The 72,089-nt window shown below is 33.1% G+C and overlaps 2 protein-coding genes across 2 annotated transcripts; one reads left to right on the top strand and one right to left on the bottom strand.

Annotated features, from left to right (window-relative positions):
• Nucleotides 1–36,618: 36,618 nt before the first annotated feature.
• On the bottom strand, nt 36,619–48,555 carry LOC126887173 (zinc finger protein 227-like). Its single transcript, XM_050654557.1, has 2 exons — nt 48,070–48,555; nt 36,619–38,158 (listed from the first exon to the last, which is right to left on the bottom strand). Exons 1-2 carry the CDS (start codon nt 48,314–48,316, stop codon nt 36,831–36,833), a joined length of 1,575 nt encoding a protein of 524 aa, XP_050510514.1. The 5' UTR covers nt 48,317–48,555; the 3' UTR covers nt 36,619–36,830.
• A 4,075-nt stretch (nt 48,556–52,630) lies between these two features.
• Nucleotides 52,631–71,208, top strand: LOC126887164 (protoheme IX farnesyltransferase, mitochondrial). The gene is made up of 6 exons (XM_050654548.1): nt 52,631–52,904; nt 52,964–53,195; nt 60,879–61,074; nt 61,127–61,302; nt 68,005–68,319; nt 70,998–71,208. Exons 1-6 carry the CDS (start codon nt 52,833–52,835, stop codon nt 71,165–71,167), a joined length of 1,161 nt encoding a protein of 386 aa, XP_050510505.1. The 5' UTR covers nt 52,631–52,832; the 3' UTR covers nt 71,168–71,208.
• The last annotated feature ends 881 nt before the right edge of the window (nt 71,209–72,089 follow it).

The raw sequence follows: 72,089 nt of genomic DNA, 5'->3' as shown, positions 1-72,089 counted from the left end.
CTTACAACTTTCTTAAATAATTCATTGTCAATTGAAATTGTCTAATTGACAATTGATTGATATCTACTGTCAATGAAGAAGAAAAATTATATGTTGCTCCACAATATTCATATGATATGCAATATTATATAAAAGTAAATTTAATTAGACAGAGTTGAGACTTCTGAGCTTCACCGATGAGGCATAAGGATGCTGAAATAGCTATATGGAGATGGTGTTCCAACTCTGAATCAAATATAAACAAAACCTGCCTTGATCTTTTTTATCTTTTAAATTTAATTAATTGTATTTTGCTTGTAGTACTACATTTTAATAATTAATTTTATTTACTACATACAATTGTTTACCTTTTAATAACATAACCTTAATACTACTTTTTCTTCTTATAATTCTTTTGGTCTATGGCCTTGAGAATTGTCCAGCAACCAGGACTAATCTAGGTAATTGGCCAATATAATTAAAAGTGCGAAAAATGTTGCTGAGCTATGAAACCAGGTGTCGCTTTTCCGAACTTGCACGGCCCCAATAGGTATTGGGCCTACACTTAAAAAAATGTATTACCTCTCTCAGGAGACTAATTTTCGGGAGGGGGCGTTTCATATATATAGATGTTTCTAAACTTTGGGGCGTCCGACAACTGGAGTACCTACCCTTAAAAATTTGTCGGGCAATATTATCAGTAAATTGTAAGTATTTTAATCAAACAATCCTACAAAAAAGTACAGTGGAACCTCGATAAGTCGGCCCCCGATAACCCGGAACTCCGGCTAACCCGGACCGATTTTTATCAGACAAACATTTCAACAATAAAAATGTATTGCTGTTACAAAATCTCGTGAACCTAATTCATTCATTTGGTGACGTCAATATACGAACGAAACGATTGATGAATCCGACATTACTGAAAATATCAGGGTGCAGATGGGACCCTGTCGCGCAATTCGCAGCAAATAAAATAGTCGTAAGTTATTGGCTTCATTTTATTTCGGTTATAAATACGCATTTTCAAGGTTCACGAGGTTTTGTACCAACTCTATGTAATATAATATTTGAGAGATAATGGTACACCACATTCATTGTCGAAAACAACAGGCACCTGTATTATCCTTTATTTTTTTTGAAACTGTCTGTGTTAGCATTGTTTAGAAAAGACTATTAAAATTCTTTTTTTAACAATGGTCTTAGTCATCACTGTTATTAAATAACATAACATCAGAGACGGTATTGTGTGTAGTAAAGTCGTATTATTGTTCGCTTCCGTTTTGTAATCGTTCGTAAATTTATTCAGATTTTGTGTTTGCGTGTCTTTTGTCTATAAGGGCAACAAAACGTAAGAATGTTGTAGTGACAATGGAAAAGAAACTAGAAGCATTAAGTAGAATTGATAAAGATGAATCTTGCAGCATTATATTATGGTGTCGGTACATCTACAGTATCGGATTGGAAGAAAAATAGAACTAAAATCGAAGAATTTTTTTTTCAAAATGATAACAAAAGACAGTTTAATCGGTGCAAAGCTAATAAAGCTAAGAATGAGACTTTTGACGACGCTTTGTATGTGTGGTTTTGTGTGGAATGCGAACGTGGTTTACCAGTGTCTGTGTGACAATTATAACGGAGTTTATCTGTAAGCATACCATATTTTATTAATTTTTACCATTTTCTTCGGCTAACCCGGATTTTCGATAACCCGGATCGGCCGCGGTCCCAATTAATCCGAGTTAACGGGGTTCCACTGTAATCATTTATGACTCCATGACGCCCCCCTACCCATCATATTATAACCCTCCTAATGGGGGGGGTTATAACCCCCCCCCATTTGCATGTACATTGAGCTTTATACGCTTAACGCCATTACTATTCCATACCCACAGAGACCATCAAGTAGTTGTAACCCCCCCTTAGGATCATCCTGGTTCCACCTCTGCCATATTGAGCCCATTTATAACAATCTGTTTTTGTCACCAGGAAGTCAAACTTGGAGAGCAGATGATTCATCTTGTTTGGTGTCAGTGTTATTGGTGATTTATTTTGGGCAGTTGATAGACTAGTTTAGTGTTAAATTTTCTACGAGCTGGTATCTTATTCCAGAGTAGATATTTAAAGACTGTTTAATTCAAAGAAGTTTACTTTAACAAACTAAGTTCTCAATCTAATAATACATAAACCGACAATAAATATTTAGTCCAGGATAAATATGCATCTGTTTTGAGATGGACGTTGAGAGGTGACTCATATTTTTTTGCAAAAATTGCTTGGAATTAACTCATATAATAATAATTGAGTTATCCTCCCACTCCAAAAGGCCCGGAACGTTGTTTAAATAATCAAAATGTCAAAAAATGAAGGAAAAATTTGATTTTTTTCTTGGTTTTTTCATTATAACTTTCAAAGTATTCAGTTCCAAGAAAAGTTGAACTGACGTAAAAGTTGTGTAATTAAATTTCCTACAATATAGGATTGATTGAAAATTTTAAAAATTGTCAAGCTTGTTGCAAAATAGCAATAATTGAGGAAAAGCCATAAAAAACAAGTATTTGCATTTTACGTTTTTCAACCATTTATGCAACACTGAGAACCTTCATATTTTACCCAGAAACACTATATGATATAATATATGATATAATAAAACAATACTGTCAATTTCATTAAGATCGGTTCCATAGACTTTGCAAAATAAATTTTGAAATCCAGCATTCGCAAAAAATATTCATTTTTTCAAAATGTGACAGGACTGAAAATAAAGCAGATAGTCAGTTGAAATTTTTTTACATATAGAAGAATACTGTACCTTTCATTTTCAATTTGCAAAATTAAAATCGATTAACTATTTCGGCGTTAGGAATTTTTTTAAATAAACATTAATTTTTGGTGCTACGTGAAGGACAGCGGTGTTCGATTCACACAAGTTGATTTCCACCAACATTTCTTTCAATCTTTATCTAATTTTCTTACTCCATATTTTGTTGTATTTTAATATTTTAATTCCACAAAAATCAAACCATTTTGATTATTGTTTGTGGAATATTGTTTAAACAATAATTGCAGATGTTTAAAAATAATAAACTTTTATCCTCTAAGTTAAAATATATGAACAGATGAATATATTCAAAGGACAGAGTATGTGTTTCTATTTTACAATAAACAAATTTATTTATTTATATAGAAATGTAATAAAATTTTAAAATTTATCAATCATTATCAAAGGTCATTGGAATGCCCAAGCAGAGCAAACGTATCCGCTGTCCTGCGCGTAGCACCAAAAATTAATGTTTATTTAAAAAAATTGCTGACGCCATGGTAGTTAACCGATTTTAATTTTTAAAATTGCAAATGGAAGCTACAGTATTCTTCTATAAGTAAAAAAAATTTTAACTTGCTGTCTGCTTCCTTTTCGGTCCTGCAATATTTTGAAAAAATGAATTTTTTTTGTGAAAGCTGGATTGCAAAATTTATTTTGCAAAATCTATTGAACCGATCTTACTGAATTTTACAGTATTGTTTTATTACATCATAAAGTTTTTTAGGTATAATATTAAGGTTCCAAGTTTAGCATAAATAATTGAAAAACGTAAAATGCGAATACTTGTTTTTTATGATTTTCTCGCAATTATTGCAATTTTGCAACAAGGGTGACAATGATTAAAATTTTTAACCAATCCTATATTGTAGGAAATTTAATTACGCAACTTTTATGTCAGTACAACTTTTCTCGGAAATGAATACTTTTAAAGTTATAATCAAAAAACGAAGAAAAAAATCGAATTTTTCCTTCATTTTTTGACATTTTGATTATTTAAACGATGTTCCGGACCTTTTTGAGTGGGAGGATAACTCAAAAATATTGTTATATGAGTTATTTCCAAGCAATTTCTGCAAAAAAATTTGAGTCACCTCTCGACGTCCAAATGTACTAATATTTTTACAGATGCGCCCTGGTCTAATTGTTCTACATACCACCAGATTGAAAACAGTGGAAAAATAGTGGATCTTCTGATCGTCTTGGCACCCGCATGGCTTATAATTTTTAAAAGCCTCGGAGGTTGTTACCAGAGAATTTTTCCACTGTTTTCAATCTGGTGGTATGTAGAACGATAATTATTGTCGGTTTATATATTATCAGATCGAGAATTTAGTTTGTTTCTTAGCAGATGTCGCTACGACACCCTAGCCATTTCGTTCGTTGCAATGGGGACGGCACGCGTCGAAGTATCCTAGTTCAATCAGAGAGAAGAGGACATGTATCTACTGATGACGGGCAAAAAAGCCCCGAAACCAGTATAGACTCTTCTTCCTGTACTCTCTGACTGAACTAGAATGTGCTGCTGCATTTTCGGTTTGCAGCGAAATTGAAAATGTTTATACATTTTTAAAGTTTATTTTAATTGTTTTCATGTCAATCCGTAGAGTCTCGAGTCTTTGCAATGCTGAACTACCCAACGGCGTAACCAGGATGATCTTATGGGTGGGGGGGGGGGTTACAACTATTGAAGAGTCTCTAGGGGTATGGTGTTAAGCGTATAGAGCTGAAAGTTCATCCCAATGGGGGTGGGTATAACCCCCAAAACCCCCTGGTTACGCCTATGGAACTACCCATATTTTGGGTCTATTGAATAGAAATAAGTAGGTATTTGCTTTTACTTACAAGCATTTAAGTATTTACTTAATACTAATTGAATAAAGTCATTTCTTTAATGCTTTATTCAATTACATACCTACTATTAAGTAATTAGGTACTTAAATACGAGGAAGTAAAAGCAAATACTTATTTTTATTCAATAGACCCATTGTCTCACCTGTGGCAAAACGTTTACAAAAGCGTCCTAATCGTACTGTGAGATTTGTTCTGTCAAAACCGTCGAAAGATATTTCAGTTTATTTTATTTAATCACAGAATAAGAAAAAAAAAATCTGCAACCAAAAATAGTGTTAGCGAATGAAGAGACTTCCCGCCATCTCATGTCTAATAAAATAAATAAATTATGAGTGTGTATATTTCATCCCTTTTGCCTTCCCTTATAAAGAGGATTCGCTTCAGTAGCGGATCCAGGGGAGTGCGACGGGGGCGATCGGCCCCCCCTCTCAAACCAAGTTATATAAAGATTATAAAAACATTCATTTATTCATTATAGAAATTTAGCCAATCGGCCCCCCTTTTGACGATGCTGGATAATGCTGGATCCGCCACTGATTCGCTTACCCATGTCTTCACATACAAACAACAAAGTCAAACTGAATTTTTTGATGTCTCGAATTTCCTAAACCTGTTGTCCGGTTTAAGTAATTTTTTAATATGTTATATATAGCCTTATCTATTCATTAACAATATCGCTGTATGGTTTGTTCAACAGTAAATGGTTTGAATTCAGTTAGTGCGGTCGTAAATATTATTAAATTTATCTGACCTGGCCCATTGTTAAGACCCACCCGGAGCGATAAGCCACCGAGGTAGACAGAGTTGGTCTTTTGCAATTAACACTGACTAGACGGTACTCCCATAATAAAGCCTAAAATAAATTTTACCTGAAACCGGGCCTTTTATACTATTATCGGTTAATCCGGGCTGTTTATAGTGGTAACTAATTGAACTTAACCATTTACTGTACATACCATAATAATATTGTTGCTAAATAGTCCAGGAACCGAAGCTTTTCACCTCGCAATTTTTACGGAATAGATCGATTTGCTTGAAAATTTGAGAATAAGTAATGGATAGTCCAAGGATCAAAATCTATATGATGCCGAAAGGCGCTTTTACCATGGGGGTGGTTGCCACCCCATTTCGGGGGTGGAAAGTTTTTATTATATTTTGACCACAAAAGTTGATAAAAACATTAAGTAATTCTAAACAAAACATGTTCTATACATTTTTTTGAAATAATTAATAGTTTTCGATTTATTCGCTATCGAAAGTGTTAGTTTTATATCGAAAAAATCAATGTTTTTCGATAATACTCATTTCCGATTCACTCAATTTTTGCCGTAGAAAAATTTGTTCAAGCCAAGATCTTGAGAATTAAATAACCTACAATTTCATATTTAAACATTTTTTCGTATCTCTGATACTAGTTTTTCTATTCTGAAGCAAATGGCATTTTTTACAAAACTACAAAAATTCGTTATTCGTTTTTAACTCCAGTTTTTTAAAAACTAATCATTCTAAGCCAGTCAAACTCCTAGAATTTATTAATAATACATAAATAAAGAAGAATAAATAAGGCCAATGACTAAAAACACAGCTAACTTATATTATTTTGCTTCTAATTGGATTTATCCTTTTTTTTTTTCAAAAAAAATATATTGATTTTTTAAAAGTAACTTTTTTTATTTTTTATCTTAGAAAGTTTGTTAAAAAAGCATTATGTATTTTTAAGACTATTAGTATTAAATCTTCTTAAAACCCTCAGTCGCAAAAAGAAGTGACTTTGAAAGGGTTGGTAAAGGTGGTTTTTGCATGTTATTACAAGTTTTAATTGTCAATAGCTCACTCAATTTAAGCTGTAGAAAAAATTTTTGCAAAAACAAGTTTTTTGGGAATTACATAAACTACAATATCATATTTAAACATTTTTTCGTACCTCTGATGCTAATCTTTCTATTCTGAAGAAAATGCCTTTTTTCCAAACTACAAAAATTCGTTATTCGCTTTTAACTCATTTTTTTTAAACCAATCATTCTAAGCCGGTTAAACTTTTAGAACCTATTAATAATACATAAATAAATAAGACCAAATAAGGTCAATGACTAATTTTAATTAGGGTGGTGATTAGGAGGTTGCTTCCGATCACTTTTTCGCTGAAAAAAATAGGGACTGACATTCTTTTCATTATAAGTCACTTAATTTTTGAGCTACTAGAGACTTTTTTTATTTCTGAAGATAGATATTTTTAAATACTTTAAATTAGTTTGAACAAGTTATCCTCGAAAAATGTGTATAGTTTTCCCGTCTTTTGACTTTGAAACTACAATATTTAGCATTTGACGAAGAAGAGCCAACATATATAATAAAGTATAGCTCGATTACTATTGGTCTTAAAGAAAATAAATAAAAACGGTTTTGTTTATTTTTTTAAAGGTACATTTTTGTTGAGTAAAGTTGTTTTGATAAAACTATAAAACGAAAACTTTTGGAGTTATTAGCAGAAAACTTATTAAAAACATTGATTTTTCGATATAAAACTAACACTTTCGGTAGCGAATAAATCGAAAACTATTAATTTTATCAAAAAAATGTATAGAACGTTTTTTGCTTAGAATGAATGTTTTTACCAACTTTTGCGGTGAAAATATAATAAAAAATTTCCACCCCGAGATGGGGTGGCAACCACCCCCATGGTAAAAGCGCCTTTCGGCATCATATAGATTTTGATTCTTGGACTATTCACTACTTATTCTTTAATTTTCAAGCAAATCGGTCCATTCTGTAAAAATTGCGAGGTTTTGTCCTATTTTAAACTTCATTACTTGGACTAAAACAGGTAAATTTTCATTGTATACCGGGTGGACCAATCAAATTGTATTTCTTTATCAAAGTTCGCAACACCCTGTGGAATAAGTATCTATCTCTATACTCAGGTTTTCTTAACATTCTTTTTTTATTCATTCGCTTATGTTGGATAATAAAAAAATTAGGTAGGTACTTTAACAATTAGCCATGTTCTTCATTAATACAGGGTGTTTCTAAATAAGTGCGACAAACTTTCAAGGTGCAATTCTGCATGGAAAATAATGACCGTTGGCTTTATAAACCTGTGGCAGATCTACGGGGAGGGAAAATGGGGAAACTCCCCCCCCCTAACAAGGTAAAAAATTTAAGAAAAAAATTGTTGAAATATAAAAATATATTCCCTGACATGAAACATAAACCACAGACAGACAAATTCAACCCAATAAACACGCTAGTTAGGAAAATTAAGAGAACTTGATGCATATGTTATTATTTATGTTTTTTATGTAGTTTGGGTTTATCTTTTTTGTCTTTTGGTTGGTGTTTCATGGGAAGTTCCCCCCTAAGGCAAATTTTCCCTCCCAAGGCAAATTTCTAGATCCGCCACTGTTATAAACATATGTCCGCAAATGCTTTGTTTCCGAGACACGGGATGTTGAATTTTTTCTTGCAAACTGACGATTTATTTATTGCTCTAAAACCGATTGAGATATGCAAATGAAATAAGTATGCTAGGTTTTAAGAAGTAGTTATTGCGCATTTGTTGACATACAATTATGAATTTTGTATTCACCATTGGCGTGCATACGGGTAATATGACCCGAAATTGCGAACTTATATCACTTAAATCGGACAACAGGTTTAGGAAATTCGAACAATCAAAAATAACCAATTTTGTGGGCCGCCCGTTTTCTTTGATGCGCAGTGTTTTAAATTATTATTAGATATAGGTACCTACCTATACGTAATAAATATTTTATCTATACGTAAGGTCTCGTTTTATGCGGTGGATACGTTCTACAGAAAAGCGCATATAAAAAGTCGCATTAAAAAATACTTTACTTGCATTGAAAAAGTAGGGATACGTTCCGTAATTTTCTAAAATTATCTATATAAAACCAAAACGTTTGTCCACCAAAATTTCAAATAAAATCTTAAAAAAGAAATAAAAAAATAGACTTACGATATTGAGTTGGCAAAAACCTCTTCTTATGAAAAGTAAAACTTGACGACACTCCCTTCTCTTCTTCTTCTTCTTCTTAACTCAGGCGAGACTCGTTAGTCTCTGGCACTTGGTCATAAGACCTTTGTACCAAACCCTGTTCTTCTTCTTAAACTTTAATAAGTCCTGTGGCCTCAACGAAGGCCAACAGTTTTCTTATTGGTAGTTTTAAGATCTCTTCTGGTTCAAACCTCATTTGACCAGTGAAGTTCTGCCTTACATCACCTAGCACACTGCAATAGCATAGTATGTGTATGGGAGTTTCTTCTTCCATTTCGCACTTTCTGCACCATGGTTCATTCACCTTACCTAGTTTGTATAGGTGATTTCTTAAACGACAATGTCCAGTCACCATTTCAGTGACCGTTTTGATCTCTCTTTTATTGAGGTTCATCAAACTGTTCGAGAGTTTTTTATCAATATTCTTGATTATTTTTTTAGTCTGGATTTGCCCTTGAGTGGTTCTCCATTTATTTTGATGATTCTTTATCAGCCATTTCTGAACCTCGTTTTTCATAGCATCTTTAGTGACGCCACAGAAAGGTTCTGGGCCTTCAAAAGTTTTTCTCGAGCCTTGTTTCGCTAACATATCTGCTCGTTCGTTCCCATGCACCCCTTCATGACCCGGCACCCATATTAAAGACACTTTGTTGTCTTTTGCCAGGTTATTGAGGAGATCTTTGCAGTTTCTCACCAGTTTTGATTTGGTGAGAGTGTTCTTTACAGCCAGAATAGCCGATTGGCTATCTGTGTAAATGTTGATTCTCTTAGCTTTAGGGTGCTCATCAATTATTTCATCAATGCAGGCCACCAAAGCAAAAACTTCAGCCTGGAACACCGTTGTATGTTGACCTAGGCTGTAAGATTTATTATAGTTACATGTTTGCCCAAAGACTCCTGATCCACTACCATGGGCAGTTTTAGATCCATCAGTGAACCATATTAAGTCTCCATTAATGTTTGGGACTTTTTGTTCTCTAGATGGTATAATTGTGTTAATCTTCTCAGTGAAGATTAGTTCTGGTGTCATCATATCTAAGTTCATCATAAAGATGTATTCCTCAAGTATAGTCCCAGTAATGTTTGTGTGGCTATTCAATACATAATTTGGCCTCCAAGTATTGTTTGCTTTGAGCCTCAGGATGGTCATAAAGGCTACCGCCGAAATATACAATTCCAGCGGAGGGAGACCTGTGATAGCCTCTAATGAAGCCGTTCCTGTACTGTTCAAGGCTCCTGTTATATTTAGAAGCGCTTGTCTTTGTAGGGTGGTGAGAGTGGTCACACACCCTTTAAACGTTTCACTCTAGAAATCAAAATGTGCTGCATATAAAGCCGCGTCCTCAGTGGTAAATTTTTACGTACGTATTGAACTAATGGTTTGTCGCAAAAATTTGCGCCCCGATTTAACTGCTCGACCATCGAAAATTTGTTTATCGTTCTTACACACTGAAAACCGTATGCGACGCAAATCCTTTTATCTTCGCTCAAAAACCGACAACCGATGGAGCGTGTGTTGTGTGCGTCTAAAATTAGCACAATTTACCTCGAGAATGAAAATATTTGCGACGAACAGCTGGTTCGTTGTAAATTTTTACCAGTGAGGACGCGGCTTTATACTGCAACTTGAAATCAGCAAAATTTAAACTCGTCACTTATAAAAATGAACGAAGCGCCGCTAAGAGAAAATTTAATTTCAAAACAACTAGGTACAAGTTACAGGGACGCGCCGTCCACGTGTGCAATGTGTGCGGCGCACACAGGCGCCAGCAATTAAGGGGCGCCACTAGAGTTTTCACAAAAGTTTTAGGCGGATCAAAATAACACTTACCCATTTTATTTAGCTTCTACCAAACGTTGGGATATCATAAAACAACACTTTGCAAGTCTGGCTTTAAAGCATTTATCTAATACACGCTGGTCCAGTAGAATTGATGCTTTAAAGCCATTATACAAAAATTTGTCAGAAATTTATTATGCTTTATGTGATATAACTCATTATGATAAAGATCATGATTGAAATTATTAAGCTAGATATTTAGGAGATAGTTGTTAGATAGTTGATAGATAGATGTTTAGCTCAGTTGCGCAGTCTACATTCCTATGGTATAAAGTTCTGATGAAAGTTAACTTCGTTAGCAAAATTTTTTAATCAAAAACAATGAATATGCAGCTGGCCTTAAATGCTTTACAAGAGATAAAACAATTGTTGCTAGAGTTTTGGACATATATCAAATTAAATGATGTAATTACTACAGCAAATGAAACTGCAGAGAAACTGGATGTGGACCCAGTTATGAACCAGTCACACAGTTACGGCTTCGGAAAAAAGCTGACAGTTTGATTACGAACATAAAAACGAACCGATTTTGGATTCTAAAATGTCATACAAAGTTAATTTCTTTCCTCAAGCAAGCATTAATGTCAGTAAACGAAAGATCTTCATATTGGAAAGTCATGTTAATTCTTTCAAATTTTTATATAGGTAATTTTAACGACGGTACAGAAAACTCACAATTAAAACTTTTGTGAAGAAACTTGGAAAAAAACTGAGATTTAATGATTATCTATATTATAGAGGGAGACGATTTGTTTAAAGAATTATATGAATTATACAGCTTCAGCCTTTGTTAAAAGAATTAAATAATGATGTTTTCGAGATTTGATGGCGGTCAGTTCTTCTTGGTTCTTCTTAATTTCTCTGAGGACCTTCTCATTTGTGACCCGGTCAGTTCAAGAGATTTTAAGAATTCTACGGTATAGCCACGTCTCAAAGCTTCTAATTTTCTGCACATCAAGAGAGAGGTTGTGACTCTTGAAGAAAGCTCCCATACGGTTGAAGGTGGATTCAGTTTTTCCAATGCGCGCTCTTATTTCTTGGTTGTTAGTCCGTTCTTCATTTATTATGGTGCCAAGGTAGTTGTGTGCGTCACTCTTTCTTCGGGGGTTTGGTTGATTTAGAGTTGCCCTTTTGTTACCTTTTTCTTGCTAATGATCATAACCTTTGTCTTTATTACGTTTATATTGAGTCGACTGTAATATGTGATTTTGTTCATAAGGACTTGTAGGTCTTCTGGTTTGTCCGCAAATATTATGGTGATTTTTATATATTATTTTGAGTTTTTTTTAAATAGATATTTATTTTTAAGTTTACCTGTATGTTTTGTTATTTATGTTGTTACACCAACGATTTATTTTTACTTAATTATTTTAACTTAGTGTATTTTCCCGTTGCATATATGAGAATTTTTAGTTATTTTTGTTTGGTTACAATAAATAATTGTTCATTTTCAGATTATTTAATTTAACGAGACGATTTAAAAAAAATGCGTATTTTGGGGCGCCATTAAATGATTTGCACACAGGCTCTAACACGTGCTGGCGCGGCACTGACAAGTTATACCTTTCAATGTGAAACTCAGAATGATGTCATAGCGACATCATGTAACAAGTGGAATTCCAAATCAAATTGCAAACGCTCACTTTACTGATATCTGGATGTGAATAGTTAATATTAATTATAATAGTTGTTAATAATAGAAATTTTTGAATGAAATACAAACCGCACAACTTCAAAATCGCATTAATATTATAAAAAAATCCGCATAAAAAGAGACCTTACTGTATATCAAAATATTAATAACGTAATCTATAAACTACTGTTTAGGCAATACCTATTACATACGATCTAGCTAAATTATGAAAAAACAAATAAATTATGTATTCTGAGCGGGCGCCATCTGATAGCAGAATGCTATATTAATTAGTATTCAGACAACTAGACCAGAAAACAAAACAAAGAAAACTCGTTTATTAGGTGGATAATATTGTAAATTATTGCCAAAGCGTGTATTTGATATTTAATGCAATTTAATGAAAAATGATCCCAGTATTTTTCAACAAAAATAATCTACAATCAAGGTGGATCATCTCAAGTAAAGTTGTTTATCATACCTACTTGATGCTTGACGATTTCGGCTAGGGGTGAACGGGGGAATGACCCTGTAGGCGCAAAATTTGGGTCCAATGCTTTTTTAAATGAATTAATTTTTTTCGATCCTGAAAAAACTAATATTTTTAAAAATACTTCTTCTTTTTGTATACACGTGGCTCTGTCTGTTTTTTCAATGTGCCTCTAGTAAGTTGTCGTTCCATCGTTTTCGTGGTCTTCCTATTGGGGAACCGTCTCTCGCTGTCCTTACTACTATATTTGTTGTCATTCGGCTTATGTGGTCATTCCATTCTATTCTTCTTTTTCTTAGCCAGTTATTAACGTTGCCCACCTTACATCTGTACTTCTAGCTCTGTCCCATAGAGTCTTATCAACGATTTTTGGAAGGGTTTTCATCTCCGCTGTTTCGAGCAATCTTTTTGTCCTCTCTGTGTCGGGTCGTGTTTCTGCCGCTTATGTCATTATTGGTCTGATGACTGTTTTGTAAATGTTGCCTTTCATTTCTTTTCCGATATTTTTATTTCTCCATATTGTGTCAACCATGGTTTCCTTGTAAAATTTTCTATTCTCTCTACTTATTCAACATTTTCCTTCTACATATTCTCTTTGCATCTTTTCTCAGTTCTTCATATGTGATGTGCCCTTCTATTCAATCGGGAATTCCTTTGTAGACATTTCTGTCTAGCTATATTTTTGCTATTTATTACTTGTTGAAAAACAACAGATACAAGATGAAAAATACATACTACATAGTATAACAATATATTGTTTCAGAGGTTATTTGCAAACCCTGAATGAATAGTTCTGTCATCAGTGTGTGACACCGATAGCGACTTACGGAGGGTTAATTTTATTCGGTTTTGTTGCACAATTTATGAGTTGTATTACACTCGACACTATAACACACAGTGCCTTCATTATGAGACACATTTAAAACACTTTTCACACGTTTATGGTTGTTCTTCAGAGTGCAGCCTCGAATGTTCTTTCAAATATCGTGTTTGACTAAACTGCTTAAAACAAATTTCACACTTGTATGGGTTTTCTTCAGGGTGAGATCTCATATGATATTTAAAAGAACTAGCGTGAGGACATCAGTGGCGGCTGGTCAGAGGAGGCAAGTGAGGCTTAGCCTCCCCATAAATTTTTTACACACGCTACACTATTTTGTTTACTTTGCTATTTTGCTTCGCGTTAGAGATATCGCAAAAAGTTATTTGAACAAGTTGTTCCAAATAATATTCTAACCCCACATACCAAATTTCAGCACAAAATTCGCACTTTTAGTTTTTTCATTATTTGTAGTCGGGATCCTAAAATCGCAGAGGAGGCTGCTGGCCGGAAAATCTCACTTGCTAATGCTCCGCGTAGCCCAGCAGCGTTTAAGGATGGTTTAAGGAGACCCGGTCTCCGTAGAGCTGCACATTGCACATCGCTTAACGCACACGCTGCCCGGAGATCTGGCAAGTGAGATTTTTCGGCCAGCAGCCTCCTCTGCGGATTTTAGGATCCTGACTACAAATAATAAAAAAAACTAAAAGTGCGAATTTTGTGATGAAATTTGGTATGTGGGATAAGAATAATATTTGGAACAACTTGTTTAAATAACTTTTTCCGATATCTGTAATGCAAAGCAAAATATCGGTAATTTACCGTGTTTTTGCATTCGCAGAGTAAGCCGCTTTTAGAATTAAAAAAATTCAGTTGAGTATCTTAAACAATGTAAACCTTCAACCTGTATGGACTGCAAAACTTCAAATCTGTATTTATTTTGATATGCATATCTACTTACAGAGATAGAATTGTTAACAAATAAACGACACAAACTTTGGTAATACACTTTTACAATTATACTTACTAACTATTTTTAAAATGATATGATATTATGAAATAATTATGAATTATGATGATATTATAAAATGTAAATAAAAAATGGTCAAAAAATGGGGGCTTAAATTAGATTTTTTTTTTGCGTATTTTTTTTGCTAGTACAAATTTGTCTAGATAATTGAGTTAGGTATAGCCTCCCCTATTGAAAAAATCACGAGCAGCCACTGTAGTACATATATAGTTTAGAACAGATCTGACACTTAAGGTTTTTCTTCAGTGTGCAACCTCAAATGTACTTTATAAGCATCTCTCCTAACAAACTGCCTAAAAGACACTTCACAATTGTAAAGTTTTACTCCAACGTGCTCTTCCGAATGTGTTCTCAAAGAACTTGTTTCGCTAAACTGTTTACAATAAATTACACATGTGTTTGATTTTTCTTCAGTATGTGATGCCATATGATATTTCAAAGCATTGGCTTGAGAAAATAGTTTAAAACAAATTTCACAATATTGTGAAGTTTTAGTCCAGTGTGCCCTCTCAAATGTGCGTTCAAACTACTTGATCCACTAAATTGCTTAAAACAAAGTCACATTTGTAGTTTTTTCCCAGTGTGCACTCTCAAATGACTTTTCAAAACATCAGTGCAAGAAAACGGCTTAAGGTACTAGTACACTTTAGAAGGCTAAAAATAAGCGTTTTTTCAAGAATGTTTCTCTCAGTCCCTTTATTAAATATGAACATAAAACTTCTTACATATTATTATTTAGGTCTTAGGGCCAGTATTTCCAACCGCACTTAAGCCAAAGCTTACTTTAAGCCTGAGCTTAAGCCTAGATGCCTGTATTTCCACTTCAATTTGAGGCTTAAGCATAGGCTTAAACCAAATAATTTTAAGCTCGCGCGAGAGTTGGTTTAAGCCTTTGCTTAAAATTTGTTTTCTGTTTTTTTGAGGTTATTTGTATAGATTAATAATTCTCGAGTTATTTTGAAAACCAACTTTGGCATAATAACATTATTATTGGATTATTAACGATTATTAAAATAAAATTCTTAATCTCTACAATGCTTGGTATATTTTGCAAAAGTAAACTTACATTTCAATTTGACATTTAGGAATATAAATCCAATAAACACAATTACAAAGATGGATCTATTGCTTATGCAGAATACCAATAAAAAATATAACCAGAGAAAATATATGTACACAATACGCTAACAACTTGCTATTCTTGTTCTCATGATCATTTTTCAGTGCGTCATTAATAGGGCTTTTCATTCACAGTCATTTGTTTCGAGCTTCTGTCAAGTGTCACATAATGTTAATACATCTACGTCATACGTTATTGGCATATACCAATGATACAAATCAAAGACGTATGACGTAGATATATTAATATTATGTGACACATGACAGAAGCTCGAAACAAATGACAATCGATGAAAAGCCCTATTATGACGTCATATACTGTATTGGCTGTGTCGAGACTTATTTCATTTAATTATTGACGAATCTGACAGATGCCAGAATCGTAATTTAGATGAAAAGCTTGTGGAATTAAACTAATTAGTAGTTTAGTAGATTTGATTTTTACACAATATGTTAACATGCAGGTATTTTTTAAAAAGGGGAATAAAATTAAAAAGTAAACAATATTGTTAATTAAATTTATATATGGAAACATTAAAAAATGACACAAAACTATCCATAAACTGTGTTTTTATCTTCTCTAGGTGCTGTCTCCGCTTAAAAAGTTGGTAATCATCAGAGCGATCTTTATTTCTGAAACCGCGGCTCTAAATAATTCATTGTTATTACATCCAAGCCAGTTCCTAAGGTTCTTTAGCCATGAGTTACGTCTCCTTACTATGGATATTTTTCTTGCATAATGACCTGGAGTATAAACTAACTTCTAACGAATTAAATTCTAAACCAAAATACAAAACTAACTTTTAACGAACTAAATTCTAAACCAAAACACAAAATAATGCACAAAAAAGTTGTGAAACACAAGGGAAGTCGAATTCGAAATTTCAAAATGACAGGTACACAAAATACTGACCTGAATAATAACCGTCACTTGACTCTTTGACACTTCTAAAAAATGGCCAAAATGGACGAAGTTTTCGTCAAATGTTCGTAATACGTGTATTTGATTGGCTAGAAAAAACGCGCATTCTAAATATCAACGAATCAAACGTAGGTTAGGAATAGACATCTTATGTATGTAACCATTGTAATGCTGCATTATTTTTGTGTTTAATCACGGAGCTACCGCTTTTTCCGTCTCATCAAACTTAATGCATTAGAGAGAAATCGAAAAACAGTGACGCACTGAAAAATGATCATGAGAACAAGAATAACAACACATTTACCAGGTACACAAAACAAAATTAAGTGAAGTAAAAATAAGACTAACACAGATGACAAGATAAAATTAAATGTCAACAGTAGTGGTTATTACCTCAGAACAGTTAGATCTGGCATTTTGACGTATTCAGAGGTACCAAACCAATTAACTTGACTGTTGAGGACGAGTTTAGTTAAGGAAATGATGGAAATACGGCACCCAGCTTAAGCTTCTCCTTAACTTATGACAGAGGCTTAGCTAAGCAAAAGCTTAAGTAGCTGTTGAAATACCGGCCCTCTATAACTCGATTAAAAATTATTATTTTGAAATTTAAAATGTGACTAAATCAAGTCTCAAACCCCTTCTTCAAGGTCCTGAAGAGATTTTTGTCATTATTTTATTACAAAGCTGCTATTTTTAATTATTAACAATTAGCGCTATAGTCCAACTGAATCGTAGCCCCCGTTAGCGAAACTATTTCGATTAGATTTTTTTGCACAAACTTACTCAAAAAGGGGTCCTTATAACACATCCACAGGGTGCCGGGCGGTGCCGTGGTCCAAAAATTGTTTAAACATTTTTTTTTAAACAAATTCACAAAAATAATTTTTTCATTGCGAACGATTTTTTTAGATAATTTGGGTTATTCTGAGCAAAAAAGGTCTCTTGTGATTTTTCTCTAAAATTGATTGTTGTCGAGTTATATGGCCATTTTCGCATTTTTCAAATTTTAAATCGCGTTTAACTCGACAACAATCAATTTTAGGGAAAATTCACAAGATACCTTTTCTGCTCAGAATGTTACAAACTATCTAAAAAAAATTTTTTGAAGTAAAAAAATTATTTTTGTGAATTTGTTTAAAAAAAATTGTTTAAACAATTTTTCGACCACGGCACCGCCCGGCACCCTGTGGATATGTTAAAGTACCTCTTTTTGAGTAAGTTTGTGCAAAAAAATCGAATCGGAATAATTTCACTAAAGAGGGCGACGATACATCCTGGACTATAGCGCTAATTGTTAATAATTAAAAATAACAGCTTTGTAATAAAATAATGACAAAAATCTCTTCAGGACCTTGAAGAAGGGGTTTGAAAATTGATTTGGCCACTTTTTGAATTTCATAATAATAATTTTTAATCGAGTTATTAAGCCTTGAAAATGGCTATTTTCGCATTTTTCAAATTTTTAATCACATATAACTCGACAACAGTCAATTTTAGAGAAAAATGACAAGAGACCTATTTTGCTCAGAATGGCCCAAATTATCTAAAAAAAAACTGTTCGAAATAAAAAAATTATTTTTGTGAATTTGTTTAAACAATTTTTCTACCACGGCACCGCCCGGCACCCTGTGGATATGTTATAGGTACCTCTTTTTGAGTAAGTTTGTGCAAAAAAATCGAATCGGAATAATTTCACTAAAGGGGGCGACGATACATCTTGGACTATAGGGCTAATTGTTAATAATTAAAAATAACAGCTTTGTAATAAAATAATGACAAAAATCTCTTCACGACCTTGAAGAAGGAATTTGGAAATTGATTTGGTCACTTTTTGAATTTTATAATAATAATTTTTAATCGAGTTATTAAGCCTTGAAAATGGCTATTTTCGCATATTTCAAATTTTTAATCACATATAACTTGACAACAGTCAATTTTAGAGAAAAATGGCAAGGGACCTATTTTGCTCAGAATGGCCCAAATTATCTAAAAAAAAACTGTTCAAAATAAAAAAACTATTTTTGTGAATTTGTTTAAAAAAAATTGTTTAAACAATTTTTCGACCACGGCACCGCTAGGCACCCAGCAGATATGTTATAAGGACCTCTTTTTGAGTAAGTTTGTGCAAAAAAATCGAATCAGAATAATTTCGCACGACCGAAACGACTGCAATCAATGACAAAAATCTCTTCAGGACCTTGAAGAAGGGGTTTGAAAATTGATTTGGCCACTTTTTGAATTTCATAATAATAATTTTTAATCGAGTTATTAAGCCTTGAAAATGGCTATTTTCGCATTTTTCAAATTTTTAATCACATATAACTCGACAACAGTCAATTTTAGAGAAAAATGACAAGAGACCTATTTTGCTCAGAATGGCCCAAATTATCTAAAAAAAAACTGTTCGAAATAAAAAAATTATTTTTGTGAATTTGTTTAAACAATTTTTCTACCACGGCACCGCCCGGCACCCTGTGGATATGTTATAAGTACCTCTTTTTGAGTAAGTTTGTGCAAAAAAATCGAATCGGAATAATTTCACTAAAGGGGGCGACGATACATCTTGGACTATAGGGCTAATTGTTAATAATTAAAAATAACAGCTTTGTAATAAAATAATGACAAAAATCTCTTCAGGACCTTGAAGAAGGAATTTGGAAATTGATTTGGTCACGTTTTGAATTTTATAATAATAATTTTTAATCGAGTTATTAAGCCTTGAAAATGGCTATTTTCGCATATTTCAAATTTTTAATCACATATAACTTGACAACAGCCAATTTTAGAGAAAAATGGCAAGGGACCTATTTTGTTCAGAATGGCCCAAATTATCTAAAAAAAACTGTTCGAAATAAAAAAACTATTTTTGTGAATTTGTTTAAAAAAAATTGTTTAAACAATTTTTCGACCACGGCACCGCTAGGCACCCAGCAGATATGTTATAAGGACCTCTTTTTGAGTAAGTTTGTGCAAAAAAATCGAATCAGAATAATTTCGCACGACCGAAACGACTGCAATCAATGACAAAAATCTCTTCAGGACCTTGAAGAAGGGGTTTGAAAATTGATTTGGCCACTTTTTGAATTTCATAATAATAATTTTTAATCGAGTTATTAAGCCTTGAAAATGGCTATTTTCGCATTTTTCAAATTTTTAATCACATATAACTCGACAACAGTCAATTTTAGAGAAAAATGACAAGAGACCTATTTTGCTCAGAATGGCCCAAATTATCTAAAAAAAAACTGTTCGAAATAAAAAAATTATTTTTGTGAATTTGTTTAAACAATTTTTCTACCACGGCACCGCCCGGCACCCTGTGGATATGTTATAAGTACCTCTTTTTGAGTAAGTTTGTGCAAAAAAATCGAATCGGAATAATTTCACTAAAGGGGGCGACGATACATCTTGGACTATAGGGCTAATTGTTAATAATTAAAAATAACAGCTTTGTAATAAAATAATGACAAAAATCTCTTCAGGACCTTGAAGAAGGAATTTGGAAATTGATTTGGTCACGTTTTGAATTTTCTAATAATAATTTTTAATCGAGTTATTAAGCCTTGAAAATGGCTATTTTCGCATATTTCAAATTTTTAATCACATATAACTTGACAACAGTCAATTTTAGAGAAAAATGGCAAGGGACCTATTTTGTTCAGAATGGCCCAAATTATCTAAAAAAAAACTGTTCGAAATAAAAAAACTATTTTTGTGAATTTGTTTAAAAAAAATTGTTTAAACAATTTTTCGACCACGGCACCGCTAGGCACCCAGCAGATATGTTATAAGGACCTCTTTTTGAGTAAGTTTGTGCAAAAAAATCGAATCAGAATAATTTCGCACGACCGAAACGACTGCAATCAATGACAAAAATCTCTTCAGGACCTTGAAGAAGGGGTTTGAAAATTGATTTGGCCACTTTTTGAATTTCATAATAATAATTTTTAATCGAGTTATTAAGCCTTGAAAATGGCTATTTTCGCATTTTTCAAATTTTTAATCACATATAACTCGACAACAGTCAATTTTAGAGAAAAATGACAAGAGACCTATTTTGCTCAGAATGGCCCAAATTATCTAAAAAAAAAACTGTTCGAAATAAAAAAATTATTTTTGTGAATTTGTTTAAACAATTTTTCTACCACGGCACCGCCCGGCACCCTGTGGATATGTTATAAGTACCTCTTTTTGAGTAAGTTTGTGCAAAAAAATCGAATCGGAATAATTTCACTAAAGGGGGCGACGATACATCTTGGACTATAGGGCTAATTGTTAATAATTAAAAATAACAGCTTTGTAATAAAATAATGACAAAAATCTCTTCAGGACCTTGAAGAAGGAATTTGGAAATTGATTTGGTCACGTTTTGAATTTTATAATAATAATTTTTAATCGAGTTATTAAGCCTTGAAAATGGCTATTTTCGCATATTTCAAATTTTTAATCACATATAACTTGACAACAGCCAATTTTAGAGAAAAATGGCAAGGGACCTATTTTGTTCAGAATGGCCCAAATTATCTAAAAAAAAACTGTTCGAAATAAAAAAACTATTTTTGTGAATTTGTTTAAAAAAAATTGTTTAAACAATTTTTCGACCACGGCACCGCTAGGCACCCAGCAGATATGTTATAAGGACCTCTTTTTGAGTAAGTTTGTGCAAAAAAATCGAATCAGAATAATTTCGCACGACCGAAACGACTGCAATCAATGACAAAAATCTCTTCAGGACCTTGAAGAAGGGGTTTGAAAATTGATTTGGCCACTTTTTGAATTTCATAATAATAATTTTTAATCGAGTTATTAAGCCTTGAAAATGGCTATTTTCGCATTTTTCAAATTTTTAATCACATATAACTCGACAACAGTCAATTTTAGAGAAAAATGACAAGAGACCTATTTTGCTCAGAATGGCCCAAATTATCTAAAAAAAAACTGTTCGAAATAAAAAAATTATTTTTGTGAATTTGTTTAAACAATTTTTCTACCACGGCACCGCCCGGCACCCTGTGGATATGTTATAAGTACCTCTTTTTGAGTAAGTTTGTGCAAAAAAATCGAATCGGAATAATTTCACTAAAGGGGGCGACGATACATCTTGGACTATAGGGCTAATTGTTAATAATTAAAAATAACAGCTTTGTAATAAAATAATGACAAAAATCTCTTCAGGACCTTGAAGAAGGAATTTGGAAATTGATTTGGTCACGTTTTGAATTTTCTAATAATAATTTTTAATCGAGTTATTAAGCCTTGAAAATGGCTATTTTCGCATATTTCAAATTTTTAATCACATATAACTTGACAACAGTCAATTTTAGAGAAAAATGGCAAGGGACCTATTTTGTTCAGAATGGCCCAAATTATCTAAAAAAAAACTGTTCGAAATAAAAAAACTATTTTTGTGAATTTGTTTAAAAAAAATTGTTTAAACAATTTTTCGACCACGGCACCGCTAGGCACCCAGCAGATATGTTATAAGGACCTCTTTTTGAGTAAGTTTGTGCAAAAAAATCGAATCAGAATAATTTCGCACGACCGAAACGACTGCAATCATAGGCGTAACCAGGGGGGGTTTTGGGGGTTATAACCCCCCCATTGGGATAGACTTTGAGCTCTATACGCTTAACACCATACCCCTCAGAGACCTTCCAGTAGTTGTAACCCCCCCTTTCCAGTAGTTGTAACCCCCCCCCTTAGGATCATCCTGGTTACGCCTATGACTGCAATACATCGCGTAAGGGCGGAAAAAGTACTTCACGCACAGTTTCATACAATATTTTATCTACGATAAACAAATAAAAAAGCTTAGGTCTGGATCCCGCGTATGAAAAAAAAGTTGATTAATATAGCAAGCTGAAAATTTGTTAATAGCTTAAGGGTGTCTAGTCGGATAAACTTTGATATATGGGAAGACTGTAACCGGGGCAGTTTTAATTGTGGAACAGGTTAAAAATTTGGAACGGTCAGACCACGAAAATGGCACATTTATTTTGTCCGACAGAACAGACTTAAACTCTCCGAACAGAGATTAAACTCTCATGAAAAAATCAGACTGCTATTTATCACCTGTCATTTGACATATTCTACATGTTCCACTCATTAAAACGCCCATTTGGTGATAAATAGCAGTCTGATTTTTGCATGAGAGTTTAATCTCTGTTCGGAGAGTTTAAGTCTGTTTTGTCGGACAAAATACATGTGCCGTTTTCGTGGTCTGACTGTTCCAAATTTTTAACCTGTTCCACAATTAAAACTTCCCCTGTTCCACTGTTCCCATATATCAAAATTTGTCCGACTAGACACCCTAAAGCTATTAACAAATTTTCAGCTTGCTATTAATCAACTTTTTTTCATACGCGGGATCCAGACCTATATGATTTTTCTTCAGTGTGGGATGCCATATGATATTTCAAAGCACTATTTTGAGAAAACAGCTTAAAACAAACGTCAAACTTATAAGGTTTTTCTCCGGTGTGCAATCTCAAATGTACTTTCAAATCACCTCTCAGCGAAAACTGTCTAAAAAAAAATTCCACAATTGAGCCCATCAGAATCAAAACCTGCTAAATCCTAAATTTTTCGTTCTGCTAAATCCAAAAAAGTACAAATTTCTGAAGATGTACGGGCATACAGAAAAATGACAAATTAGTGTGCAATTTTATGACATTTATTGATGACCCTTGGCTTGAGAAATGCCGGATACTTTTTGGAAAATGGACATTTTTAATGTTTTTTAGTCGCCTGACAAAATTTTAAAACATGGATCTAGCAGGTTTTGATTCTATAGGCCTCAATTGTGAAGTTTTAGTCTTACAAAATACAACAAACTTACAACTTAATCTTACAAATAAAACGCACCAAGATTTATTTAAATCGGTCCAGCCAATCTGGAGATTAACTGTCCGCCAGCTGAAAATGACATTTCGAGAAAAACGCGTTTAAAGTTTTATTTGTCAAAAATTCTGGTGAAAAATTGAATTCTGACTCTTGACGTCAATTATCCGCAATGCCTGGGAAACATAAAAGTACACCAGTGTCAAATAATTCTTCTTCGACTTGTTTCTGTTTTTTTATCCAAACAACCTTCTTTCGTTGCCGCTTTGCTTGTTTTATTGGCATTTGAAATTCTCTCTTCGTCTTTTTTGCACGTAATTATAAGCAGCGAAGCCAATGGTATAACCCATAACTTTCATAATATTTAAAAGTGTCATACGACATTTATTAAAGATCGCAGTGATATTTGGACTGAAAATTCAACAATATTTTTAAGAACGAAATTCTGTTTAGGAACGATGGCCCAAAGAATTTTATTATAACATTCATTATTATTTTGTGTTTTGTTCCACAGAAACATCGTGAACGTAAATTTTTATTGGTTATTTATCGAAGACAGGTCTTACAAGCTCTTGTACTTCAAAACTTAATGATGTGTAAAAAATATATACAAAGGGGTTTTAAGACTATTAAATAAAGAAATAAATTACGTCTTATGTTTTCCCAAATGGTATTTTGTGTATAAATATGAATTTAGAAATAATTTACACATTTTAAAATTTCAAATACAATTTATTTTCCAACTATTCCACATTATATTTAAATATTTTAAGCTATATTCCAAGCGAAATTAAATTTTGAAATTCCGCGTATTTTCCCGCTTGGATTGGTTCCGATGCAAATCTCTTGGAGCGCTTAATTTCATATCGCAATCTAGAGGTAGGTGATTTTTCATTTAGAACACGTGAGAAACTCAAAATTATTCTACTGTAGTGTATACGAAAGAAACCGTTTCAGAGAGAAATACGCTTTCCCTCCGGCATCTGAGCGAGCACCTCGAGAGAGCCGAAAACACGCATGCACTTCAGAGTGACATAGACAATTTTAAATTTCAAATTTTACCAAAATATTTAGAAACTTGGTTTTGAAGCTATAAAGAATTGAAGAATGCAAAATAGTTATTTATGAAACAGTTCGTTAAGTATGCTTTTTGAGCACGCAAGCGATGTTTAGAGCACGAGCGAAGCGAGTGCTATACATCGCGTAAGTGCGCAGAAAGTACTTCACGCACAGTTTCATACAATATTTTATCTGCGATAACAAATAAAAAAAACTGCAACTTTTCGTCACTGGAATACATTTCTATTCTACAATTTTTAGAACTTTGACATTTAAAAATTCAAACTTCTTTCAAACCACAAAACTGTCAAAACTTTTGTTGTAATTTAATGCTCACATGTCATCACCACGACAACGCGAAAGTTAAGGATATTTGATTATATGAAAGTATGTCAAAAAACAGTGCGACAAAGTAAATCCCATTTAAAATACATTAAAAATGAATAACCATTTTCAATTTCGTTGCAAAACGAAAACACAGCCGAACCATATTCCAGTCCAATCAGAGAGTGCTGCAAGCACCCCTAACGGTTTAGAAACTTATTAGTCTCTCATCAGGAGGCACATATGCTGCTGTCCCTGATCCAACCAAAACAAATCCCAGCGTGCAGTCCCGGATTGCAACGAACGAAATGGCATAGATGCCCTAGCGGCAACTTCTAGCAAAAAGACTAAGTTTTCACTCTAATGGCATATAAAACAACATAAATGGTGGGGTGTAGGATAGCATTATGTTGTTTTATATGCCATTAGAGTGAAAACTTAGTCTTTTTGCTAGCAGTTGCCGCTAGGGCATCTATGCCATTTCGTTCGTTGCAATCCGAGACTGCACGCTGGGGTTTGTTTTGGTTGGATCGGGGAGAGCAGTATATGTGCCTCCTGATGAGAGACTAATAAGTTTCGAAACCGGTAGGGGTGCTTGCAGCACTCTCTGATTGGACTGGAATATGGTTCGGCTGTGTTTTCGTTTTGCAACGAAATTGAAAATGGTTATTCATTTTTGATTTACATTTACTCTGTGTGGAGTATGAAGGGAACCATTCTCGTTCGAACTTTACCGCACTGAGCAGATGGGACGTGAATTGTAAATTGTAGAATTCCCTCATCTTCCTTGGTCTCAGCATCCGTATGGCTTGCAAATTGTAGAAGCCTCGGAGGTGTAACCAGAGAAGGTTCCCATTGTTTTCATTCTGGTGGGGTGTAGGATAGCATTATGTTGTTTTATATGCCATTAGAGTGAAAACTTAAGTCTTTTTGCTAGCAGTTGCCGCTAGGGCATCTATGCCATTTCGTTCGTTGCAATCCGGGACTGCACGCTGGGGTTTGTTTTGGTTGGATCAAGGAGAGCAGCATATGTGCCTCCTGATGAGAGACTAATAAGTTTCGAAACCGGTAGGGGTGCTTGCAGCACTCTCTGATTGGACTGGAATATGGTTCGGCTGTGTTTTCGTTTTGCAACGAAATTGAAAATGGTTATTCATTTTTGATTTACATTTACTCTGTGTGGAGTATGAAGGGAACCATTCTCGTTGGAACTTTACCGCGCTGAGCAGATGGGACGTGAATTGTAAATTGTAGAATTCCCTCATCTTCCTTAGTCTCAGCATCCGTATGGCTTGCAAATTGTAGAAGCCTCGGAGGTGTAACCAGAGAAGGTTCCCATTGTTTTCATTCTGGTGGGGTGTAGGATAGCATTATGTTGTTTTATATGCCATTAGAGTGAAAACTTAGTCTTTTTAAAATACATTGTTACTTCACGCACACTGCTATCTATAATGACGGTTTTCACAAACTAAAAATTTATACATAATATGAGATAGAGTAGATAAAAATATTTTTTGATTTTTTCGAAATTCCAAAGTGTACTTGTAGGTATTGTACCCTCGGAGATCGCTGGGAAATTTTCCACTCAAAATAACAAAATTCAGTTTGGCAACACTGTGTGACTGTTGATAGTAACATATCCTTTTTAAGATAAACACAACTGTAATTTAGTCCAAACAAATTAATATATTTTTTGCCAACAAAAATGAGATTTTTCAACCAAATAATGTTTCAAATATGACGTGCAAAATAATTTTTAATTGGGTTCTGCTAATAAGCTTGCATTTTTTGTCATTAAAGTAAAAAAAACTTAAAATTTCACTCATTAATCATTATTGTCCAGTTATCGTCTTAATTATTTTAACTGTACTAATATCAAAAATGGAACTGAAAAACTATATGAGCACCTGACAATACTCTTTCAAAATTGCATAAACAAAGTAGAGGTTCCAGCCGAATTTAAAACCTCTACCATTTCAACTTTACATAAAAAAGGAAACAAACAAAATTGCGATAATTACCGTGGAATAGCAGTTACTAGTACCATTAGTAAAATCTATGGGAAAATGATCAAAAATAGAATAGAAAGAGAATACACTGATATGGAGGCAGAAGAACAGGCAGGTTTTAGAGCTGGTAGATCGACCATAGACCACCTTTTTTGTATCACTCAACTTATAGAAAAAAAGGTTGCCGTAAATCAAGAAGTCCACTTTTTGTTTGTTGATCTAAAAAAGGCCTACGATAGCATCCCCCAAAATAAGTTATGGAACACTCTAAGACAAACGAACATCAACTCAAATCTCATAACAGCAGTGGAAAAACTATATGATAACGCCAACGCCAAAGTTAAAATAGGAACGAATGTTTCCAAAGGTTTCGTAGTAGACAAAGGACTGAAGCAGGGATGCTGCCTATCGCCGACACTTTTCAAAATATATCTGGAACAAGCATTGAAACTTTGGAAGCGGAAATGCAGCGGCATGGGTATACAATTAAATAATAACAACCTGTACACTCTATGTTTTGCTGATGATCAAATTGTGATTGCTAACGAATATGACGATCTGGAATACATGACTCGAAAATTAATCGAAGAATAAAAAAAATGGAGATTAGAAGTTAACATAGATAAAACAATGTACATGAACATCGGTTGCAACGAGCAGAGTCTAATTTTAAACGATGGACAACACATTAAGTACAACAATAAATATTCTTATTTAGGAGTAGAAATCACGGACGACGGCAAATCAGATCAGGCTATAAAAAAAACGAAACATTCAAGGTAGAAGGGCCATATCGCAACTAAATAGTATTATTTGGGATCGACATATATCCAAAAAAAATAAACATCGAATATACAACACTATTATAAAGAGCATAGTAATGTATGGAAGTGACGTGTGGCAATTAAAGACAACAACTGAAAGAACACTACAAGCCACGGAGATGGATTACTGGAGACGTGCCGCAGGAAAATCAAAACTCGAAAGAGTTAATAACCAACGTATTCGAGAGATTATGGGAGTCACACATACGATTGTCGAAGATATAAGAGTACAACAATTAAAGTGGTATGGACATGTGCAGAGAATGCCAGAACACCGTCTGCCCAAACAGATTCTAGATTGGTCACCAAATGGAAAAAGAAAAAGAGGCCGACCCAGAAAGAGTAAGGTGTAGTAGGGAGTACGGACTCTCTCTCAATATCAAAAAGACGAAGTAAAAACAACCATAATACTAACGAAATCTTGATAGTAGAGGGCCAGCAGATCGAAAGAGTAAAAAAGTACACTTACCTAGGAACACTTATAACAGAAAATAACGACTACACTGCAGAAATAAAAGTCAGAATCGAAAAAGCACGTTCTAATTTTATAAAAATGAAAAAGGTCCTATGTAGCAAAGATTTAACATTAGCTCTTAAAGTACGCCTAACAAAATGTTACGTCTACAGTGTTCTATACTATGGAGTGGAATCATGGACGTTAAATGTAGAGACAATGAGACGACTTAACGCCTTTGAAATGTGGACCTATAGAAAAATTATGAGGGTTTCCTGGGTAGATAGAGTTACAAACAATGAAGTACTGAGAAGAATAGGTAAAGAAAAGGAAGTTGAACTTACAATTAAAGAAAAGAAGCTACAGTATCTCGGACATGTGATGCGGGGCGAGAAGTATGGCATCCTACGACTCATAATGCAGGGAAAGATAGATGGCAGAAGAAGCATCGGAAGAAGACGAATTTCATGGTTGAAGAACCTGAGAGAGTGGTTTGGATGCAGCTCGAAACAACTATTTAGAGCTACTGCCTCAAAAATTAAAATAGCTATGATGATTGCCAACCTCCGTAGCGGAGATGGCACCTGAAGAAGAAGAAGGACATGTGCAGAGAATGCCAGAACACCGTCTGCCCAAACAGATTCTAGATTGGTCACCAAATGGAAAAAGAAAAAGAGGCCGACCCAGAAAGAGCTGGAGAGAAGGAATAGACAGAGAGATCCGAGAGAGAGGTTTAGACGAAGACCTTTGGGAAGATAGAGATGCATGGAGATTGGGCATCGGAAGACGTCGGAGGACGTATATATATATATATATATATATATACATATATATATATATATATATATATATATATATATATATATATATATATATATATAATGATGTTGGATAATCGAGTACAAATATAAAAATAAATAAGCAAAATCATTGGCTAATACTCGTAAAGTAAATGTGAATTTAGTTGGAAATATATAAAATGATGAAGGGTCATCATTCCATACATCTTTGTGCAACTATATACACCGGCGTTTCGGCCTATTTGGGCTTCGTCAGTATAGTGTAGCAAGTTAAAAAAGTTGTTTGTTAACTTGTAAAAGGATTACTACAGGAGCCAGGTTACCAATTTTGGTCAGGTTGTTAGAAGACCCGCAGTCGCAAGGCTACAACTAACATTGCCAAGGAGGTAAAGCTACCTGAGGAAATGAAAAGCCATAACATTATTAAATAAAATGATGTTGGATAATCGAGTACAAATATAAAAATAAATAAGCAAAATCATTGGCTAATACTCGTAAAGTAAATGTGAATTTAGTTGGAAATATATAAAATGATGAAGGGTCATCATTCCATACATCTCTGTGCAACTATATACACCGGTGTTTCGGCCTATTTGGGCTTCGTCAGTATAGTGTAGCAAGTTAAAAAAGTTGTTTGTTAACTTGTAAAAGGATTACTACAGGAGCCAGGTTACTACCTATTCCAGATGTATGGAATGATGACCCTTCATCATTTTATATATTTCCAACTAAATTCACATTTACTTTACGAGTATTAGCCAATGATTTTGCTTATTTATTTTTATATTTGTACTCGATTATCCAACATCATTTTATTTAATAATGTTATGGCTTTTCATTTCCTCAGGTAGCTTTACCTCCTTGGCAATGTTAGTTGTAGCCTTGCGACTGCGGGTCTTCTAACAACCTGACCAAAATTGGTAACCTGGCTCCTGTAGTAATCCTTTTACAAGTTAACAAACAACTTTTTTAACTTGCTACACTATACTGACGAAGCCCAAATAGGCCGAAACACCGGTGTATATAGTTGCACAGAGATGTATGGAATGATGACTCTTCATCATTTTATATATTTCCAACTAAATTCACATTTACTTTACGAGTATTAGCCAATGATTTTGCTTATTTATATATATATATATATATATATATATATATATATATATATATTGTTATATTTCTATTTGATATGAAAATTAAAATTTGATAATTATAGACAAATTCAATTTAATATAAAATATTTTCAATTTTCTCAACCACGGGCATATAAATTTAGAACAACCTGTATACAACAAATTGTTATATTTAATTTTAAGAAGTGATTAAATAAGACTCAAGTGAAATCGTTAATAGGTCATTATCGTTTGTTCGCGGAAGGATCGGTCATTAGCCGATGCTAAATACGACTAAGTGGAAATAGAGAATAGGTCATTAAAATTTGTATATAGTAGAAAGTAATTTTAGAATGGGAATTAACTATTTTCTTTGAAATCCATTAAGCATATTTAGAAAGTTTAAAAATTGGTTTTGAGGAATACTGCGAATGAGAGTTGGTGGTGGAATTTTGATTTGTGAATCTGGAAGGGATATTTAGAAAGTAGCGGAATGAATGACAAATAGAGAGCAGAATGTTTTGAGCTGTCGAGAAGTGAAGTCGAGTAGTAGACGGTAGTGTACGGAGAGTGAGAAAGCCGGTGTAGTTCCGTGAGTGTGGAGTATCTATCGTAGAACGAGAGATAGGCCAGGTTGAGAGTAAAAGAACCTCCTTGAGCCAAGAGTTCCCGGTAGCTGATTGCAGTTTCGAAAAAGGTAGAACACAGCATCACGACAGAAGCAGGAAACGAGAGCTATACGAGCTAGTTTCAGAGGAGAACATTACTGGAAGCCAGGACGAGGTTTTGATTGCAGCCAAGGATAGCAGGAAACGGGTCTTGTGTGAAGACATTCTCAGTTCACCAGAAAAAGGTCAGTCTCATTTGTTTGGACATGAATGTATGGGTTTTTCGTATTAAATACCACATTTAAAATTGAAGAAACATAGTCAATAATATCAGAAAAGCTTCATCAAACTTAAATAGAATTGTTGCTAATAAATCATAATAGTTAAATGTTAATAAAAACTTTCAATTGGAAACCAAAAGGAAATAAGATTCCCATGTGTAAATGTTATTTTTAAGAATAATAAGATATAGCAAATAATAAGCAGTGATTGCCATTTAAATAAAATAAACAATATTTTGATTACAATTGTAACCCATATGTGTTATTATTTTACTCTTTTCTTTCCTATCCCGATTAGGAACCATTGAGAAATACTTAGAAGCCACGTATGTAAGTAATTAATTTTATAAAAAGCCCTGAGATTGAAAACATATTGATATGTGATCTGGTAAATTAATTAGATTATTATTAAAGCATTGATTAAATTAAATGACATATAAAATTATTATCTCATATCAATAATCAAGATCACAACAACTGTCGTCCAACGTGGAGGGCATTGTAAAGTATTTCTAGTGGCAAATTTGAAGGATAGAAAGAGTAAAGCCGGTATTTGAAAATTTATATGCCTGTGGTAAAAAGTGAGATACTTACATTTGATAACATAAAATTTTAGATCTCTTTAGGTACAAATTTTACATAACTGATTTAATATTTTATTTTTACGATATTTACATTTGATATATTTATTGACAATTTATAATATTTGGGTGAGAAAAAGTCGTCTTGGTAACATACTAGTAAAATTTCATATTTGGCGGGGACAGTACTTCTTGAAAACAAATGTCTGTGACAAGAAGCCAAAGCAAGGACAACAAAAAACAAAAAGAACATTCAAATCAAGAGAATAATTCAGACCAAGAAGATATTTTAGACACTACAATCATGGCATCAGGACAGCAAGAATTATCAGGAATAGATAAATTATTGCAAATGATGCAACTCCAGTCACAAAGAATAGAACAGAAAATGGATGAAACACAACAAAAACTGGATGACAATCAAAGAGAAACAAAACAAGCAATGGATGAAGCAAAAAGGACGATGGATAAAAATCAGGAAGAAACATCAAAGAAAATGGATAAAGTGGATCAAAAAATGGATGAAACACAGCAAAAAATGGATGACAATCAAAAGGAAACAAAACAAGCAATAGAAGAGAACAATAAGAAAATAGAGGAACGCATAGAAAAGTATGAAAAGGAAATAAAAGGATGTTTGACAACAATGAAAAACGAGATAGAACAGCAAGAAATGAAAATTAAAGATCACATGCAAGAACAAGAAATTAGAATGAAGGACCACATGAAAGAACAAGAAATGAAAATTCAAAATAAAATGAAGGAGTTAACGAATTGCCAGAAAAAAGAAATAGAAAATGTGGAAAACAAGTTTGAAAACGCTATTCAAGCAATCAGAGAAGAAATGAAAAGAAAGATTGCGGAAATCAATATTCAACAAAATGTAGGAGAAAGAAGAGAAAATGTTATACATAGCACAGATGACGTGAAGATAAGGTTTGGCGGGGATGTAAGAAGATTACACCCAGTGCCGTTCATAAATAGCCTGAAAAAGAAAATACAGCACATCGGAAATTTCGAAACAGCAAAAGAAACTATCAGAAACCATCTAAAATATGAAGCAAGCCTATGGTTCGATTGCAAAGAAGAAGAATTTGACAGTTGGCAACAATTTGAACAAAAATTTTTGAATTATTTCTGGGGAAAAGTCCAACAATTGGAAATTAACAAGGAATTGCAAAATGGGAAATACAATGATAGGATGGGTATATCAGAAAGGACATATGCATTACAAATTTACTATAACGCAAAACATCTACAATATAATTACTCATCGGAACAATTAGTTGAACTGATTGCAAGACATTTCGAAGAAACGCTGGAAGACCATATCACATTGCAAAACTACAAAGACATAGATAGTTTATGCCAATTCCTACAAATAAGAGAATCACGTTTAAGAGAAAGAAAATCAAGAAGGTCGCGAGAAGATTACAGGCCCCGAGAAACACAGGATTACAGAGATAGAAATCAAAATAGGAGGGACTATACAAGACGAGATTTTAATCCCAGAAGGGAAAACGAAAATAGAGACAACGGAAGAGGAAATTATGAACAAAGAAATAGGCAATGGAATGAGGACAGAAATCGAGAATACCAGAATAGAAACACCACACGCTCAAATCAAGAAAACAGAAATAATGGTAGACAAAATGAACAGGGATATCGAGAAAACCGAAACAGATCCGACAGACCAAGAGAAAATAGAAGAGAAGTAAATAATACCCAGACAGATGAATATGACGGAGAGAGACATTATGACGAAAATATAAACAACGATGAGCAACCGGCGTCTTTTCACGACGGCGCTCACTAAAAACCAAAAATCAAACAGGAATCTTTTGTCACCCCAAGGAGTTTATTAAATTGGCAGGAAACAACGAAAAGAAAAATGGAGTTAATTTAAAATTTGTGGATGGATTTATCAACGAGAAACCAATTAAAATTATGATAGACACTGGATCTGAAATAACATTGGTCAACAAAAAACTAATAGAAGAAGTTAACTTAACAAATTTAATTTACAAAATACCTAGGGTAAATTTAGTGGGCGCAAACAAACGGACATTGGCAACTATAAATGAAGGCATACGAGTAATGGTACGACTGGGTAAGAAGATGTATGCACTACAATGTGTAATAATGCCAAACATGTCACATGACATGATAGTAGGAGTTGACGAATTGGCAGAAAAACATGGAGTGATAGATTTTAAAAATAATACGATGAATCTAACAGAAGAAAAAGAAGAAGAACAGAACAAGGAACAGGAGAAACAAAATACGGACGAATCAGGTAAAGAACAAACAGTGGAAATGAATTTGGCAACGAAGCAAGGACAAAGAAGAAAAGGGAGAAAAAGTCAGAAAAAGACAAAAGAAAATGAAACCTGTGGCTCCTCAAAAGAAGAGTTGAGCCCAGAAGAAAAAAAATTGAGAGTATCAAAAGCAAAAGAAAACTGGGATTCCTCAAAAGAAGAGATGAGCTCAGGAGAAGAAGAAATAAAGCTAACAAATGAAAGCGAAAAAGATATGATCGAAACAGTGGCATTTGAAGAGGAGGCATATGAAAAAGAGGATGCAGAATGCACGGTAAAAGTATGTGAAAAATCTGAGGAAAAAGACAGAAGATTGATATGGGAAAAAGGGAAAGACAACATAATAGCCGACACTCTAACACAGGATGAGGACACTGAAAATAAGGAAACAATTACTCTACAGGTGGGACTAATTAGAGTAATACAAGAAGAAGGGGTATAAGACGTAGATTAAAGTAAGGAAATATACAGGGAGTTGATTTTGCCTCGAGAAAATTTATTTAAAAATGCAGATAAATTTTATCGAATACAAGGCGGGGATTTGTTATATTTCTATTTGATATGAAAATTAAATTTTGATAATTATAAACAGAATTCAATTTAATATAAAATATTTTCAATTTTCTCAACCACGGGCATATAAAATTAGAACAACCTGTATACAACAAATTGTTATATGTAATTTTAAGAAGTGATTAGAAGAAGCTTACGAAACTCGGGACAATGCGCCGAGAATAAACAAAGTGAATGGCGCGTACCATTATCGTTGTTCGCGGAAGGTTCGATCATTAGCCTATGCTAAATAAGACTCAGTTGAAATACATAATAGGTCATTATCGTTGTTCGCGGAAGGTTCGATCATTAGCCTATGCTAAATAAGACTCAGTTGAAGTAGATAATAGGTCATTAAATTTTGTAAATAGTAGAAAGTAATTTTAGAATGGGAATTAACTATTTTTTTTGGAAATCCATTAAGCATATTTAGAAAGATTAAAAATTGGTTTTGAGGAATACTGCGAATGAGAGTTGGTGGTGGAAGGTTGATTTGTGAATCTGGAAGGAATATTTAGGAAGTAGGGGAATGAATGAAAAATAGAGATCAGAATGTTTTGAGCTGTCGAGAAGTGAAGTCCAGTAGTAGACGGTAGTGTACGGAGAGTGAGAAAGCCGGTGTAGTTCCGTGAGTGTGGAGTATCTATCGTGGAACGAGAGGTAGGCCAGGTTGAGAGTAAAAGAACCTCCTTGAGCCAAGAGTGTCCCGGTAGCTGATTGCAGTTTCGAAAAAGGTAGAATACAGCATCACGACAGAAGCAGGAACGAGAGCTATACGAGCTAGTTTTCAAAGGAGAACATTACTGAAAGCCAGGACGAGGTTTTGATCGCAGCCAAGGATAGCAGGAAACGGGTCTTGTGTGAAGACATTCTCAGTTCACCAGAAAAAGGTCAGTCTCATTTGTTTGGACATGAATGTATGGGTTTTTCGTATTAAATACCACATTATAAATTGAAGAACATAATAAATAATATCAGAAAAGCTTCATCAAACTTAAATAGAATTGTTGCTAATAAATCCTAATAGTTAAATGTTAATAAAAACTTTCAATTGGAAACCAAAAGGAAATAAGATTCACATTTGTAAATGTTATGTTTAAGAATAATAAGATCTAGCAAATATCAAGCAGTGATTGCCATTTAAATAAAATGAACAATATTTTGATTATAATTGTAACCCATATGTGTGTATTATTTTACTCTTTTCTTTCCTATCCCGATTAGGAACCATTGAGAAATACTTAGAAGCCACGAGAGTAAGTAATTAATTTATAATTCGCCCTGAGATTGAAAACATATTGATATGTGATCTGGTAAATTAATTAGATTGTGATTAATGCATTGATTAAATTAAATGACATATAAGAATATTATCTCATATCAATAATCAAGATCACATCAATATATATATATACATATATATATATATATATATATATATATATATATATATATATATATATATATATATATATATATATATAATTAAATTTTGTATTTCTTGGGTTTAGGTTCAGTGAATAATGTTAAAAAAATTTGGAATTAGATTTTATTTTTCCATTTAAATCGACGTTTCACTGAACCTAAACCCAAGAAATACAAAATTTAATTAAATATAGTATGGTTCAAGAAACTTAGAAAAACTATATATATATATATATATATAATTATTAATATGTAGTGACTGTTAATAATACAAAAAGAATAATTTTGGGGAATGCAGTCAATGTGTTTTGGGCTGATTAGAAGTGAAACACTTTGAACTTTTGTCGAGCTTTCGGACAATTTATTTCCTTTATCAAGACAATCTAAAAATACAAATGTTTAAATTTAGATGAAAACTAGAAAAATAAAAACTTACTGCTCGTGGTTTACAAAATAACTAACATAATTATAAAAAACATAAAAATTCCTTCTAAAAAATATAAATTGTAAACGTAAATTAATTTTGAAATATGTCAAAAAGACATTAATTAATAAAATAAATCTATCGAGTTATTAAAGTAGTCTAACTACATTTGATTAATGTCTTTTTGACATATTTCAAAATTAATTTACGTTTACAATTTATATTTTTTAGAAGGAATTTTTATGTTTTTTATAATTATGTTAGTTATTTTGTAAACCACGAGCAGTAAGTTTTTATTTTTCTAGTTTTCATCTAAATTTAAACATTTGTATTTTTAGATTGTCTTGATAAAGGAAATAAATTGTCCGAAAGCTCGACAAAAGTTCAAAGTGTTTCACTTCTAATCAGCCCAAAACACATTGACTGCATTCCCCAAAATTATTCTTTATATATATATATATATATATATATATATATATATATATATATATATATATATATATATATATATATATATATATATATATATATATACTAATATCATTCGACTAATTCTGAATGATTAATAGATTGTTAAAACATTTTATCTGTAGCGGCTTCTGGAATGTCTTAAAAATATCGAATTTCATTGATAAAATGCGAATATCCCACCGATCTTCGCTTCGACATTACCTTAAAACATCTTTCACACTTTTATGATTGTTCTCCAGAGTGCAGCCTCGAATGTTCTTTCAAATATCGTGTTTGACTAAACTGCTTAAAACAAATTTTACACTGGTAAGGTTTTTCCCCAGTGTGCCTTCTCATATGTACTTTTAAAGCACTTGGCTTAGGAAACGGCTTAAAACAAATTTCACACTTGTATGGTTTTTCTTCAGGTTCTTCACTGTGAGATCTCTTATGATATTTAAGAGCACCATAGCTAGTATATAGTTTAAAACAAATCTCACACTTGTAAGGTTTTTCTCCAGTGTGCAACCTCAAATGTGCTTTATAAGCATCTCTCCAAACAAACTGCCTAAAACAAGTTTCACAATTGTAAAGTTTTACTCCAACGTGCTCTTCCGAATGTGTTCTCAAAGAACTTGTTTCGCTAAACTGTTTACTACAAATTACACATGTGTATGATTTTTCTTCAGTGTGGGATGCCATGTGATATTTCAAAGCACCATTTTGAGAAAACAGCTTAAAACAAACGTCACACTTATAAGGTTTTTCTCCGGTGTGCAATCTCAAATGTACTTTCAAATCACCTCTCAGAGAAAACTGCCTTAAACAAATATCACAATTGTGAAGTTTTAGTCCAGTGTGCCCTCTCAAATGCCGTCTCAAACAACCTGATCCACTAAATTGCTTAAAACAAATGTCACACTTGTAGGGTTTTTCCCCAGTGTGCACTCTCAAATGATTCTTCAAAGCATCTGTTCGAGAAAACGGCTTAAAACAAATTTTACACTTGTAAGGTTTTTCCCCAGTGTGCACTTTCAAATGTTGTTTAAAATTGCCTTGTACTCTAAACTGTTTAAAGCAAGTTTCACACTTATAAGCTTTTTCTTCAGTGTGCAATGTCAAATGGGTTTTCAAAGAACTTGCTTGGCTAAACTGTTTAAAACAAATTTCACACTTGTGAGGTTTTTCCCCAGTATGCACTCTCAAATGTAATTTCAGGTTACTTTCTTCTCTAAACTGCTTAAAGCAAGTTTTACACTTATAAGGTTTTCCCCCAGTGTGCACCCCCAAATGTGTTTTCAAAGAACTTGCTTGGCTAAACCTTTTACAACAAATTTTACACTTGTGAGCTTGTTCCCCAGTGTGCACTCTCAAATGTGTTTCCAAATGACACGCTTGAAGAAATTCCTTAAAACAAATTTCGCACTTGTGAGGTCCTTGTCCAGTCGCAACTTTCTTATTTTGATTTATTATTTCTTCTTCAGCTTGTGGATTCGTATCATTGCCATCGTAAGATGAAGCTCTAATTAGTGTTGCCGTAATTTCTGTTTTATTTTCTTCTTGGAGATAACCTAAAATATAAACTAACTATAATATAAATATTTACATAGTACATATACAGGGTGTCCCGAAAAGATTGGTCATAAATTATACCACAGATTCAGGGATCAAAAATAGGTTGATTGAACCTCACTTACCTATATACAATAGTGTACACAAAAAAAGTTACAGCTCTTTGAAGTTACAAAATTAAAATTGATTTTTTTTCATATATCGAAAACTCTTAGAGATTTTTTATTGAAAATGGACATGTGGCATTCTTATGGCAGCAACATCTTAAAAAAAAATTAAAGTGAAATTTGTGCAGCCGATAAAAATTTTATTGGGGTTTTATTCCTTTAAGCCCCCCAAACTTTTGTGTACGTTCCAATTAAATTATTATTGTGGCACCATTAGTTAAACACAATGTTTTTAAAACTTTTTTGCCTCTTAGTACTTTTCGATAAGCCAGTGCTTATCAACATATTTTGGATATTTTTCGAATCCACCCCACATTTGTATAGGGTTAAGGACGGTTATAGACCTGTTAATAATCTGAAAATTTATTTATAATTTACATTTTTAGGTATATTTTGAAAAAGAGGCCACATCTCGATAAAAGGTGACTTGTCAAAAAAAGACTAAGAGGCAAATTTTTTTTAAAAACACTGTGTTTAACTAATGGTACCACACTAATAGTAATGGAGACAATGAAAAACAATAATAACGGAATCTGCAGAGGAAACTGTCGGAAAAGCCAAAAGACAAAGAAATGCGGAATGGTATGATGATGAATGCAGAACTGCAGTAGAGGAAAAAGGCAACTAGGCTGACCTAGTTTGCAAATTCTATAAAAGAATACAGGAAACAAAAGCTAAATACATGACCATCAAAAGGATACCTGAGAATGAAAATAATATAGCAATAGACAACTATACTATTTAACGTGTGAATGCCTTTACATATCTGGGCACAGAAATCAATCAGAAGAATTCTGCAAGTAGCGAAATTAATGCACGTATTTCCAGTGGAAATCGTACATACTATGGCTAATAAAAGATTTATGACATCGAAATTACTAGACAAAATAACCAAAATGGCTGTCTACAGAACATTGATTAGACCCGTAGTAACTTATGGTTGACAAGCCTGGGTAATGACGAAAAAATATGAAGCATAACTCAGGACATTCGAGAAAAGTATATGGCCCGGTGCAAGAGGAAGACGGCACATGGAGAATCAGGAGAAACGACGAGGTTAATGAACTGAATGAAGGTTATGATGCAGAGGCGTGTGGTCCATGGAAGCGGGGGAAGCGCCGCTTCCCTATTTATTCGTCGATATAAGAAAATATATTATTAATTAATATTTAATAATAAAATTTTTTCCCTAATCCAAATAATCTACATATTACCTAGCCAAGAGGCATTGAAAAATATTAAAAATTAATCGCGTACGAACGAACTCAATATGCACACAATTCAACTATTTGGTCCACTCCTGGCAGAAGCGCATCTCAAAATCGCCGCTTGTCATGAAGTTGTTCCTTTTAAAATTGGTCAGGGTTCAATGACCGCAGCCACTAGTCGCGCGAATTTTGGTATGCCATGGAAGCGCTCGTCGTAGCGCCTTCCCGAAAGTGAGATGCTCCGACTGTTACTGCTGCTAAGGGGTGCTTAGGTATTACATACATTCGCTTAAAGAATATTTCGATTTAAATTTTTTGCAGAGATATTTCCTTTTACTGATCTTTTATTTGACATTTTACAGAAATCAAATGGTATTGCATTTTGTATAAGACAAATTGATGACTTTATTAATACGATAATTAAAAAAACGAGAGCAGTTTAAAAATATTTGGGATAAAACTGAACATATGGGGTTTGAACATGAAAGAAAAATGATGAAGATTGATAATTTCGGAGACAGAGAGACAGAGAAAACAGAGGAAACAAAGAGACCTTTTGATAATATTCTACAACAAATGAATTCTAGCTTTCAAAATTTTAACGATTTAAAATTTGTAGAATTATATATAATCTTAATATTTCTAATTATAATTCATCAAAATTTCCCACAGAGGAATTTATGTCATTACGATTAAATAATGAAAATTTTTTGATATCCCAGCTTTGCATTCTCAGTTAAGTATCATTTATGAAACAACTGACATGAATGATAAAGAAATACCCAGAAATCTGGGATTTCTTTATAACTACTGGTTTAAACAAGTCGCTGTGTGAAGTGGTCAAGTTGTGTGAATTAGTACTACTAACTATCCCAGCCACAAGTGCATCAGTTGAACGAAGTTTTGCAGTATTAAGATGCATTAAAACTTTCAAATTAAGAGTTTAAAAGAAATTCAACAAGCGAAGACAGACTTTGAAAGTTGGCCCTATTATCCATTAAAAAAGACTGCATTCAACAATTATCAGTTGATACTAGAATAGACCTCGAGTATAAATAAGTGTCATTTTAGTGGAAGTTGTGTGTAGCGGAAAATGCCTCGGAGTATATTTTTTTTAAATATGATTCTTTAGAAAACCAAGCCCGGCGCGAGGACTCAAGGCCCGAGCTAGCAATACAGATCAATGATAGGTCACTAGTCACTATAAATAGCGGGAATAGAGTGCCTCACGCATTCACGCGTCACGGATTTAGTGTGTGAGTCCTTGTACGCAGGACGTCTCACATAATTAAGTACTTTGCTGATAGAGAGCCCCTGCGCATCAGAGTGTTATCAGGTGGAAAGTTGCTCGACCCTCGACCCTTAAGAAAATATTTTTATATCCTTATTGAATCGCTTCCCCTTTCGAAAAAGTCACCGCACGCCACTGTGATATTGTAAGATTTGTGAAAAGTCAAAGACTGTCATGGCCGGGACATGTCATTGAGGCGTAATCAATTTTGGACAGATCCAGACGAAAAATCAAGATTTGGACGCCAGTCAGGTAAAGAAATCAAAAAATTGATTTCGGAAAATGTCCCATTGAACACGCAGAGGTCCAGAAATTCTATTTGGACCCAATTTTTGGAGTTTACACTGGTGAGAAATTTTAGGCTTGAAAGATGTACTACCATAACGAAACTAGCAAAAATGTTTGAGGATTATGACTTTAACATGAAAAAAGGCAATGGCGAAGACTATCAAGAGTCGTCTGTAAAGTCAATGTAGAATACTACAGCCAAAATGGTAGAAGGAAAATATTTTACGGAGTACGGCATAAAAATCGACCCTTTCAAATGTGCAAGATTGGCCAGAGATACCAAGCGGGGGCAGCTTCAAAGTGTTCAAGAAAAAAGAAAACTCAGTTCAAAAGCACTATCCACTGAAGAACTATTAAAAATCATCCAAAGCTACGACGAGAAAACCCCCGATGGAGCACAAAAAAAGTTTTTTCACCTTTACTCATTTGAACTTGCTTGTAGAGGCAATGAGGCCGTAAACTGCAAGATTCACTTTTTCCAGAAGGAATTTGACGTTACAGGAGAATTAACGGGCCGAATTGAATACGACAGCATTTTTTCCAAAACAAATCAAGGCGGTTCGAAAAGTTTGGCAAGCAGCAAATGGCTGGTAAGAAATTCATCAAACGAAAATTTATGCCAAGTTAGATTATTTTTGAAATTAATGGAAAAAGGGGACCAAAGATTTTATCAGACAGATTCTTTCTTACCGTTAAGTGTTTTTATGCATACAAAGAATTAATGAAAAGTAGGTTACTGAATTGTGAGTCTAGGCTTAGAATCTACAAAACAGTAATTAGACCAGTGGTAACATATATGGATATAAAACGTGGACCCTCTCAACCACTGATAAATATCAACTGAGAACATTAAAGCGCAAAATACTAAGGAGGACATTTGGACCAACACATTGCAGCGTCGTTCGTGGAGAATTAAAATGAACCACGAGCTGTATGAACTAATGCAAAGCGCAGATATTGTTAGATTTGTAAAGTCTCAAAGACTAAACTAGCTTGGTCACTTATGTAATCCAGAGATGGAAGCCCCAAGTAAATAGAACAAGAGTCCCGTTGAAAACTTAGTCTTTTGCCAGCAGTTGCCACTAGGGCATCCCAGCCATTTCGTTCGTTGCAATCCGTGACTGCACACCAAGGTTTGTCCTGGTTGGGTAAGAGAGAGCAGCATATGTGCCTCCTGATGAGAGACTAATAAGTTTCGAAACCGGTAGAGGTGCTTGCTGTACTCTCTGATTGAACTAGAATATAATGCGGCTGTAGTTTCGTGTTGCAAAGAAATTGAAAATGGTTATTCATTTTTGAAAAAAACATTTTTCAGTGAAGGAGGTGAAAGTGAAACAATTCTACAGGGACAAGAAAGATGCAAAATTGAAGTAGGTATTGAATGTTATATGCTACAAAGAGATTTAAATGCTACAAAGATGTTACATCAGCTGTTAGATATTTTCTTATTTATTTTATTTATCAATGGACAAGCCCAATTACAATTAATGTTAAACTATAAATTCATATTACTGACTATGTATATCTACGGTTACAATACAAAAAGTTAATCTGTATTATTAAACAATGCAATACAAAAGTTATCTACATCTATTATCTTTATCTCTATTACTCGAGCCAAGAGTACACAAAACCTGACGCAAGAAGGAGCCAAAATTTTCTACGCTAGATAAAGAAGCTAGCAGTCAAGACGTCACTTAATACTTCATGTGTAAAATAGAAAAAAGATGGTAATGAAACTAAAGAGAAGTTGCATAATGAAATTACTCATTCTATAACGTTATGCCAAAAGTTGAATAAACATTTGAAAAATTAGATGCCATCCATCAAGTAAAGGCAACATTTCCCAATACTGTACCTTTACTGCAAGTTTATTTGATGATACCAACTTCTAATGCATTAGGCGAGCAGTCTTTTTCGGCTTTAAAAAGAATAAAAATATATTAACGCCAAATTTGAGTCAAGAAAATCTAGACGCATATAAATATTGTAGGTATTATAGAAAATGAAGACCTGGAGCAAATGAATTTTGTTAGTATTATATGACAGATTGCTAATGCATAGTCAAGAAAAACGAGTGAACTAATTTTTGTATGTATTTTTTAGAATAGGTATATTTTTTGTTTGTCATGTGTTGTTTTGTGGAACTTTCCGTTTTTTTATATTTTTAAATGTATTTTTTGGAATATTTTTTACGTTTGCTATTTTTTCTATTCTACAATAAACATTTATAGTTAATACATGTGTTTTTCTTGTTAAATAAACTGAAAACGAATAGCAATATCCCTATCCCTATAGCCCTAAATATCCAGTGCCCAGGGCCCGAAGTTAGGTTAAACCGGCACTGCTTAAACTAGACTAAAAATTGAGGGTTAGTTCCAAAACAGGCTAGTTCTGATTAGTTCCAAAACTTTAATAAAAAAAATCTTTTTATTTATTTATTCACGGGCAAGCCCTATTCAGATATAAGTGTTACAGTGTTCTAAATTATCATAATAGAACATAACAAAGTGGTTTGAGAAAAAATAATTCTATGAGTAGTACAGTTACAAAAAAGAAAATAAAATAAGATGACATATACAGTCGGAAAAATGAAAGAATACCCATGAACGATCACATCAATCACTTATTTTGTATTAGCTATATTTGTCTATAACAAACGTTTGTTATTTATAGAAAAAGACAGCAAATACAAAATAAGTGATTGATGTGATTGTTCATAGGTATTCTTTCATTTTTCCGACTGTAGGTCAGTACAATTACAAACAAAAGATAACACATAAATCAATTCAGAAATGTTCCCAAGATATTTTATTTTATTTTATTTATCAACGGGCAAGCCCAATTACAATAATGTTAAACTCTAAAATCCTAACACTGACTATATCTATGGTTACAATACAAAAAGTTAATCTGTATTATTATACAAAGCAATAAAACAAGTTATCTATATTGAATGCAATACAAAAAGCTATCTATACAAAAAGTTAATCTGTATTAATATACAATGCAATACAAAAAGTTATCTATATCCATTACTCAAGTCAAGAGTACACGAAACCTGAAGCAAGAATGAGCCAAAGGTTGCAAAGAAATCTATGTTATCATATTGATTGGCTAGTCTGGCAGTTCTTGAAATGAAGTTATTAAATCCATAGTTAGTGCGATGTATAGGGTAATGGAAACTAGCTACAGATCTGGTAGGTCTAGATGGAACATGTATATTAATTTTATTGAGCAAAGAAGAAGCAGCAGCTCTACCATGCAGAATATTGTAAAAAGTAATAAGATCTCTCTTCTTATGACGCATAGAGATGGGTGGCATATTTAGGGCCGGTTGTTCGAATGCTAATCAACAATGATCATTATCAAATAATTAATTACTGTCAATGTCAATTGTTAAAACATAATTAATTACAATTCTGAGACTATAATCAATTAATATAACAATAATTATTAACATAATTAATAATAAATCTCATAATTGTAATTAATTATGTTTTCAGCAACCCAAACAAAGTTGACATTGACAGTTTTGGTACAGTTTGCTAATAAGGTGAGTCAAGTGTTTAGGTACACCCATTGTCGTCAATATGTTCCATAGTTTGTCCCATCTAACATTATCAAAGGCCTTTGTATAATCGACGAAACATATAAATATCGGGATCTGGTATTCTCTGGCTTTTTCTATGATGTTTCTTACATTAAGGATTTGTTCTCTAGTACCTCTGCCCTTTACAAATCCAGCCTGCTCAGGTGCTATTTGCCAACTTATGAAGTTTTCTAAACGCCGTTGCAGTATGTAGAGGATCACCTTACTGGCGTGTGATATTAGAGCTAATAGCCTGTAGTTGTTACAGTTATTTGTTGAACCTTTCTTATGAAGAGGTATGATTATGGTCTTTCTCCAATCCTCAGGCCAAACGCCTGTGTGCCATATTTCATTACACAATCGATGTAATATTTTCACTCCACATTCCGGAAGATGCTTCAAGACGTCTGCAGTAATGAGATCATATCCTGCTGCTTTGTTTAACTTAAGTCTTTTTAAAGCGAATTCCACCTCGGAAAAAAGTATGTCAGGTTCAGATTCAAAACTAGTGAGGTGTGTCTCTGTTGAAAGAGAATGGAAAGTGGAGGTCTGGCAGTCAGGTACAAACGGGGTGTCCGCCGGCATCTGGTCCGTATTGGCGTATAAAGACTTACAATACGCCCTCCAAACATCAATAACCTTGTCCAAATCCGTCTGTACATTACCTTCATCATCTTTGATAGACCAAGATTTCTGTTTGAATTTACGTGTGAGTAGTCTGACTTTATCAAAGAGTTCTTTGGTGTTATTTGTGTCGGCATGTAGTTGAATTTCTCTGCAGATTTTCTCTATATGCTTGTTTTTGTCTCGTCTACAAGCAGCCTGAATAGCTCTAGATAGCTGTCGGTACTGGGAATTCCTGAGAGGGTTCTCGATTCCAGCAATTTTAAGTTTTCTACGTTCTTCAACGAGGTCAAAAGTATCTGCAGATATCCACACTTTTTTTGGTCCGGTTGAGACGGCATTAGACTGTGCCTCGCAGTCAGCCAAGGTCTGCATCAAGGTATTTTTAAAAGATAACCAAATCTTTTCGGAATCATGAGTGGCGATAGTTGGTAAAATATTTTCGAATCTTTCATTACATTGGCTTTTAAATTGTTGTGTATCTTTTATTTTTGATATCCTCTTGTTTCGGATCCTAGCACATGCCTTGAATTTTTGCTTTAGCGTTGCAAAAAGAAGTTGGTGGTCAGAGCCGCAGTCAGCGCTAGGTCGTGTTTTACATTGGCTAATAGATGTTTTCCAGCGATGCTTAATCATTATGTAATCGATTTGATTTCGGTGTCGTCCGCCAGGTGAGATCCAAGTGTACAATCTTCTGGGGTGGTGCTTATACATAGAGTTCATTATTGTCAAGTCATTGTCAACGCAGAACTGGATAAGGTGGTCTCCCCTTGAATTACGTTCACCTATTCCATATCTACCCACAATATTTCGTATATGTTCGTCATCCATAGTAACACTGATTTTTGAGTTTAAATCACCCATGATGATAGCGATTTCTTTATTTGGGATATTTTGCAGATATGATTCCAGTTCGTTGAAAAAAGATTCAGTTGTATCATCATCAGCAGTTGAGGTAGGCGCATATACCTGAATCAAATGGACGATAGAGGGAGATCCATTTAGTTTTAAGGAAATTATACGATCACTGATAGCTTGATATCCCAGTATATAAGGAGAAAGAGATTTTGAAACCCAAAAGCCAACACCATTGATACTTTTGTTAGTGTTGCCTGAAAAGCACATGAAATGTCCCAAATTAGTTATGTAGTGCCCCTCGTTACGGAAGTGAAGTTCAGAGAGCCCGGCCACAGAGATATTGGTTCGTTCCAGCTCCTTCTCCAGAATAGCTTGTTTGCCCGGTTGTAAAAGGCCACGGACATTCCATGTGGCTATGTTGTATGGTTTGCGGTTATTAAGTTTTTGTTTTTCACCAGTAGCACATTTCGCATGATCAAACCATCAAACTCGAGTCCAGGTTCATCATAAGTCAGGTTACATTTAATGGTAATTGAGAGTGGTGGATGAACGACTGGAGGAACCAGAAAAAAAGTCTGCTAGCTCCGTTTCTGCTAGGTGGTCATTTGTCAAGAAAAGATCTAAAAGACTGTCGTGTATTGTAACATGATGATTACATTGGAAAAGGTTGTGGAAACTGCAAACATTTGACATAATCTGGATGCAAGACACTTCCTGTAATGATGCTCCACCTGCAGTCGCAACAGAACTAAAGGGACCATACTGATATTCGCGGTGTGCAAGTAGTTGGAAAGGGAAACGAGAAACGACCGTGCGTGAGTCGCGGAGAAATATTGCAACTATCTTAAATAATTCATATTGTCAATTGAAATTGTCAAATTTACGTATATTTCATACCTTCTGTCATTGACTCAGAAAAATTATATATTGCTCCACAATATTGATATGATATGCAATTATTATATAAAGGTAAATTTAATTAATTGTATTTTGCTTGCAGTACTGCATTTTAATAACTGATTTTATTTACTACATACAATTGTTTACGTTTGCTAAACATAACCTGCATCTTATTTTTTCTTCTTATTATTTTTTTGGACTATGGTCTTGACAATTATCCAGCAACCAGGACTAATATAATTGGCCAATATAATTAAAAGTGCGAATAAAAGTACAGAGCGTAGAAATAGAGGTCGCTTTGCCGAACTTGCACGGTCCCAATAACGGTTTATCAGTATAACTGTATATCAGTTTTCTTCATTTTGTAAAAATTGCACTTTTTGCAAATGGCCGGTTTGGGAGCATTCAAGTATTACATAACACGTTTTTGACCTCTCCCTCCCCCCTATGTAACACACCTTAACGGGGCGTTTAAGTATTTTTTATGTTAAGTAATAATACTTGAACGGCCCTATTGGAACTAGATGATTCATATATAGACTGTATCAATTTATATTTACTGTTATTCCGAATAATAATACCAACAAATATAGACACAATATATTCGTTGATTATACCAAAGAATATGGACGATAAGAGTATACATTTGTTGATTATACTCTTTCCAAATATGGGAGGACCATAGACATATAATATCTACACTGTGCGCTGATATCTAAAAATGGGTGAAGATTGAGACAGAAATAAATGAGCCTATTAGGTGAGAAGTCTCATTCTAATCGACGGAGTCTATCCTATGACGTTTGGTTTATCAATCAAGCTACTTTCCCACTGTCGCTGATTGGATGAACTCCTCCGATTAGAAAGAGACATCCCACCTAATAGGCTCATTTATCTCTGTCCCAATCGTCAGCCATTTTTAGATAGCAGCTCGCAGCCTAGATATTATAGGTCTATTAGGAGGACTTATATTGTTACTAACCTTTTTCAGTCTTTTGGTTTTCTTCAAATGGGTCAAGTTTATTTCCATCCTCTATTTTAATATTTATAGGATATTCCTTTAAGTCTAAATAACCGTATGTGTCATGTGCATGTGTACTTTGCCTGTTTGATTCTTCCTGAAGTTCACATTTAAAGCCATCCAAAAGAGCTTCATCCAACTCATATTTTATTTCTACTTTAAACGTTTCCTCACTAACTTCTTGTTTTACTTCCCTTTGATTAGCCATAAAAATTCTATAAGGAAACACACAACATACTCAGTTTACATCAAAGACAAGAATAATAAATATTATAAATATAAACTTAAATAATAAAATATTATAAAAATAAAATATTAAACATAAACAGCAAACACAGGGTTGTTAACAACGCAACTGAATATTTCCGTAGAGGGCGCTTCAAAAATCCGTAGAAATCCGTAGTGCAAAAATCTGACAGAAAATGACACTTGGCAGACCAAAAAAAGAAGAAGAATGACACTTGACAGACAAAAAGAAGAAGAATGACACTTGACAGACCAAAAAAAGAAGAATAATAACACTTGACAGACCAAAAAGAAGAAGAATGTCACTTGATAGGCCAAAAAAGAAGAAGAATGGCATTGACAGACCAAAAAAAGAAGAAGAATGACATTTGACAGACCAAAAAGAAGAAGAATGACACTTGATAGGCCAAATAAGAAGAAGAATGGCACTTGACAGACCAAAAAAGAAGAAGAATGGTACTTGATAGACCAAAAAAGAAGAAAAATGACACCTTGGGCCTGATTCTAATTCATTTCGACAGTCGCAATTTCATTTCGACACCGCCATGACAGCCGCAGAATATAGCGATTCTTATTCATTTCGATATTAGTTACAACTGGGGATATTAATCTTATCATGTTGAGACTGCTCAGGATTTGGGTTGGCGCTCCCGTTTATTGGAACTTGTTGATAGTCTGGGAAAATTATCGAAAAAATGCCATTTTTGGGAAAAATTATTTACCAGCTATTTTATTGCTAAAATCGAATCTTAAGATTGCATATACAGTGCGTCCATAAAGTAACGCATAAATTCATTATTTCGTAAACCAGCGACATTAATGAAAAATCCTGAAACGGGTCGATTTTTATTTTTAGATTCAGATTTTTTGGCATATATATCATACTAGTGACGTCATCCATCTGGGCGCGATGACGTAATCGATGATTTTTTTAAATGAGAATGGTCATGTGATAGCTCATTTGAAAGGGTATTCAATTCTCTATTCACTAATATAAACATTTACCTAATTATTTATACAAGGTGTTCAAAAAACATTTTTTTAATTAAAATAATTGAAACAAAAAGAAGAATGTACGTAATTTATTTAATTCAAAATACGTTTTACTGTTGTCAGAAAACAGGAAAAAAATGTTTATTTGAGAAATAAATATTGTTTTTTGCTTAAATTCAATGTTAAAGCTGCCACCCACCTGTCGCTTGGCAGTTTGAACATTTCGTTTAAGCGAAAATCAATGTTTATTTGTCAAATAAAATTTTTTTCTGTTTACTGACAGTAGTAAAATTTATTTTGAATTAAATAATTACATTATATTCTTCTTTTTGTCTCACTTATTTTAATTAAAAAATGTTTTTTGAACACACTGTATAAATAATTATGTTAATGTTTATATTCTTGGATAGAGAATTGAATACCCTTTTAAATGAGCTATCATATGACCCCTATTCTCATTTAAAAAAATCATCGATTAAGTCATCACGCCCAGATGGATGACTTCACTAGTATGATATATATGCCAAAAAACCGTAATTTAAAAATAAAAATCGACGTGTTTCGGGAATTTTCCTTAAAGTAACCACTTTACGAAATAACGAATTTATGCGTTACTTTATTAGTAATATGGGGTATGACAAGTCCGCAGAAAGTGTGTTATTTTATTTATAAACAAATTAGCACTTCTAAATCTTCTTTATTTTTCAATTAGTGGTCTGTAACTCCTAAAATTTTTCCTTTGAGCCAAAAACACTCAAATAAAAATTCACCGTAATTTAGTTCTGCACAAAGTTATTTTTTTTCCGATTTCCTTCAACAAAAATTTTACTCAGAAAATCCGAGTTTTCCCAAAAAATCTGCAATTTTCAATTAAAATTTTAGGGAAGTACCTAATTATTTATCAATAATTAAATAATTGATGACATGAAAGATTTATTATAGTAGATTATACAGAGGGGCTAAATTATGGAATAAATTCATTTCTTTAAAACGGACGATTTTGGAGCAAAATCCCGAAAGAGGTCGATTTTTATTTTTAAATTACAATTTTTTGGCATATATTTCTTACTAGTGACGTCATCCATCTGAGCGTGATGACGTAATCGATAATTTTGTTAATGGGAATAGGGGTCGTGTGGTAGGTCATTTGAAAGGGCGTTATTCTCTATTCAGTAATATAAACATTATTATCATTAGGTATTTATACAGGGTTGCCAAAAAAAATTTTTGAATTAAATTAATTGGCGCAAAAAGAATGTATGTAATTTATTTAACTCAAAATACATTGTACTGCTGTCAGAAAATAGAAGAAAAGGTTTATTTCACAAATAAGCATTTCTTTTCGCTTAAATTAAATCACAAACAGCCTCCCTCCTACCTATTGGCAGTTTGAACATTTAATTTAAGCTAAAAGCAATGTTTATTTGCAAAATAAACATTTTTTTCTATTTTCTGACAGCAATAGAATGTATTTTGAGTTAAATAAATTACATGCATTCTTCTTCTTGCGTCAATTAATTTAATTCAAAAATTTTTTTGGCCTCCCTGTATAAATAATGATATTAATGTTTATAATACTGAATAGATAATTGAACGCCTTTGTAAATGAGCTACAACACGAACCCCTATTCCTATTTAAAAAAAATAATCGATTACGTCATCACGCTCGGATGGATGACGTCACTAGTTTGAAATATATGCCAAGAAATTTAAAATAAAAATCGACCTGTTTCGGGATTTTTCTCTAAAATCGTCCATTTTAGAGAAAATGAATTTATTCCATAATTTAGCCCCTCTCTGTATATCAGGAGACCGGCGACAATCTAACCAATAGTTTAGCAATAATTAAAATGTTAATTAAAAAATTTCGGTCGAAATAATAACCAGAAAGATTATGATACACCAGAATAACTATGATTTTCGTATAAAAAAGCACTATACCTATTCAACGTTCCTTACAGGATTGAAATTGGACCATTTGAGCGGTCTCAGGAATGTTATAAAGAAACAATTTTTTGGCTTATAAACAAATAGAACCCCTCAGAAAATATTAGATTTAATTAAATTAAGTTAACGCTGTTGAAAAGGGCACGGCTTCTGTGTCCTTTACGAAGAAAAACAAATTGAATTGCGAGGAGTGATTCCAGGTATAACCGGTCAAATTTGACCGGCATTTGCGACAGAGTTATAAACAACAGGATTTTAATCTTTGAACCATTAGATACCTTTTAATTCCGGTCCTCTTTGTACATACAAATTTTCATATCTTCAAGACACTTATAACAAAAAAGATTTATGTCACTGTCACCAAATTATTTAATTATTGATAAATAATTACTTCCCTCAAATTTTAGTTGAAAATTAAAGATTTTGTTTGGAAAACCCGAATTTTCCGAGGAAAATTTCCGTCGAAGGAAATTGGAATAAATTATCAATGTGCAGAATTACTGTCAATTTTTATGTGAGTGTTTTGGTTTAAAGTTAAAATTTTCGGAGTTATAGAGCAATAATAAAAAAAGATTTCGGAGCACTAATTTGTTTATAAACAAAATAGCACACTTTCTGTGGACTTTGCACAGCTATATTACTAATATAGGAAGTCTTAAGATTTGATTTCAGCATGTCCAGCAATAAAATAGCTGGTAATTAATTTTTCTTGTTTTTTACTAATTTTCCCAGATTATTACCTTACATCTTTCATTGAGTTGATGATTCATGTTGTGGACATTCTCAATTATTATATTTCTAATTTAATACTATTCTATCTAATTCCTCAAAACAAGCAAATTTCAATTAAACCCAGCTATATTATAATACCTTTTGCTTTAGTTTTCCTTGCAAGAAATAAACAAAACACATCTAAACTAAACCTAACCTCGCTTTTGGCCAATCATTCATCTCCGTGTCAAATAATTTCGACAGTCGAAATTATAATATCAACACCCTTTTTAAAGTCGCTATTAATTTCGATAGTCGCTATTTCATGACGTCACTTCGTTAGTTCAACTAAAATCCACAAGGCTCGCACAATCGCATTTCAACCGTCGCCATATTGAAAGCGACTTGTTTAGTGTCGAAATTTGATTTAGAATCAGGCCCCTTAAGAGTAAAAAAATCCTCATTTTAGCTTCTTGATGGCTGAAGCTGAAAAATCCGTAGAAATGTGGTCGATATCTGAAAATCCGAAATAATTTCGAAAATCCGTAGATCTACGGAAAAATCCGTAGAGTTAACAACCCTGAGCAAACAGCAACAAGGCAATGAAAAATTGACAGCTGACAAAATTAATGTCAGTGTCAGTACTGTCACTGTCACTACTGTCACTGTCAGTGGACATCTGAATCTGACCTAACCCTACTTTTGGCATTTGATTTCAAAATGTTAGCATTAAAACATTTTGAAAACACTTAACTGACTTATATGCTACGAAAACAGTAAATAGTTTAATTTATTTTGTGATGTAATGTAACCAAATAAAGTATAATATGTACAAAGGTGTAATTTTAAATATTAGGTTACATAAAAGTCTAACCACACATACCACTAGTTTACTAAAGGTAACATTTTTATTAATATACTGATATGTAAGTATAAATAATAACTGTGTTTATTTTAGCAATACAAATGTGGAGTAAACTTCGTTGTTCCCAGCACTACTTATGTTAATAAAACAAACTCAAAATCTTCACCTCCACTTCTTGTAGATATAGCAGACAATGGTGCGTTACCTTTGTCAGAGCTATTACCTCACAAGCCGAAGGTGGCCCCAGCTTGGCAGGTTACTCCATCCACCGACAGTTCCAACTTAGTAAAGCATTATATGAAACTATCAAAAATCAGGCTTACATGTAATTATATAGTTCTTTTTTATTGACATTACGATAATAGCACCAGTAGCTGATGATATATTGTGACCTGTGTGATACTGTGAGATTTAAAATAGTATAATATAAATTGCAAGTATACAATATTAACCCTCTAGCAGACTAACGAGGCCTGTCAGGTGTCACTCATATGGATATATAATGTACTTTGTTTCGCCTGTCTGCTGAAGAGTTAATATACTCATTCATTTAGTATTATTTTTTAGATGTCACCATCAACAGATCGAGTTCTTTGCAAGTTATTTATTGTCACTTCTGGTTATGTAACCAATTTGAATTATTGTGATCTTTTAGATACTAAGTGACACATACCAGGTCCCTGTCATCTTTATACTGAAGAAGCTATGAATAGTTAATGCTGAGCAAAAATTAATCATTTGGGTGAAAAAAGTGATTGTACTAATTATGATGCTTATAATACTGATGGCCAAAAAAATGGAACCCCTAGGACAAATATTTTTTTAAATATTTATTTATGGAAGTATACATTATAATATTCTTATTATTTGATAACATTACAAACAAATTTTCGTCAAAAAATTGATAGAGGGATCCTTGATTTTCTATTCGTGGCGTGCAAGTACTTGGAGGGAACATGAGAAACGATCGTGCATGAATAGCGGAGAAATCTTGCAACTTTTTTAAATAATTCATATTGTCAATTGAAATTGTCAAATTGACGTATATTTCATAACTACTATCATTGAAGAAGAAAAATTATATGTTGCTCACAATATTGATATGATATGCAATTATATAAAAGTAATTAAATTATTTGTATTTTGCTTGCAGTAGTGCATTTTAATAATTCATTTTATTTACCACATACAATTGACCATTCCAGGTCACGTGACTTTGACAGCGTGGGGCAAAAATTGTGTTTGAGGGGCAAAAATTGTGTTTTCAGTGTTCTTTTTGCTATTTTCTCGTTTTATTAGAAGAAATCTGTTTTTTTAACTACAAAAATTTCAAATATTAGTTATATAACACCCTCATAGGGGATGCAAAAACCCGGTATAATCAGAAAATCAGTTTTCTTGACCCATATCGTCATTCTGTTTACAGTGCATTGTGATTATAGTGATTTAAAACATCTGTCTTTAAATGCGGCTGGTATTATAAAAAAACTCACTTTATCTCTTTTACTTTTACTGTAACAATTTACAACTGAACAAAACACTGGTATTTTAATCATATTCTTAAATTAAACAATGGTTTTGTACTTTGTTTAAAAGATCTTTGCCCTCCAGTCGCTGTCAAATGACATCACCCTGGAATGGTCTATTGTTTATCTTTTAATAACATAACCTAAATCTTACTTTTTCTTCTTATAAATTTTTTTTGGGTTATGGCCTTCACAATTATCCAGCAACCAGGACTGCGAAAAATGTTGCCCAGCTATGAAACCAGGTGTCGCTTTTCTGAACTTACACGGTCCCAATACACTCAGTTACTCTATGGGGCATAGATTGAATTAAGTGGTCTATATCATATTACAGAATACTCATCCAGATTGTTCTTATAGCATGCCACAGGTCTTCTAAGTTGGCTGGAGGATGTAGAGCACAATCGATTTAGGTTTTGACCTACCATATCCCAGTTTTATCCACATTTTTGATTCTTAACAAATCAGCTGATCTTGATGCCCATTCCAATGTCTCTATACCAGAGTCGTGTATTATAAACTCCATGGTTTCACGGGCAATATGAGGTCTTGAGTTTTTTTTCTGCTTGGACTATAGTCATTCAGTCTCAATAAAAAGTAAATGTATTAAAGATATTGCCAATTAGTGAAACATGGTTATTATAATAATATTACAATTTTTTACGTCTTATTTTGCCTACTTATTACAGCTAATGTACATACTATGTTAATAAATATTATAAATATAATGTTTATCAAGAACGCATAGTGTATATATACATTTTACAAATAAAATTATTAATCTTAATATTTAAAATAAATGCATTCTTTTGTTTTGTTTTTTGCTTTGTTTTTTTTGTTTTGTTTTTTTCTTTGCTTTTTTTGTTTTGTTTTTTTTTTGTCACTACGATAAGATGTCAACCCGGTTCAACCCCTCGGAGGTTTAAATCCTCTTAGTGATTTTTTTTCTTTAAAATTTTTTTTTATATCTTTTGTAATTTTTTTTGTTTAATTTTTTTATTATTTTTTTTTAAACATATTTTTTTACAAATACCTATAACTAATTACAATAATATTTTACTATCCGACAAGAAAGATACCAAACAGTCAAAAATTTTCTTTTTATTAAGTGACAGAATAAGGTCTTGAGTTATCCTGTTGAAAGATCGCATTTGGAAGGGTGTAAAACCAGTTGCAGTACTTCACCAATACATCGTCGTTATCAGAGTGCCGTTAATAAGAACTAGAGGTGATATGTTTCTCAAACATAGATCACCTCATACCATAATCATTGGTTGTCTTGCAGTATGATGTTTAAAAACCAAGTCTATATTTCTTCCGTCACCTTGAAAACGTCTTACCCTTATGGGCCCATTACAGTCACCGAAACAAAACCACTAAAGCATACAAAATTCCATTGGCCATTCCAGTCTTGCCAAGGTGTGCACCATTCTAAGCATTGAGTCTTATGCTGTGGTGTCAAAGGTAACACCAAAAGCAGATGGTAAGCTCTCAGTCCCATTCTAGTCTGGGCTGATTATCGGAGAATAGGACATTTTTGGGAAAAGTTATTTACCAGCAATTTTATTGCTGGAATCGAATCTTATGATTGTATATATTAATAATATAGATATGCAAAGTCCGCAGATAGTGTGCTACTTTTTTTATAAACAAAATGGCGCTTGAAAATCGTGTTTTTTTCAATGTTTGCTCTATAACTCCAAAGATTTTAACTTTAGACCAAAAACACCCAAATAAAAATTCACCGCAATTAAATTCTGCATAGAGACGTGTTTTTTTCGGTTTACTTCGACGAAAACTTTCCCCGGAAAAGCGGGTTTTTCCAACAAAATCTTTAATTTTCAACTAAACTTTTAGATAAGTAGTTGTTAATCAATAATTAAATAACTTGGTAACGTAAAAGCTCTTTCCGTATATATTATAATTCCAGAAGCCGATGGAAATTGAATGAACAGTTTAGCAACAATTGAAATGTTAATTAAAAATTTACGGTCGCTATAATAACGACAATAATTATGATGCATAAGAATAACTATGATTTTTTCATAAAAAGACACTATACCTATCTAATGTACTTTACAGAATTGAAATTGGACTATTTAAGCGGCCTCAGGAATATTTTAAAATTATAAACAATTTTTTGGCTTATAAACAAATAGAATATCTCGGGAAATATTAAACTAAATTAAATTGTGAAAACGGTACTCGAAAGACAGCGGCAGGCCGCTTCTTTTAAAAGAAAAAACTTTTAATTATGACGAGTAGTTCCTGAGATACAACCGGTCAAAGTTGACCGAAATTTACGGCAAAGATATAAAAAATAGGATCATAATTTTACCATCACCTTTTTATTTTTGACCTCTTTCTCCACACCAATTTTCATATCTTTAAAATCCTCATAACATATATTATTATAATAAAAACTATCGATAATACGTGTGAAAATTGCCAAAAATAGCAAAATTCCAATCAAAAATTAGGTTGGAGAAAATGTAACCCTCAAAGTTCAAAATCGGTATACGTTAAAAAAATGCATTTTCTCGGCTTCCCATGGAGCAATTTCCTTCATTCTTTTTTTGTTCCCAAGTAACTCGAGTAGAGCCATCGAACTAACGCATTATTAAATGTCAAACTTGCTTTTCTTTTGTTATAATAAATTAATTTATTTATTATAACACAATATTTTAATTTGTTTAAATAATTATACAGCTTTCAAATGAGAATATTTATGTTTTTAACTTTAATAGGTACACTTGTAGTAAGTTTATCTAAAAAAAAGCCTACAACTGGAAAAAATATGTAATTTTTTGTTCTTATAAATAAATTAATCTATTATAACAAAACAAAAGCAAGTTTGACATTTAATAATGCGTTAGTTCGATGGCTCTACTCGAGTTATTAGGGAACAAAAAAAGAATGAAGGAAATTGCTCCATGGGAAGCCGAGAAAATGCATTTTGTTAACGTATACCGATTTTGAACTTTGAGGGTTACATTTTCTTCAACCTAATTTTTGATTGGAATTTTGCTCTTTTTGGCAATTTTCACACGTATTATCGATAGTTTTTATTATAATAATATATATTATGAGGATTTTAAAGATATGAAAATTGGTGTGGAGAAAGAGGACAAAAATAAAAAGGTGATGGTTTGAAAATTATGATCCTATTGTTTATATCTTTGCCGTAAATTCCGGTCAACTTTGACCGGTTGTATCTCAGGAACCACTCGTCATAATTAAACGTTTTTTCTTTTAAAAGAAGCGTCCTGCCACTATCTTTTGAATACCGTTTTCACAATTTAATTTAGTTTAATATTTCCCGAGATATCCTATTTGTTTATAAACCAAAAAATTGTTTATAATTTTAAAATATTCCCGAGGCCGCTTAAATAGTCCAATTTCAATTCTGTAAAGTGCATTAGATAGGTATAGTGTCTTTTTATGAAAAAATCATAGTCATTCTTATGCATCATAATTATTGTCGTTATTATAGCGACCGTAAATTTTTAATTGTTGCTAAACTGTTCATTCAATTTTCCTAGACTTCTGGAATTCTAATATATACGGAAAGGGCTTTTACGCTACCAAGTTATTTAATTATTGATTAACAACTACTTATCTAAAAGTTTAGTTGAAAATTAAAGATTTTTTTGGAAAAACCCGCTTTTTCCGGGGAAAGTTTTCGTCGAAGTAAATCGGAAAAAACACGTCTCTATGCAGAATTTAATTGCGGTGAATTTTTATTTGTGTGTTTTTGGTCGAAAGTTAAAATCTTTGGAGTTATAGAGCAAAAATTGAAAAAAACACGATTTTCGGGCGCCATTTTGTTTATAAAAAAAAGTAGCACACTATCTGCGGACTTTGTATACCTATATTATTAATATATACAATCATAAGATTCGATTCAAGCATAAAATTGCTGGTAAATAACTTGTCCTTGTATTTTCCTAATTAGCCCAGAGTATTCCACGTAATCTTTGATTAACTGTTCTTCTTGAGACTACCCTTCCTCTACCTGCAACTAAATCATCTCTTACTTGATATACACTGTCCCGTCTATTTCTGAGAGCAAGAAGCATTGCAATATTCTAGGACATCCAGATCTTCCACGATGCTGATAATTCTCATCATTGGACCATCTCCTCGAAACTCAACACTGTTGATGGATTAGCTTCAACTCTTCGTGAAATTGGCTGTAAACGTATACCAGCCTCTTTCATGAATACAATGCTTCCTGTTTCAAAGTCACTTAAATGACAAAATTGCCAATGACCGTGAACTCTTAGCATTTTCAATTTTTTGGGTAGATCAAGAACAATTCAAAATAACTAACACAAATAAACTAAAGTTAAATACACAGGAATAAACTTTTTTATCTTTTTTTGTTTTTGCGAAAAAAAAATAAAAAAAGACTTAAAGACAGTTAAAGAAAAGATAGATAAGTAAAACCTTTATCACATTTAAATTTTTAGATAAGAGTTACAAAATAAATACTTTTACTTACTTAATCCAGAACTCGTCTACCTTTCGGTGTGAGTTTTTACGGAGTTAGGTTCTCCATCGTTTTCTTCCACATTTCGTTCTATCCATGGCCAATGCTTTTGTTTCCTCCCATTTTATTCCTATTTTGTCGGCCGCTTCCCTCACTTCTTCTGTCCACGGGTGGAATGCATAAAACGTAGTACCTGCTAATGCTTCAAGTATGTACTACATTTTTGAAGATTTTACTACACTTACAAAGCATTACAAAACTTACAAATGCTTTGTAAGTATTTTACTACACTTACAAAGCATTTAATGGTTTGCAAGTGTAGTAAAATCTTCAAAAATATAGTACATACTTGAAGCATTAGCAGGTACTACGTTTTATGCATTCCACCCCACGTCTTTCTTGGTCTTCCTCTCTTCTTTCTTCCCATATCTCTCGCTTCATATATTTGTCTTATTATTTTCTTTTCTCCTCTTCTCAGTACATGTCCGAGCCATCTAAGTTGTCCTTGTTCGATTGTTGTTGTAACTGGGTGTATTTTCAGATTTTCTCTAAAGGTTTGATTTCTAATTTTATCTTTCCTTGTTTTCCCCTCTATTGTTCTCAAAAATGTCATTTCTGTGCTTATTAGTCTATTCTTTTGCCTTTTTGTTAATGCCCAAGATTTACAGGCATAGGATAGAGTGGGTTTCACAATCTTTTTCTATTTCCGTTTTTATATTCATAGGTATTTTTTTTTTAAAGTTACTCTTCATAATATTGTACAGCTTACCAGTCTTTGCAATTCTTTCATTTATCTCATCTTATAATTTTCCATCCCGGCTTATGATTACCCCCAAATACTTATATCTGTCTACCTGTTCAAGTTGCTTGCCATCTACTTTTATTTCATGTTTTCCTTTTTGTCTTCCAATTATCATTGTTTTTGATTTTTCTTTGTTTATTTTCATGTTTCTGATTTTTAGCTCTTCATACAATATGTTTATATTTTCTTGTAATTGTTTTTCTGACTCCCCAATGATCACCAGGTCGTCTGGGTAGCATAGTTTTGTTATTTGTATCATTCTCAACTTCTAATATCCTACATTATATTTTCTCCATTTGTGTTTGCATTCTTTTATGACGTCATCTAGTACTAGGTTAAAAAGTAGTGGGCTCAGGACACAACCCTGTTTTAATCCAATGTTGCTGTCGAATACTTTTGATTTTTCATTTCTTGTCCTTACATAGCTTTTCGTTTTTTTTTTGTGTAAACTCTGGATGCATCCTATTAGATCTTGTTCAATTTTTCTCTTCTCTAGTATTTTCCAAATATCTTCTCTTTTAATTGTGTCGAAAGCTTTTTCCATATCTATGAAACATACATGTATTTCTTTTTCTCTTTTAAGAGCTTTTTCTGCTATTTGTCTTTTTAGATAAGAGTTACAAAATAAATACTTTTCATCAAAATAAATAACTGGATTAACTATTTAGATGGGAAATTTATTTTTATACAATTTCATGAAGTCCACTTGTTGGAACAGACTCATCTGCAAACGACCACACCTTAAACTTATCATCTTTTGAAGACGCTTTATTATAAAATACAAATGTCTTAAATCCACGCGCATACAGGTTAAACCTCATCAAACTCTTCTGGTTGCGTAATCGAGAAACAATCCTGCGTCCCCCGAAATTCCGATGCAAAGCCCTCTTCACTCCAAGAGCAAACCTCTGTGCTCTTTTTCGACGAAACCACCTCTTCCGAATCGGACGACGACTTATTACTCTCCGACGATATCGAGACCACTTCTTCTTCGGATACGACCGATAAATATATTAATAATAATAATTTTATTACAAATTCAGAACAACATTAAAATAACTGGATACAAAGTGTGGCATTTTTTTGCCATCAGTACATTTAAAAATACATAAATTATCAACTACTGGTAGCTTTATTGTAGATTTATATCATATTTCATTTAATTCATATTATTCTATTGCATTTTAGCTCTCGTGGTGATAACATCTATGGCTGGTTATGCAGTAGCACCAGCCCCTTTTGAAATCACAACATTCTTGTTGTGTACTGCTGGTACTGGATTATTATCTGCAGCTGCAAATGCAACAAACCAATTCCATGAAGTGCCATTTGATGCACAGATGTCAAGAACAAAAAACAGAGTATTAGTTTGTGGAAAATTAACGTAATGTTCATAAAATATTTACTTGTTACCATCTAATTTGGTTGTATTTTAGGCTTACACATTCAATGTTGTTTGCTGCTACTACAAGTATTACTGGGTTAGGAATATTGTATTATGGGGTAAATGGTCTCACTGCCAGTTTAGGACTAACAAATTTAATTCTATACACATCAGTTTATACACCATTAAAAAGGATAAGTATTTTAAACACATGGGTTGGATCTATAGGTAAATATTTTTATTTAGTTCTATACTTTCTTTCTATATGTGATTCCAACTTATTTCTATTTGTGTATAAGCTTTTCTATATGTTTCTCTCTTTCAACATTGGATCATTATACAGGGCGTTTAATTGGGAAACGGAAATACTTTAGTGGTGAATAGAGGTCACCGAGCCGGTTCTAGATATAGTACATTTTTTGCTCTACCGACTTTTATAACCGAGTTACAGGGTGTTTTATCGATTTTTCCCATTTCTTTCCTAAGCCATAACTTTAGAACCACCCTGTATATTTTTTTAATATTTGGTACACATATGTCTCATTCAAAACCCAAACGACCGACATACTAACCATAAGAAAAATCCAGGTCCGGATTAACAAAAAATTATAAAGTAATTGTGACCTTAAAACAACACCCTGTATATTGAAATTTTGAAAATCTGTTTGCATATTTGAAAAGAGCACAAAAAAGTAAGTTTAATGGTTCGCTTCAATTTTTCGGCCAGACAATTTTATGACTTTCATTTTGAAATTATATTGAATTTTTTAAGAACTTTGACATTAAATAGCAGATATTATTAACTTTTAGTTATAAATTATTAAAGTTAATGAATAAATACTCATTTTAAAAATAATCAATACTTATTTACCACGTTGGAACGACCCAATTACTAATGACAAGAAAAATCCAGGTCCGGATTAAGAAAAAAATATAAAGTAATTGTGACCTTCAAACAACACCCTGTATATTGAAATTTTGAAAATTTGTTTGTGTATTTTAAAAGAGCATAAAAAACTGCGTTAAAAGGTGCATGTCAAATTTTTGCGCCGATAATTTAATTATGGCAATTTTGAAATCATATTGATAAATTCTGTCAAGGTCACAAGAAGCTACCAGAAAAATGAAGAACAATCCCAAGGTACTTAGAAAATCGATTCGAAATATTTTAAAACGAGCAAGGAAATGCATATTTTTTGAGCCTGTTATAGTTCAAATATTTTTAATTTATGAAATATGAAAAATATGAAATGTAACGAATTTTTGTTTTATTAGATATAGCAGTTTTTTTAATTCTTTACTAAATCATTAAAATATCCAAATTCTCGCAATTCTAATTTTTAATGATGTGCATATAGCTACAAATCCAGAGAATATATGAAGCCAGCGTAGTAAATAAGTATTAAGTTTTTTTAAAATAAGTATTGATTCATTAACATTAAATTATTATTAAAAGTTAACAATACCTGGTTTTTAATCTCAGAGTTCTTTAAAATTTCAATATAATTTCAAATTGATGTAATTAAATCAATGGCGAAAAAATTAAAATAAGCCTTTAATCACAGTTTTTCATGCTCTTTTAAAATGCGCAGACAAATTTTTAAAATTTCAATATACAGGGTGTTGGTTCAAGGTCACAATTACTTTGTATTTTTTTCTTAATCCGGACCTGGATTTTTCTTGTCATTAGTAATTGGGTCGTTCCAATGTAGTAAATAAGTATTGATTATTTTTAAAGTGAGTATTTATTCATTAACTTTAATAATTTATAACTAAAAGTTAATAATATCTGCTTTTTAATGTCAAAGTTCTTAAAAAATTCAATATAATTTCAAAATTAAAGTCATAAAATTATCTGGCCGAAAAATTGAAGAGAACCATTAAACTTACTTTTTTGTGCTCTTTTCAAATATGCAAACAGATTTTCAAAATTTCAATATACAGGGTGTTGTTTTAAGGTCACAATTACTTTATAATTTTTTGTTAATCCGGACCTGGATTTTTCTTATGGTTAGTATGTCGGTCGTTTGGGTTTTGAATGAGACATATGTGTAGCAAATATAAAAAAAATATACAGAGTGGTTCTAAAGTTATGGCTTAGGAAAGAAATGGGCAAAATCGATAAAACACCCTGTAACTCGGTTATAAAAGTCGGTAGGGCAAAAAATGCACTATATCTAGAACCGGCTCGGTGACCTCTATTCACCATTGAAGTATTTCCGTTTCCCAATGAAACACCCTGTATATATTTTTTTGGTAACTAAAGGTATGTTTTTACTGGAGCGGCTGTGGCGCTCATCACTGAACAATTTTAGCTGAGCGATGATTGCGGTATACTGCTTCACTGCTTGTGTGGTTTGTTTAGACTGAATCGTCTACAGCCGCTGTATCGCTGGAGCAGCTAGCGTCGATTTTTGGCGACTGGTCTGAGAGCAGACACTGAACAGTACAGTTATGCATCCTGTTTTCGCTGTGTCGGAGTTTTTTATTTGAGATATATTTAGCAGTTTGTGCAGTGAAGCTTGGTTTTATAAGTATGTTTCATTTCCTAATAAATTGTTGTTTATCAAAATTTTGAAGTATGCTTTTTCTCGTCTTCTTTTAAATATTGCATGTTTTTCTAATCTTGGAGCACTTGATATTTCTTCGTCCTCTATTTCTTCTGCTAAAAGGTATTTTAACAATGATTGTTTTCTTGTAATAATAATAATAATATTAATAATTAAAAAATGACTTTTTGTTATAAATTCTACTAAAATTATTTCGGCCCGAACAGATATTATTTTAGATTGTTTGGATCATTCGAAACAAAAAAGGTATTTTGTAATTTTCCATTAAGTTGATCGTTTTTGAGTTATAAACAATATAAAACTGATAAAAGAACGAAAAATGACGATTTTCAAGGCTTAAAAAACACAAGTTAAAAATATTTTTGTAATCATTAAATATCTAAATTCAAATTCAAACCTTCCATCAGGTCCCGATAATAATTGTTGCCATGTATTATTTTAAAATCTAAAATATATTTTTTTAATTGTTAATGATTAAGGTTCCTTAGATAAGACGGGCGATCGGGCTAATTAACAACTAAAAAACAATGTTTTAAAATGAAATAAGCCCAAAATACTTATCAAGAATTGATATAATTAGGTTTGAACTTGAACTTAGGTACTTCGTAATTTCAAAAATATTTTTTAATTATGTTTTTGAGCCCTAAAAGTCTTTATTTTTTTTAGTTTTAAATTGTTTATAACTTGAAAACCAATTACTTAAGAGAAAAATTACATAAGACATTTTTTTTCTTTCAAATGATCCAAAAAATCTGAAATAATATCTGCCCGGACCGAAAAATTTTTAGTAGAATTTACAATAAAAGTAATAATAATAGTCTCCCATTTTATACCGCTAACGCGGCTTTGGGATTGTAGCAGGGTAGTCTGCTATGTCTAGGGCCTACAGTATACAAGGAAGGTAACAAAGTCAGTGCTACGCTTCAACCGCCTATTATATTATTACTCCTGGTTTTACCCATGGTACTCATTTTATTCAGGCTGAGTCGACCTGTAGCCCATAGACATTTTCAAAAATGTCTATCTGTTCTCGCCGGTGCTGGGATTTGAACCCCGGCCTACCTGCATGGAGGTCAGACATCCTACCGCTGAGCTACTCCGGTCCTATCATAAAAGCCATTTTTTTATTACGAATTAATTATAGTCTGGATAAATCGGGGACTCCTTGTTTGTTATAATTTTTAACATACTAAATTACATATTACCAAATAATTTTTATCCATTAAACAGACCGGTAAAGGTCGTTCTTATATCGGTTCTATGGAACTGACTACAAGTTTTTCAGTCGTAATGCTCCAATCGCCCAGATACTTCTCGCCCGTCTCCGGAACGTCGCGTCTTTTTCACCAATAAACTGCTGGCGGATTTTTTGCGGTTGAAGCGCTATAGAGGTTGAAGACTTAGAGCCCGTTCACATGAGAGGCGCTTAACGCGCGATTACAACTACATACATTTTACGTGAGACCGATCATATGCTAACGCGCGTTTTAGGTCATTAAAAGGCGCGTTAGCATGTGAACGGCGTCAAGTAAAATGTATGTAGTTGTAATTGAGCGTTATCAAAACGCGCGTTAAGCGCCTATCGTGGGAACGGGACCTAATTATCGCTTCAGTAAAAACACTCCGGTTGCGATCGTCTCATACTGATCATCGGTCTGCGACGATCTTTAAGCGATGAGCGCAACAGCGCTCATCGCTGTTAACGTACCTTAAACCGGCTTAATATATGTTATTATTTCAAAAAATTCATTATTTGAATGGACACCGCACACATCTTATAGAAAATATAATGTCACTCAAATGCAATAAAATATACATGAATAGATTCGTCTCTAAATTATCATTTCATATCATTGCGCCAACTCTGCATTTGGTTGATAACGGCATAAATTGATATACAGTGGAACCTCGATTATGCGTCTCTCCATTAACCGTCACCTCTGTTAACCGTCAGGGTACATACAGACATTGTATTGACTACATAAGCAAAAATTTTAATGTAAAAAAATTAAAAAAGAAAGTTAATTTGATTTGTGTGATGAGGACACAAACGGCTATCCATTGCTGACAGATAAAGAAATCGTTGAAATGGCAACAAACGCGGACCAAACAGATTCAGAAGCCGACAACGACTTGAAATTTGACTGTAGATATGTTGATGAACCTATTGTAACTGACAAAGATTTGCGTAAATAATCTAGAGAAACTGCATCGCACATGCAATAATTCATCGAGTGGTATTCTCAACAAGAAGAAGCCAATAAAGTAGATTACATGCTCTTATGCCGATAAAGAAATTCAGCCGTCGCAAAGTGTGAAGTCCCAGAAAACATTATACATGAAGATGACATTGAAACGGTTGAAAAGTTTACATACCTGGGAGTAGAAATATATGCCGACGGATCAGAAGATGGAGAAATAAGGAAAAGAATAACGCAGGCAAACAGAGCTTATTTTGCCCTCTCCCATATATTTCGGTCAAAAAGTGTCCACCGAAATACAAAGATTAGAATCTATAAAACCTTAATTCGACCAATAACATGCTATGGCAGTGAAGTCTGGGTGCTGAAAGAAACATCCAAAAACAAACTCGACACATTCGAAAGGAAAGTACTTAGGAGAATACTAGGACCTGTGAGGGAAAACGGAATCTTCAGAAGTCGATACAACAACGAGCTTTATCAACTTTATAAGGAAACGCCCCTGTCAGACTTCATTAGATTACAAAGATTGCAATGGGCCGGACATGTGATAAGAATGGGAGAGGATAGGCTACCAAAACGAGCACTGAATGCTAGAATGCAAGGAAAGAGACCGGTTGGGAAGCCACGAAAGCGCTGGGAAGACACAGTAAACAGCGACGCACAAGCCCTTTTAGGAGTCCGTGTATGGAGAAGAGCAGCCACAGACAGGCAAGGGTGGAGGCAAAAAATAAAGGAGGCCAAGGCTCAATTTGGGCTGTAGTGCCGTAGAAGAAGAAAGTGTGAAGCAACAGTAAAAAAAACAAAGATTTCAGAATGTTTTAAATTGATTCGGTTGTACGAACACAAATCCCTCTTATATTGTCAAACAAACCATACAAATGAAATTTGCGAGTTGTACTATGAATTTTTAATTTTTTTTAATGTTCTGTTAACCGTCTTTTCGATTATCCGTCATACCCTTGGTCCGGTGCCCTGACGGATAATCGAGGTTCTACTGTAAATAAATCTAAAATCAAATGGGTATATACGTGAATGATAAATGAGATTTTGTGAATTGATAATTCATAAATCTTTCTGCAGGTATTAAGGCAGTATAGTTCTTCTAATCCACTAAGCTCACGCTGGGTTAAGCTGTTCAACAGCAACTAGACTAATAGTATTCATGAATATGACAGTTCAACATGTGATTTTCATAAACTTTAATTACAATTTACGCCGTTATTAATCAAAATTTAGAATTGGCGCAAGAATATGAAACGATTGTAATTTCGAGACAAATCTATTTTGTGAGACAAAGATGTGTGCAGTGTCCTTTACTCCCTTCTTGAATGCTTATTTCGTACATTGAAATTTAGGTATCTTTGATACGGCAATCAAGAAGCTATATCAAAATTGTCTCTTATGTCTTTTTCATACTGTAATTCCATTGTTAAATAATTTCACTAAACTTTGCTTGGTTCAAAATTCTTTGTACTCTTCATAATAACAACATATTATAAAACTATGATTTTACTGTTCTTTGTCTTTTAAATGTATTACAAATTCCATCTATGTAACTTTAAAAATACTACTTGTTTAATACCAATACTAATACAGTACTGCAGTACTAATACTATTTAAATTAAGTTATATAAAATGTATTCAAATTATTAACTGAATCACCAAATGATAAGAACAATCAGCATTGTCATAATTAAACAAATTGGTCCAAATTATCAAAGTTCTAAAATAACTTACCCCTAATCCTACTTATATGCTCATAAACATAATATAATGTTTTGCAGAAAATTTTAACCACTGTAAGAAAACTTGATGATGACTTATACATATTATGAAATTAAGCAATTGAAATTGAGGACAGTAAAGGAGATCATGAGTATTCAGTCTTGTAGTGTTATCAGAGCATTTTCCTTTCTTTAATTAATTTGATCAATCCACTTGGCTTTGCTTTAATTTTGAGAACTGTTTGTTTTTAATGAATTGTTTGGATACAGGAACAAAGTAATCACGTTGAAGGGCACAAAAGAGATCTGAATTCACAAATTTGTTTTTTGTACTTTTATTTTTTTAATTGGAGGATGCCACATATAGGTATATTTGAAATTTATATTTTAATAAGTACTTAAACATGTACACAATACACGTTTTCTTTTCAGTTGGTGCCATACCTCCTTTAATGGGTTGGGCTGCTTGTGCAGATTCATTAGGACCTGGTGCATGGCTCATGGCCGCCCTCCTTTACAGTTGGCAATTTCCACATTTTAATGCTTTATCTTGGAATCTACGACCAGATTATTCAAGAGCAGGTTATAGGATGATGGCTGTGACTGATCCAGCACTTTGTAGGAGAGTCGCCTTGAGACATACTATTGCCATTCAGGCTATGTCTGTGGCTGCTCCTCTCTTAGACACTACGAACTGGTGGTTTTTATTGGAGACTACCCCATTAAATGTGTACTTTATTTATTTAGGTAAAGTATAATTTATAACATGTTATTTTAATTAAAATTATAATATTAGGTATTTGCTTCAAGTCTTACATATCATACTATCAGATCACTGTACAGTAGGTGACAAAATGTATTCAATGTACTTTTTTTGTTCTAAATTTGTTAAAATATATTTAACACGTTAAACGCCACGTGAGTTGTATTTAACTCACATCCTGTTTGGACCAGCGCGTTAAGTGAGTTAAATATAATTCCATTAACATTGAGATTCTGAAAATGGAGCCTGAAGTAAAAAAAAATCAATTTGGCGGTTAATGTGTTAACTCGTTCAGCGCCCACGCCGTCAATATGTCGGCCCGAGAGTTTCATCAAGGGTGCCAACGACGCAGAAGTGTCGGCGGTGATATTGTGTTACTAAATGAACCATTACACATGTTTACGGTATGGGCATTGAAAATGTTAAGGATATATTGATGCCTTAGTAATAAAACTAAACAGCTCATTAGGACATGTCGTGTTAATGAATTTTGAACATTTTCAATCACAGACTAGTATGAAACTCCGAGATTCTCATAGAAAAGTATGTTGCTGTTTTGTGTGAAAGTATATTAGAGAGATATCGCAAAGGCATTTTTATCGCACGTTAATAGCGGAATGTGCTATTTGTACATGTACGCAAGCGCAGAGGGAATGTTACGCTAATACCGGATAACGTGTCCCGCTATTTAGGTCGAAATAAGGGACGGTAATAACGTTAACGCTAATTTGACATTTGGGATGAAACAAAAATAATTTATAGAATACAAATTTTATAAACTAAAAACTGTGAATCATCTTCTTTCCTATGTTGAGAAACACGCTGCGTTCTTATTTTGTCTACAATAGACTACTTTTTGTGGTTAGGATATTAGTTATTCATTCAGATATTTTATATTATTTTTATACTGATTATTTATATTTGTTGTTGGTTAAATCATTAAAATAAAATGCATGTCAACCTGCTCAATATCCAAATTCATTTTTTAATAAAAAAAATTAAAGTATTCCTCAACATTAATTTCTAGGTTATATTTTAATCCCATAAGTCGGTTGTCATAATAACGTTAAGCCCCGCCCCCAGAACATTTGCGATAACTCTCTTGATGCTTGTGTTGAAATATACCGTTATCGGTTATTTACGTCTTGTCACGCTATTAACGTTTGCCTTTGCGATATCTCTCTATTGTTATCGAGGCGTATAGGCTGTGGACTGAAACTAAATTAAACGCGGTACCCAACTTGCTCAGAATTTTTTCATTTTCAAATCTATCTATCTATTGCCCTTAATTTGTCCGAAGTTGAACGTAGGCCTCCCCCTTATTTTTCCACTCTTCTCGGTTCAGTGCTAATGCTGTCCATCTGGTCCCTGCGTATCTTTTAGGTCATCCGACCATCTCATCTGTGGTCTGCCCCTTCCTCTTTTGTAGTCCCAAGGTCTCCAGTGAGTTATCGCTTCATTCCATCTTCCTTCTCCTCTGTCTGCTGTTGTGTCCTGCAAATTTCCATTTGAGAGTAGCTGCATCTTTGTTTACGTCTTTCACTTTGGTTTTATTTCTGATCCATGTGTTTTTCTTTCTATCACTTAGTTTGATACCCAGCATCTGCCCTTTGAGTCTTTTACATCTTTTCCATATTTTCCTTTGTGAAGGTTCATGTCTGTGCTCCATATTTAAGTACTGGTAGAACACATTGATTATATACTTTTGTGCGGAGGTATTGGGCATATTTCTGGGTTTTCAGGATAAAGCTAATTTTTCCGAATGTCACCCATGCGAGTCTGATTATCTTTTTATCTCTGCTTTTTGGTTTTGGCATTTTCAAATATTCAGGTAAAATCATGATACCACTATTAATTGAGACACGCACTATGGCGGTTACCTTGCCGTATTTTACTCTACGAACCATTGAACATTATGAAGATGACTCCAATAGTAGTGAATCTAGCTATACTTTAATTTGGTTGCTTTTTAAGTGAAAGTACTTGCCCGTTTTCTGATTGCTATTTCATATTACCAAATCATACTGGTGCACATATGGCGTACTGTAAAAACAGGTCGATTAACATTGTTCTATCTAGAGTACCAGGGTAAGTTTTTACACTATGAATGTTATTTCTGTATGTTTTTGGTGCTAGGATAGTCAGTCTGATTTTCAATCAGAAGTAATCTTGTAAGTGTAATCTTGTTGTGATGTGCATCTTGGGGAGATAGATCTCCATGTATAATATCTTACGGGTAGATTAAACCACATGTTGGAGATTAAAATTTTCTCCCCTTGATCCTGATATTATCTATACATAACGGCTTCGGCATTCAAAAGAATAAAAACTTTGATGATATCTCACGTACATTTTGTTTATTTGGATTTAAAGATAGAAACTGCTACACATCCTATACTACATTTTTTCTTCTTATAAAGGTGCCTATATTCTTATGTTGTTGATGAACTGACACTCTTATTCTATTCATTGTAGCTCGAAATAGATCAGTCCGTTTACTAAGATTGGCCAACCAGGATATACGTCTGTGTCCAGGGGCTCCCTTGCTCCCAATAATACATTTTTATCTATACAAACCTACTTTTTATTGTTATCAAGGTTTTTTATAAAGTTAGCCATTCGAAAAACGAATGTGGATATTAACAAAAACAAATTTTTTCAGCTTATAAATTTTACAAAGAGTCGTCAAGTGCTACCTCAAGGAAACTGTTCCGGTTTTCTTTAATTCATTTGCCGTTAATAATGGTCCTATTTTTAATAAATAAAAAGAAGTGGTTTTTGTTTGACGATCAGAAAACCGAAACAAATAGGACAGAGTTAGTGAGTGCGTAGTTAAAGTGATATTTTATTTCAAATAAAGTATTAGGTACAAATGTGATTTTTTATTTTCCCTCTATTGGTTTAATAAAAGAAATTTCAATATTCTTTTAATTATCAATTCAACATATTTTGGTAAATAACACCAATATAATAAAAATACAGACCTCGTTAATAAAAAGAAATGACTAACGATGTATAAGTAAATAAAATAACGGAGAGACGAATTACTTTGGCAGCTTTTTTGATGAATTACTTGTACGAGTTTCAAATCTTTTAAAAGTACTTCATCAGGAGATAACAAGACAATAAATATTGTCATCCTTACACAATAACAACCCCTAAATAATACTAATAATGAAAGTTCAAAAGACAATAAAGAAACTGAAAATACAAAAGACATCAGGCGCTGATAATATCAACAGCGAGTTCATCAAATATAGGGTAGCGGAACTAAAGAAAAAACTCAGTATTATAATTTCGGGTATACACCAAATCAGATAAATTTTGGTGTATTCGTACATACACACAGAAAACTGCAAAGTCCTATTAGGTCAGACGACTCACTTAAAATGGATGTTACAAAAAGTAAGACTCCAATAACTTTGGAAACATAACTTTACTCAGTAAAAAAAAAACAAAATATATGGTAATCATTAAGCGTGAAATACTATATACACAGCTTTTGTCTAACCAACTGCCAATATAGGGTTGATAGCTACACATTCCTTGTACCAACAGCCAATGGGACTATTCATAAAGACGAAATAAATCTTGAGAAGCAATGATTTACCACTCAGGATTAAAGTCTCCATCCTCAGAACTTATGTTTTTTTTACCTTACTGTACGGAGTAGAGACTTTGTGAAGCTTCTGTAAAAACGCTCGAAGTCTTTGAGCTTATTATGATGTGGCGTTATGGATGCCTATTAATAATG

This window comes from Diabrotica virgifera, chromosome 6 (genome assembly GCF_917563875.1).
Source record: "Diabrotica virgifera virgifera chromosome 6, PGI_DIABVI_V3a".
NCBI lineage: Eukaryota > Metazoa > Arthropoda > Insecta > Coleoptera > Chrysomelidae > Diabrotica > Diabrotica virgifera.
Note: the sequence above shows the minus strand (reverse complement) of the source record. Positions and strands in the feature narration are given on the sequence as shown.

Coding starts and splice junctions, on each gene's coding strand:
- LOC126887173 (XM_050654557.1), bottom strand. CDS start 48,316: ATGGCTAATCAAAGGGAAGTAAAACAAGAAGTTAGTGAGGAAACGTTT. Junction 38,159..48,069: donor AAACCAAAAGACTGAAAAAG/GTTAGTAACAAT, acceptor TTTATATTTTAG/GTTATCTCCAAGAAGAAAAT.
- LOC126887164 (XM_050654548.1), top strand. CDS start 52,833: ATGTACAAAGGTGTAATTTTAAATATTAGGTTACATAAAAGTCTAACC. Junction 52,905..52,963: donor ATACCACTAGTTTACTAAAG/GTAACATTTTTA, acceptor TGTTTATTTTAG/CAATACAAATGTGGAGTAAA. Junction 68,320..70,997: donor TGTGTACTTTATTTATTTAG/GTAAAGTATAAT, acceptor AAATTTTTTCAG/CTTATAAATTTTACAAAGAG.